Genomic DNA, 71,752 nt, shown 5'->3' with positions numbered 1-71,752 from the left:
TTCCAGTGGGCTGGGGCTCGGGGTGGAACAAAAAGCACACAGGGAAGCGGGCAGCCAGGCACTCGCCACTCTTCCTGGGCAGGAGTAATTTTGGCTGCTGCTCTCTCCCCAGGACATCAGACTCCAGAGTTTTCAGCCTTCGAATGGAATGTTGACTCACGTCAGTAGACCCTCAAGGGGCTTCCGGGTCTTCAGCCTTGGACTGGGCTGCATCACTGCTGCCTCTTATTCTCAGGGCTCCAGCTTCTTGAATAGAGCAGCTCCTGCTTTCCCTGGCTCACCAGGCTCTAGGCAGCCATTGTGGGATTATTCAAGCTTTGGCCCTGTAAGTCAATCCAATAAATCTCCATATATTCTTAAGAATGTATGCACACACACACACACACACGCACACACTCACTCAAGTGTAGATGCATACATATGTACATATTCTACTGGTTCTGCTCCTCTGGAGAACCCAATTCATCCACCATGCTTGTGCCTGGATGGCTGATCTTCTGAACTGCGTACATCAATAGGGCTCTCTTGCTCTGAGCATTCTAGCTGGGTCCAATCAACGTGGGATTCTGGCTGAGGCTGAGCAGTGCAAGGGTGGAGAAGTGGGGGTCTTCATCCCTTAGAATACTCTGAAAACCCTACTGTGAGTTGGTCACATCCCCACCTGCACTTCCGTGCGTGTGTGGAAGAAGTACATACTCAACAGTCCCAAGCATAACCCCTCCTAGGTATGTATCCAGTGATGTTAAACAGATTCACCATCGCTGCTATCCATCTCCAGATGAGCCATCTCCTCCCTGCCAGGATTCTAACTTTCCTGAACACTTTGCTGTTGACCATCTCCACTATAGGCCTGAAACAACTGATATATCTCAATGACCAATGCATGCTGTCAGTAGATATTGTTAAACTTTTCCGAATTCAAAATAATACAGATGCCCAGACCCCATTCCACTTCAATCGGTTCAAAATATTTAGGGCTGGGACCTGGGCAATGTTCATTTTAAAGTTGTTAGTTCGCAATTCTGTTGCTGCTGGTTCCAAATCTAGCGAGAGTCCCTGATGAGGAGAATCTTGTTTACAACCCTGAACAAAGATGTATTTCTAGGTCTGCTTTGAGAATTGAGGCCAATAATTTTGAACTGTGAGTTGAAGGGAAGGTATTTGAAAATCACACTGCATTCACCTGAAGTTTCTAAATTAACTTTGTGTCATATTAGGTTGCCTTTCAAATGCTCGCCATACTTTGAGAAGAACAGAGAATGATTGCCACACCCAGAGATTGTTGTCTAAGCTGCCAACGTCTAGCCCATTTTCCTCCAGGCACTATTGTATCATGCACTATTGTAGCAGTGAAAAGCTAAGGCTGAGCATGCAAACTTCATACATCTAAAAGTTACTTAACTAACAACACTTTCTGTGTTGCACTTCCAGAGTGATGCAAATACAGCTGCCCTTCTGTGTAGTGTCAAAAGTCATGTTAAACACTGATTGCATTTCCAACCCCTCCTGGCAAACAATGGCCTCAAATGTGAGTGCTAGTCAAGAATGAGGTGGAACTGAAGGTAAGAAAACAGGCTTTGTCTACCTCAATATTTTGCCAAAGGCAATTCTGAATTCAGAGCATTACATAAGTCATTACAATTTCCTTTGCTTATGAACTCATTTGTATTCTCAACCTTGGGAGGTTGGAAGTTTTGGACAATTCTTTTAACTTTTGTGACCTTTAGTGTCTACATCTTCAAAAACAAGAGAAAGAAACAGAAAATACTTTGCCTGACTAAAACACATCTAAGATCTCATCAAATTTAAAATTCTTTGTTTCAAGAGTTCTGTGTTGCAGAAAAGGAAATGAGGTGCAGAGGGGTTTAAATGACAAACCCCAAGTTCACACCACTGTGTGAAGGCAGAATTGAGCTTCCAGTCCAGCCCTTCTGGTTCGTAGCTTGGTGTCCAACCCAAAACAAAGACAGGAGGTTAAGAGGAATTTAATTAGCAATAAAACCAAACAAAAGCTCAAGAAAGAAAAAGCAAGCAAACACGGACCAGCACCGCAAAAAACAGACTTCCTCCAACGCTGACGAGACTAAGCAGCAGTCACCACTGTGGTTAATGCAACCCACCCACCTGAGGTTTCAAAAACATTGCAAAAAAAGTGACAAATCTCCAAACCTAAGTGAGCTGGAGAGGTGCTAGGGAGGTGTAGGGCAGGCAGTTCGAGCCACCAGCCACACACCTGGCTCCTGTACACCGGAGCTGTGCACAGGTTCCTCAGGAGTTTCCACAGGTCTGAGAAGGGTCCCTTCTGGGGGGTTGATGAGTTTTTCCAAACTTATCAATAAACCTCTTTCCTCTCCTCATCTATAAGTTGAGTCACTAAGTTTTCTTCCTGCCACTTAACCCAAAAACCCACCAGCCTTCATTTTTAAGCCTCTTTCTTGAATCTCCATGAAGCTGACTAAATTGCTTTCATGTCAGCCAAACTCTGAACCGTAGATAAACTGAGCTTTTAATGTAAAATTTGAAATCTTCTTTGTCTTTTGAAGAAACTGACCCTAAAACAGCAGCAGCAGCATCATCATCATCATCATCATCATCATCATCATCATCATCACACTAGCAAATTGCTATTTTAAGCCAGAAATGAGTAAAAAGATAAATTTATTTGCGGCATATAACATACAACGTGTGTTGACTTCAAACTCAGAAGTAGGGTTCTACTCGGGAAAGAAAAGAAAGGGAAGTAAGAAGACAGCTCTGCTCTTGCCCAGCAGGCAGTGGTCAAGGAAGGCACACTCTAGGTCAGATGGAAGCGAAACCATACTTTCCCTTGCAGCTTGTGCAGCCTGAGGCTGTGAGCTGAGTGTGAAGTGGTTTTCTGACACCCTGGCCGCCTAGCACTGGGCTAACTGTCGGGGCCTCTCATGCAAGCAGAGGCTGGAGGGCCACACCTGCTAATGCCCCAGTGCTTTTGGGAGAGTGGACCAGATTCAAGGACGAGGTGGGCTCCAGACAGCCTCGGGGAACCAGGAGTTACTCTCCTGCCAATGCCACAGCCATGTCCACTTTCTAAATGTTTGGGGCTCATTGGCTAATGCTTCCAGTTCACCATAAGGCTTTCACATAGCAAATACCTGAAAATACAAATATGCCTTCAGCTCCTTTTTTTAAATAGCTCTGGGGATCTAACCCGGGCGTCATCTACTACTAAGCTGTATCCCCAGACATTTTTATTTGAGACAAGGTCCTAGTAGAACTCAAACTTGTGATCCTCCTGCCTCAGCCTCCCTGGATGCTGGGATTACAGGTGTGCACCACTGTACCTGACTTGTAAATTTAATTCCTTTGTTCACTTCCTGAATGTAAGTTCTTTTTTACTATAGCAGTGAGTACTCAGCTGATAGAGATAAGAACGAGCCGCTGTTGACAAGTTAGGGAGGCTGAAGTGACGGCTCTCATGACCAGAAGCTGCCCTGTCCATCATAGAGAGGATGAGAGGAACCCTTTCTTCTCTGCTCCCTGATCAGCAGGTCTTGGGGCAGGTCCAGGTTCACGGTGTTGCATCATTATGTGAGGCTTGGGGTGAGACCTCGCAACCCATGAGTAGAGAGTGTGTGTGGTCGCTCTGGGGAAGGGACTGATTATCAGTGGAGACCCAGAGGCAGGACTGCAGGGCTGGTGGACACTACAGGCAACCTCAACTTCCTGTGCAGAGGTAGGGGGACCAGGACACCTCCACTGTGGAGGTGGGCCAGGAGCGAGGAAGAGGCAGAGGTACAGCCCACGAGCCAGAGGACCCTGCAGCTCGACATCATGCCAAGTTTCTGCAAGGCTTGCTTCACAGCCTCAGCCCAGGAACTGTTGTGTAGTGAGGAATCACGTGTCTTTGCAGACTCATGAGTCTTTGCCTGGCTCAGTGCATTCCGAGGGTGAGCTTTGGTCTCCAAGGGCAGGGACCTGAAGGGCTGCAGGACACTGGGAAGCAGGGGATGGGCCTCTGGCTGCCAGGGTCTGCAGAGCCTGTCCCTCTGTGGCCCACATGGGAGGAAGCCTGACAGCAGTGATGCCCCGGGCTCCTGAGACAGACTTTGTGGGTTTACATCCCAGTCCTCCCACCTCTTGGTAGTTGGCCTTGCATAAGGTACACAGCCCCCCTGGGCTTTCATCTGATTGTGAAACATGGATAGGACAAGTAATATGTCAGTTGTGAGGATCCAGTGAGCTTATTTGGTAACATATAAATCCTATGGATGTTTTATGTTAGGATAAAGAATGCTGGTGGGTTTTCTTACAACAGGGATCTTAGGAACACTGTCAAAATGAGTAAGCAGCTGTGTAAGGCCAGGCCAAGGAAGAGGAATGATGGTGGGTTAATCAGCTTTCCATTCCTGTAAAAAACCAGAGATAAAAAGACTTATAAAAGAGAGGGTTTCTTCTGGCTCTTGGTCTCAGAAGTCTCAGTTCCTTGTGACTTGGACCTGTTGCTTTGGCCTGTGGCAGTGCAGTGTATCATGGCAGCTGGGAAGCCAAGAGGGAGATAGGAGGGCCTGAAGTTCCCATATGGCCCCTTACAGCACACCCTAATGGCCTGACTTCCTTCCACTAGCCCACCTCCCCGGGGTTCCACCTCCCAACTGCGCACAGCCTGGGGACCAAGCATTTAACACACGGGGACACTCAAGATCCAAAGTACACCAGGTGGGAAGAAGACCAGAGGAAAGGAAAAGGTAGCTGCCACATGGAAATGGATGTGAAATGGTTAAAAAGGGCACCCTGACAAAAAGGAAGAAAGGACACCGTGGGCTGCCACCTGCAGGGGACATGTGCAGTGGGGCAAAGGACAGGGGCTGGGCTTTCAGCTCCAGTCACAGTCTTCCCACTCAACAGAGCAGAAGGCAACTGTTCCCTCAGCCACAAAAAGCAGCCCAGCAGGGTGAAGCCCAACACACCAAGGCTGCAAGATCAAGCCTGTGAAAACAGGGAGTTTATTCTTAGTGCAAAAACAGTTAGTAGCAGGCAATTTTGTTCCACCCACTGCGTGAGAGGGGAGCATCTCTTCTAGTAGCATAATTTAAATCATTTTAAGAACCATGAGGCATCTTGGAAAGGCCTAGAATGGAAAAGTGTGCAGATGGTAGGTGTAGTAGGTTGAACTATGGCGCTGAAAATATGTTCAGGTTCTTACCTTTGGCACCTGTGATCTTACTTGGCAAAGTGGTCTTGCAGATACAGTTAAGAATCTGGAGATGAGATCATTCTGACTTCACAGTGGAGAGGGGGCTAAATTCACAAATGCCCTTAGGAGGAGAAGAAAGCACACAGAGAGAAGGCCGTTCGAAGGAGAAGGCAGAGAATGGAGCGTGGCATCCTTGAGCTAAGAAATGCCCACGGCAGCCAGCAGCTGTGAGAAGTCAGGAGAAAGGATGGCCGGGATTCTCCTCAGAGCCTCTGGAAGGAAGCAGCGTGTTGATTTGGGGTTTCTGGCCTCCAGAACAGTGAGAGACTAAATTCATTTTCTTTTATAATACCCAGTTTGTGGTCATTTGTTAGAGCTGCCTTGGGAAACGAATACTTTACGAAATCAGCAGATCTTCAATGTCACAAGAGGCCAGATGAGACCCACACAGACTCCCCTCATGACTAAGGGTTCTTAACAGCAAATCTGTGAGACCCCACACCATGTACCCTTTAGAGTCCATGCTTAAGGTCACTGTGGCACCAAAAAACATCAAAATTGTAGGGAGGGTTGGTTTCCTTCAATCCACTGCTTTTGCTACCAGCAAGGCATGTTGAGGTGAAGTCCTGCAATACCTGTGTAAATGGAACGGATGCCTTACTGACCCTCTGGGGTCGAGCCGCAGGCCAGGCCTATAGAAGAGGCTGCCACCCAGTGAGTCAGGCGTCTCTCTGAATGACTGCCCACCACCTCCAGAAGCCTCCACTGGTGGAAAACTCTGCTGCAGATGGGTCTCCCAAAATGACCAGTGGAGCCTGTGTGGAGAAAAGGAAATGCTCTCCCCTGTGGGCCATGGGTCTGTCCTCCCTACTGCTGTGACCCAGCCTGCTTCTCATGGTTTTTCTAAAACTGGGGTCTCCAGTCCCTGGGCTACAGGCCCATGGGAGTCTATCACCTGTTAGGAACTGGGCCACAGAGCAGAAGGGAGCAGCCAGGAGCAAGCAAAGCTTCTCATCTATTTACAGCCATCCACATCACTCAGATTACTGCCTGAGCCCCACCTCCTTCCTGTCAGATCCATAGCTACATTGGATTCTCATAGGAGCAAGAACCCTACTGTGAACTGCAGGTGAGATGGATCTTAGCTTGCCAGCTCCTCCCTACACCATTCCACCTCTACGCTGGTCCATGGAAAAATTGTCTTCTACAAAACCAGTCCACACAAAAATTATCTTCCAGCCAGGTGTGGTGGCACACGCCTGTAATCCCACCACTTGAGAGGCTGAGGCAGTAGGATCAACACGCGTCTGAGCCCAGCCTGGGCTACAGAGTGAACTCAAGGCCAGCCTGAACCACAGAGTGAGACCCTGTCTCAAAACAAAGAAAGAAAGGAAGGAAGAAAGGAAGAGTGTCTTCCACAAAACTAGTCCCTGGCGCCGAAAAGATTGGGGGTCGCTTGTCTAAAGACACTCATGGAACTCCTTACTCTCACGTTTGGGGAGGCCCAAGGCGAGGTTTGGTGTGCACTTCGATGGCAGGTGTCCTGCCCTGTCACCTGCTCTATCTTCAGGGCTTACCATGCTTCTGGCAGCATGGCTTTGGTCTGGAATATGCCCCAAAGGCCCAAGTATGGAGCTTTGGTCACTCAGTCTTGGGGCTCTTGGAAAAAGGTAACATCTTTGGGGGGTGGGGTCCAGAGGGAGAAAGCTAGGTTGCTTGCAGGTGTGCCCTTGAAGATGACACCAGCAGCCCACCCTCTTCCTCTGTTTCTCTTTGCTTTCTGAATGCTGTGAGGTGAGTAGCTTCCTCACCACCTACTTTCTACCATGATGTTCTGACTCTCCACAGGCCTGCAACAACAGGACCAAATGCCATGGACTGAGACCTCTGAAACCATGAGCCAAAATAAACCTTCCCTTTTTTTAAAGTTGACGGTCACAGGTATTTTGTCACTGAGACAGAAAGCTGACAAACACAACAGCACACAATTAAAGTTCAACATGCACTTTTCTCCAGCTGCTGCTGGGGAATTTCCATAGGGCCAACTCTCAGTGGGAGGGGTCCATGGAGTGAGTTTGCACAGAATGGCACTAGGGCAAATGCTGGAGGCAGGGGATGGTGTAAAACACTACTTCCACATCTGCCTGGGTTGCTCTATCCACACCAACCAGCTAAGCTGCTAAAATAGAATTGGCCAAGCTCCACAGGGCGAAGCTGGCTAGAGAGAAGAAGGACAAAGAGCCTAAGTGCACATCCACACAAACAGAGCCTGGCACTCCTGAAGGCAGTCTGAGGTACAGGCTCCTGGCATGAAGGATGGCCTGTTGAAAATGAGGATGACATTCCAAGCCACTTCATTTTCAAATGGGTGAAAACAAATCAGAGCCCTTGCTTTTCATCTGGCAGGGTATTTTCTTCATGCAGTGGCTCTTAGCAACGGCTTCATCCCTCCTGATTAGTGCTGCCATTAGAGAAATGATTCCTCAGCACAGTGAGTCATCTCAGATCCTGACAACTGCAACCATTCCAGATGGTGAGAACATCAGTGACCATAATGGCCTTTCCTGTCAGCATTCGGCGCGGATTGTTCTCGGAACCGCAGGGGACACACATGGGCTTGTATCCTGTAGAGATTTACAAGGGGTGGCTGCACTCATTCCATAAGCCACATGCAGAAATCAGTCTCCTTTTTTCATAGTCACAGCTTCCACAAGGGCAGAGCCCAACATTGACTGTGAGAAGCAAAGAGACTTAGGCGACCCAGCAAAACTCCAAGCAAGAAATAAAAAACAGGTGGGTGCATGGCCCCCAGATCCCAGCTGTCAGCTCCAAGGCTCTTTGCAGACTTCTTTCATGTCATTGCCGAGATAGACCCACAGCCCTCAGAGGAACAGAGTGTCCAAGCTCTGTGTCTTCCAGCGTGAAAAGAGAGAAGCAATCTGTGGCTGCTCCCGGAGATACCCAAGAATTCCAACATCTTGGCATTTCCAATTTCCAGGAAAGATATGCTAAGTTTTAGGAAAATAAAGCCAATTTTTAGGATTTGTGGAAATGACTTCAAGAGGCCGTTAATCCCTTCCACAGCCTGCAAGAGAGAACTAGGCATGGCTGAATTTATTTTACCAATATTGAGGCTTACGTGATAAAAAATAGCACCAAGCGAAATCTCATCATCATTATGGCAAAGTGAAGTGCTCATTTCACAATGGGTTGTTCAAAGTTATAGTAAATCAGCTGAGCAGCCACTAAAAAGATGATCCACTGGCTTCATTCTGGGTTGTTACAGAGAGAGCAGCTGAGTTAATACATACACCGAGATGCTGGCAGCCAGCTCCTTCTGGTAATAATGGTCATTTTTAGGAATGGCTCATTTATTTTTTATATGTTCCTCTTTAGCCCTGCCCTCATTTCTCGCCTGTGTACTTAGTCTGGAGCCCAGGACTCTGAAGGTGGAAGAGGAAGGAGCCTTCACATTTAAATAGAGGGAATGAGCAGGCTTTTGCTTTGGACAGCTCCAACGCCGTAAAAATTGAAGAGACCAAAAAAAAAAAAAATTAGAAAAACAACTCAGGGGCCGAGGTTGGCTTCGGAAGCGCCACTCAGCTGGTTACTCACTGGGTCTACACCGCGTTCGTTGCAAACCGAGGGGGTGCCTCGTCCTCACTCTGCAGCTATCCGCTCACCTCCTGTGGGAGCGAACTTCATAGGCACAAAGCGTGTCCTCACTTTGATCTCTTCACCCGAAGAATAAGAGCACCTTCACTTGTGCAGAAAAAGTACAACCCTCCAAGGAAAATGCCCCAAACCTTTTCTTTGTCTTTCCTTTCGGTGTGGGGACGGAGTCCCAAGCTTCACACAGGCTCGGCACACCCTCTGCTGCGAGCGACACCCCCACCCTGCAAACCTTTGTCTTGAAAGTTGCGGCGGGGCGGAGAGAAGCTGCGCTTGCTCCAGCTTCTCCTCCCCTTGCATGGATCTTTGCAGCAGGATCCTGAGGGGTCTGCCCAGCACTGCCAAGCAGTTCCCGTATTTCCTGGGACCATCAGGCACTTCTGTTTTCTTAGGGTTTTTGGACAATGACACTGAGCCTGCCCTGAGTCATCCCCAAGCAGTTATTCCCCCTGGGTGGCTTTCCCTCCACACAGCCTTCCTGAGGAACAAAGGTGCACAGGGGAAAATTGGGAAAGGGAAGGTAGAGCTCTTTAGGATCACAGAGCACAGCGGAGGGAGACCGAAGACTCCTTGAAATATGCTAGAGGCTGTGGAGCCAGGTTGTTAAGAACTTCGGCTCCAGGGGACACTGCCTTACCTGGAATATGAGGTCTGCTCTTACTGCAGTGGACGTGTGACCCTCAGCAAGTCATTTTAACCTCTTTCTGTCTCAGCTTCCTGGAAGTGGCCACAATAACATCTCCAGCAGGCTTGTTACCAGGTTTAAATGGGTTAGTGCAGGTGAATTACTGAGTGCATTGCTTGAATGTTTATTCCTCCCTCAAATTCCTACGCTAAAACTGAATTACCAAGATGATGGTATTAGAACGTGGGGCTTTCGGAAACTGAAGAGGGCATAAGAGCTCCTCCCTGGGGAATGGGATTCTGCTGGTGTTGCTGGCAAACTTGGTGTCATCCACACGATGCAGGGTTCTGTGGGCATATAGGAGGCAAGAAGGCCTCTGCTGAGATTGCAAAAGACAGCCTGGAAGCCATGTGGCAGGTGATGCATGGAGCTATAGGAGAATGAGAAGCTGTAGTGAAGACCCAAGAAATTAGAGATGCCAGGACTGTGGGGCACCTGCCCGGGAAAGCCACAGGCAACTAGCACAGCCAGCCTGAGAGGGAGGCTGCATGAATCGCAGCCAGCAAGGCCGTAGGGTCGGCTGCTGAGCTTTGGAATTCACAGCCCGCCAGCATGTGCCCCAGATGCCAGACGGAGCCATGGGATTTAGTATTTAAATCCTGCTCGGTTGTGGTCTCGCTTTGGCCCAATTCCCCCTTAGTATTTTCCTAGCCCTTCCTTTTACAATGGGAATATTTACCCTGTGCCATTGTGCCCTGGAGTTGTGTAATTTGTTCTTTGCATTTTTTTCCAGGGGCTCAGAAGAGAGTTTGCCCCAAGTCTCAGAGGAGACTTTTTACTTGGTCCCCTTTGAGCAATGCTGGAGCTGTGAGGATTGGGAGAACTCTTGGAGGTGATGGAATAAGTTTTTCATCGTTAGACAGATGTGAGGCTCTCGGGGCCTGGAGAAGGATGCAATAGTTTGGATCTGAAATGTTCCTCCAGGGCCCCGGTGTCATAGGCTTTGTCTCCATCTCATGATGCTGTTTAGAAGCGCCGGATCCTTGAAGAGGATGCTGGGCAATCTTCCCTTCTCTCTCCGCTGCTTTGTGTCAGCCATGAAATTAACAGGTCTCTCCACAATGTGCTCCCGTGACAATGTACGGTAATCCTGAGCCCCAAATCAACAGGGCCAAGCAACCACATCCTGAAATTCTGAAACCATGCGGCAAAAATAAACCACTCCCCCTTTTAAATTGATTGTCTCGGGTGTTTTGTCATAGTTACAAAAAGCTAACACAGTGCCCTTACAAAAGAGACCCCAAATAAGTAGCCAGCTCCTTGTGCCATACAAGGACGCAGTGAGAAGGTGTCATGTCCCCTGAGACATCTGGCACAAAGTGATTTTGGCTGTTACTATTTCAACTTCCTATACCAAAGCAACCCCAGATTGAAATAAATAAAATGCCCGTTTGTACCCATGACTCTAAATTTTGTTAGTACCAGAAAGACCTCATCAGGGGAATGAAGCATGCCCATCTCTCTCCAGACCCAGGAAGAAGGGGGCTGGAGGGAACTGCTGTGGGTACTGAGGGAAGGGAACATGCTTGAGGAAGGTTTTCTCACTGGTGGAAAACCGGAAAGACCTCCTCTTCCGGGACTGAAAGCTAGCCCTCCCCCAACTCGTGTTGGCATCACACTGAACCTTGGGGCTCCCTGGGCACCATGCAGGAAGTGCTGGAACTGCTCAGGCTGCACCACGGGAGCCTCACAGTGTGAAGGAGACAGGACTCAGACCAGTCAGGGCATCTGCAGCAGCCTCCGATTTGGCTCCCCTGTGTAACTGAGACGGGGCGCTCAGGAGCGCAGAGAAGACAGAAGTTGGGGCGAGGAGCTCCGCTCCGGCCAGGGACCCAGGGACCACGTCTCAACCTGCAGACCTCTTTCCGCACGGAAGAGCTCCTTCCTGTTCCTGCCCTCTCCTCCTCCTTCCGCTCTCCTTCCTCCTCCTCCTCCTTTCCTTCTCCCCTCCACTGCTTCTTCTTTCCTCCTCTTGCTTCTACTTCTTCCTGTAGACTTTTTATGTTTTAAACACTACCGAGACTGCACAAAAACCTAGAGCTTTCTGAAACCGTGGTCCTCAGACTTGATGTTTGTGAGCCATCTAGGCTGGGCTCTCATGAAAAATGCCAACTCCAACAACTGGGATCTCATCTTATTAAAAAGCTTTTGCACCGCAAAAGAAACCATCAACAGAGTAAAGAGATAACCTTCAGAGTGGGAAAACATTTTTGCCAGCTTTTCCTCAGACAAAAGACTAATATCTAGAATATATAAAGCACTGAAAAAATTGGATCCCCCAAATTTAGAAATCCAAATCAAAACTGGGCATCTGAAATGAATATACACTTCTCAGATGAAGAAGTAGAAACAGCAAATAAATGTATGTAAAAATGGTCCACATCACTGGTCATTTGAGAGATGCAAATGAAAACAACACTGAGATTTCACCTCACCCCAGAAAGAATGGCTGCTATCAAGAAATCAACCAGTAACAAATGCTGGGGGCCCTGTGGGGAAAAAGGAACCCTGCTCCACTGTTGGTAGGGGTGTAGACTGGTGCAAGCACTGTGGAAATCAGTATGGAGATACCTCAAAGAACTAGGACTAGAGGTCCCATTTGACCCAGCTATTCCCCTGCTGGGTATCTTCCCCAAAGAACTAACAGGATCATACCACAGCGATATATACACACCTATGTTTATAGGAGCACAATTCATAATAGCTAAATCTTAGAAACAGCCCAAATGTCCATCAACCAAAGAATGGATGAAGATGTGTTTTTTTATACAATGGAATACTACTCAGCCACAAAGAAGGAAGAACTTCAGACATTTCTAGGTAAATGGATGTACTTTGAGACCATACTCTTAAGTGAAATAAAGCAAAAACATATGTGTAAATACCACATTGTTTCTCTGGTGTGAGAAACTGGAAGTGTAAGTAAGGACCAAAATGTATACTAGACACTGTGAAATAGGAAGCCAATGCTTAAATGGGAAAGGAAACTGGGAGGGGAATGGGGGAAAGAAGGAAGAGAAAAGAAAAAAATGGAAACAAAACTTTTGTAAATAGAGGAAGAGGAGTTGAAGTAGAGAAATGGGAAAAAAGAGGAATTAAGAAATATCATGTACTGAATATCAAACCGGCACTCCAAAAAATTTTAGACAATACCCTAGGAAGAGACAATGAGGATCACAACCCCAGGAAACCCAGCAGAATGAATCCATTGGGTGTGACAAATTAAACGCACAGGGGGAGAATCCAACAAAAAGAAAAAGTCACAACAAGGCTTTTAAAACTTTTAACTTCATCTCCCTAATGAGTGTATAATTCAATCTTGTTACTGTACTGATTAGTATTTTTCTGATTCTAGAGTTGCACACCTTTCCTTGTGCTATACTGGCTATTTATCATCTTCTTATGTCCACATTTTAATTGGGTTGTCTATTAATGAGCTCTCAGAATTCTTTATATATTCTGCTCATAGGTTATATGCATTGTAAATATGGTCTGTTTAAAGACTACTTTTCATTTTAATGATGTCATTTAAAGTTCTAAATTTTGATGGAATCTCATTTATCAATGTTTTTCTGTTATACATCATGTCTTTTGTATGCTAGGTAGTTCTTGCCTACCCTAAATTCATAAACATTTTCCCTTATAATTTCTTCTTAAAGTTTTATATTTTTAGGCTTTCATATTTAGGTTCATAGATCCCTTCAAGTTATTTTCATGTATGGAAATAAAGGGTTGAGGTTAATTTTTTATATACAGATACCAGGTGTTCTAGTGCCGTTAGCTGAAAACACTGTCTCTTCCTCAGCTTTTGAATCGAGTTTATATTCTATAAAATGCTAATGTTAAATAATCTTTCCAAACTCAGTGGACCATATATGTGTGGTTCTTTTTCTAGATGCTCTGTTTTATTCCAATGATCTATATGTCTTTCCTTACACCAACACTGTCTTGATTACTGCAGCTTTAGAAGAAGTCTTAAAATTAGGTACTAAACATCTTCCAACACTGTTTTTTCTTTTCATTTTTTTTTAACTTCTCTAGGTCCTTTGTACTCCTCCATAACTTTTAAATTTCAATATCCAGTTCTTCATTTATAGCAAGTATACACAGACCTGAATTTTTATATATACCTTGTGTTTTCTAATCCTGCTAAATTCAAATACAAGTTCTAGGGACTCCTAGAGATTTCTTCTTTTTTTGTTTTTACTGTGGTTTTGTCCAACACCTTGCTTTCTTCCCCCACCCCCATTAACTTTATTGGTACATTTTAGGTATAAAATACAGTTACATTCATCACTGGGATCCTGTACCATTACATGAGTATCTTGGTTCTTATTTTTTTTCCCCTTCCCTTGTCCTCCTTTCACCCCCTCCACCCTTCCCTTGTTTCCATTTTTTCCTCTTCTCATATTTTTTCCTTTCCCTTTTTTCCTTCCCCTACCCCTCCCAATTCCCCTGCTCTTAGACCTTTTCTTCCTGTTACACAATATCAGTTATACATTTTTAAATTACAATATTAAGATCTAGGAGACATTTACACAGATTTTACAGAATTTAAAAGGCTATAGAAAGCATATTACAAAAATCTGTTTTGAAATAAATTGGACAACTTCTCAGAAGTACCTTGAAAGACAAATTAATGAAACTAACTCTGGAGGAAATATAAAATTTGAATAGCACCTATTAAAGAAAGTATATTCCTAGCTGGAAAACCTACCTAGATGACAACAGCAGGCTCATATACATTTCAACTGATAAATTATATCAAACAATTAAAGCAGAAAAAAGAAGGAACACTTCTCCCCTCATTTTAGGAACTCAACATTGTGCTAATCCTAAAACTGGATAAAGATAATAGAAGAAAAAAGTATGAACATAGAAAGAAATTTGCTTAACAAAACAAACTCTTAGAAGTCAGATCTGGCAGGATGTAGAAAGTGGTTTTGTTATAGGGATGGCGGTGTTGGTTCAGCATTGGAAGATCCACCCCCAAAAGTCATCATTTTAACAGAGGAAAGGAAAAAGCCATATGATCCTGTCACTAGTTGGAGAAAAAGTATTGGACCAAATTCTACAGCTGTTCATGGTAAAAGCTATCAGGAGACTAGAAGTAGAACAGAACCTTCTCAACAGATCAAAGACGTGTACTCCATACTTCCAGCGAGAACGCCTCGTATGAATGGAGAAGATACAATGCTTTCTCCTTAAGGTGGGGAACAAGGGCAGATATGCTTACTCTTTATCTGTCCATTAAACTTTGAAACCTAGTCCCCACCAAAATAGTCTGGCAATAAAATGACCCAGTTAGGATAGGATTGGCATGGCAGAAGCAGAATCTTTATATGTAGATGAAATGATCCTCTACAGAGAAAATACTAAGAAATCTCTAGGAGCACATAACTTTTAAATTTCAATATCCAGTTCTTCATTTATAGCAAGTATACGCAGACCTGAATTTTTATATATACCTTGTGTTCTCTAATCCTGCTAAATTCAAGTACAAGTTCTAGGGGCTCCAAGAGATTTCTTAGTATTTTCTCTGTAGAGGATCATTTCATCTACATACAAAGATTCTGCTTCTGCCATGCCAATCCTATCCTAGTTGTGTCATTTTATTGCCAGACTATTTTGGTGGGGACTAGGTTTCAAAGTTTAATGGACAGATAAAGAGTAAGCATATCTGCCCTTGTTCCCCACCTTAAGGAGAAAGCATTGTATCTTCTCCATTCATACGAGGCGTTCTCGCTGGAAGTATGGAGTACACGTCTTTGATCTGTTGAGAAGGTTCTGTTCTACTTCTAGTCTCCTGATAGCTTTTACCATGAACAGCTGTAGAATTTGGTCCAATACTTTTTCTCCAACTAGTGACAGGATCATATGGCTTTTTCCTTTCCTCTGTTAAAATGATGACTTTTGGGGGTGGATCTTCCAATGCTGAACCAACACTGCCATCCCTATAACAAAACCACTTTCTACATCCTGCCAGATCTGACTTCTAAGAGTTTGTTTTGTTAAGCAAATTTCTTTCTATGTTCATACTTTTTTCTTCTATTATCTTTATCCAGTTTTAGGATTAGCACAATGTTGAGTTCCTAAAATGAGGGGAGAAGTGTTCCTTCTTTTTTCTGCTTTAATTGTTTGATATAATTTATCAGTTGAAATGTATATGAGCCTGCTGTTGTCATCTAGGTAGGTTTTCCAGCTAGGAATATACTTTCTTTAATAGGTGCTATTCAAATTTTATATTTCCTCCAGAGTTAGTTTCATTAATTTGTCTTTCAAGGTACTTCTGAGAAGTTGTCCAATTTATTTCAAAACAGATTTTTGTAATATGCTTTCTATAGCCTTTTAAATTCTGTAAAATCTGTGTAAATGTCTCCTAGATCTTAATATTGTAATTTAAAAATGTATAACTGATATTGTGTAACAGGAAGAAAAGGTTTAAAGGTGCAGGGGAAGTGGGAGGGGTAGGGGAAGGAAAAAAGGGAAAAGAAAAAATATGAGAAAAGGAGAAAATGGAAACAAAGTCTTTGCAAATAGGAAAGGGTGGAGGGGGTGAAGGGAGGGCAGGGGAAGGGGGAAAAAGTAAGAACCAAGATACATCATGTAAAGGTACAAGATCCCAATGATGAATGTAACTGTATTTTATACCTAAAATGTACCAATAAACTTAATGGGGAAAAAGAAGAAATATCATGTACAGGTACAAATTCCTTATGATGAATGTGCTCATTATGTATGTCTAAAATGCACCAATAAACTTAATGAATAAAAAAGTGCCGATTCCTTGGCCAAACCCCAGTTTACCTGCAAAGCCTCTGGGATTCCACATTTTCAAGAAGTTGCTCTGATGCTTTTCATACACACTTCAATGAGAGAAATGTTGACTTGGAAATAATTCAGTCTAATATCTTTATTTTGCAGGGGGGACACTGAGGCCCAGAGAAGTAGAGCAGGTCAGCTGATGGCAGAGCCAGAGCCCTGTGGGAGCGGAAATGCAGGAGTGTTCTTACAGCAGACAGAGCTTCAGGATTTCTGAATAGGAAACCTTCGCGGACTGAGTTCTGTTTCCTCTCCAGCTGGCATACAGTCCTGGCTACAGCAATGTGAGACTTATTGCCATATTTTACAACAGGCATAAATTCCACATTTCCAAATAAAACTAGAGTCCAGTTTATGCCCAATGAAAATAAATTAATTTTAATGAGTATCTCACTTATAGTGTTTACAGATTTTTGCATGTTTCATCTGGTAATTAAAGGCGATTCCACCTTGAGTGTTGATGTTAAATTGATGAAGTGGGTTTTTTTTAAGACAATAGGAAAATGCCATTAATACAACTATTGGGTAGCTTATAAAATTTCCAGGCATTACTGATTACAACATAAACCAGGTACGGCAGCAGAGAGTAGGTAATAAAAGAGAGACAGGGAAAATGTCAGAGGTAAAGGGGGAAGACGGGAAAAGAACAGCCACAATACAGATGCAGTATCTCTGTGTCTCCCCTCCATAAGGACGTCTTATAAAGCAGCAGTAAGGTGTGTGCATTTGTTATCATACTGTGAGTAATTTAAGGCCAGAGTCCATGGCTACTGTCTTTAGACTGGTCCTCAGTCCTCAGCACAGTCTTGTGTAAACACTCAAACGCGTGTCTTGCCTTGTGAAGGGGAGAGGAAGCGGATCCAGAGAACAGCATAGAGAAACAGGGGATCTATGAGGATCTATGAGGGCGAGAAATGGAAAATGAAACCAAGGAAGATGCCTGGGCCAACCTAATCGTTTGTGGGATGGGTGTGCTTAGAAGAGGTCAAAGTCATGGCAGACAGTGGTGGTCACATTTGACAAGAAGGACATGCTAAGTCCAGCAGGGCACTGATGTCTGCAGGATGACTATGCAAAGCATATTTCAGTTAGGAAGCCCACAGCTAACCTGTGTAAGGGAAAGTGCTCTGTTCTAATTTCATCCACGTATGCTATTTGTTCTCTGATTGTGCTCTCACCCTGTGACACAGATGGGACCTGAGGTCCTCAGAAACCGGGAATTTGCCCAAAGACACATAGCTGGGATTCAGGTCCAAGCCTGTGGCATCCTAGACTGTCCTTCGGGTCGCTTCATGCCACACACAGTGGACCCATGGTCAGGTATGTTTAGGGGAAGCAGCTACGAATCTCCCCAGGCTTCCATCACTTTGCCGAGGGCACCTGCCTCTGCCCGGGCTCTGCCACTCCTCTGCAGTGTGACACTGGCCAGACCTCTGCCTGGGAGTCAGTCCACTCTGACAGCAAGAAGACAGGGGCTAGACCAGGGCTTGCCAAACTGCCAGCTACTCTGACATTCCCTGTGCCTGCCACTGGGCACTGTCCTCCTTCCCATTTATGCAACTTCACATTCCTCTCATGGTCTTGATTCTCTCATCTATGCTGTGGCCTCTTGTAGTCAAATAAGCCATTGCCCATCTGACACCCACTATTCCTTGGTAGACGTATCCTGACTTTGAGGCAGCAGTGCCCCCCACCCCCTGCAAAAGACTGCTCTTTTCAACTTTCCTTGAAGCAAGATGCATCCTTTCCACACATTTTAGTCAGTGAGATGCAAGTGGATTAGACTTGCATGGGAGTCTACTTCATCTCCTCTCTTCTTCCTTTCTGCTGCCAGGAAGACAAATTTGATGACTTGAGCTCCAGCAGCCATATTGAGCCAAAGGGGCCTTTGAGAATGGACTGTACACCCTAAGACTGGTCATTCTGAGAGAGCACGATCCTCAGACACCACGGAGCCACTCCAGCAGCCCCCTGCCTGCCTAACTCCAAAATTTCATTTCCAAAAATGAATGTGTTCATAGTTAAACCTCTATTGATTTTCAAATTTTTGCTATGTGCATACAAACTAATTCTTACTGGTACACTTTCGAACTCTTCACTCCTTCTTTCTCTGGCTTACTATGTAATTCCCTTAAATTGTGATTACTGCTCACTATGGTAGTGTGGAAGAACTGATGACCTGCTGGCACCTCCAAATCAACAGGTACAAAGCTGGGCTCCTAATCACCCCTGGAAACTGTTTCTCCTGGGTTCCCCATTGCTGTAAATGGCGACACCACTTCGCTTGGCACTGGTGACCAATAGCTTGGTGTCATCTGTCATCCTCTTATTCAATCAGCTAACAGGCTCTATAGGCTCTTCATTCATTGATCTAGCATTTGGAAAGGGTATTATCTCCAGAGATGATTGAGGCCGAGGTACAATGGTGACCCAAACAGATATTTATCTATTCTTATGAACCTTATCAAGGGCAGGCATTTATTTCTTTGCATAAGCTTACAATCAAGGCAGACATCAATGATACAAACAAGTATAAAATTACAACTACATCAAATGCTACAAAGAAAAGGCACCGAGAGCCCTGCATGTGGGTCCGCACAGGGGAGACTAAGGCAAGAGGACTGCAAGTTCCAGGCTAGCCTGAGTAACTTAGTGAGACCCTGTCTCAAAATAACAAAATAAAAAAAGGCTGGGGATGTAGATCAGTGCAAAGGCCCTGGGTTCAATCTCCAGTACCAAAAACAAAATCCAGAAAAGAATTGAGAATATACAAAGAGGGTGGTCAGGGGAAGATTACATGGAGCTGGAGCCAGAAAGATGAATGAGACTTAATAGGGGAAAGCACAGGAAGAGGGTGGAGCGGCAGGGCTGCTTTACAGCAGAGAAGACAGCATGGCATGGGGAGAGGCCATGGAAGGACCAGGGTGTGCTCCAGGAGCTAACGAAGGCTGTTGGTTGACGCATCTGGAGCCGTGACTTACCCAAGAGGCAAAGGCTTCACAACAGGAGGACCCTGGCTTCCTTTCCACACCCAACTCCTCCCTACTTAGAGCAATGGACTCAGTAAATGTCGACTGAAATGACAAATAAAGATGCTCAAATAAGTGAGTGAGCAGTTTCCCTGGCCACCCTTCACACAGTTCCTTCGTGGTCCATGTCAATGGTATGCAACTGCAAGGTGACCCTGGGAACGTGCAGGCTGATTTTGGGCCACATACTACCTGTGTGACCAGAACAACTTACTTTATCGCTCTATGCCTCAGTTTCTCCATCTGGAAAATGGGATTAATAATGTACCTGCAATCAGGACAGTTGGGTGAATTAAGTCACATGAAGCACCTAGCAAAGTGCTTGCCATAGTAAGTACTTAAAGGTCTTCTTCATCATCCCATTATGGCCAGTTAGGACAACTATCACTAGGGGAGAATGCCTTCGATGACCCTATGACCTATCAAATGGCTGTAGGGGCTAGAGTTCTGGGTTGCATGGTCTCTTGCAAACTCTTCAGCAGGGCAGCTTCCCAACACCTCTAGACCTTAACAAAATGAACTTGGAGGTCCTTTGTCCTGTTCCACCACCCTCCTGGGTGTAGTGTTTCAGCTACTGGACTCTGAAGTCCGAACAGCACCATATAGTTCATAGCGTCCACTGGGCACTCGCTGCACTGTTCAGAGTGCTCACTACATTCACTCCTGGAGTCTGTCCAAAAGCCTTAGGAAAGGAAGCAGAGGTTAAACACTTTGGCCAGAAGCACAGAAGTACTTTTCAACCCAGGTGGTCTGGCTCCAGCTGCCTTGAGCTGTTCCATGCAGTCTTACCCCTCCTCTGTATCTCAGATGCTTGGCGCATAGTAGGGGCTCAACGTTTGCTGAGTGAATGGCTCCCCATGGCAGCCTTAGGACAGTCTTCTGGTATTATCTCTTTCCAGGAATTCTGATTAGTTCCTCTTCCCGCTGACCCACTTACCCTGCAAAAGCTGCCACAAAGTGTTCCTGGCCTTTTCCGGAAACCTGTGTGCTCCTCCTGTGTACGGAAGAGGAGGAGGCCACACTATGTAACTCCACACCCTGGTCCACTCCCAACCTTCTTCCTCCTTCCTTTCTTACAAAGAGATAGTCAGGGTCTCCAAAGCATTCCTAAAAATGGAGATTGCCTCACCAGAATGGTGGGAATTTAAAATGATTTTTTAAATTTTTGACTGGACTTTATATTCAATAACTTGTTTACTCTCTGAAAGATGTACATGTTAGTTGTAGAAATTTAGCAACTTCAGAAATGCAAAAGGAAAAGAATTTAAAGTGAAGAATACTTTTTCTCTCTACTCAAAATATTCTTCTGAGTTAAATAATCCTTACAGTAAAAAAGAAAGGAAGTCAAGTGATTAGACACTACACACCATGGAGACAGAAAATCCTTCCAATTTTGCCTTGTTCTCATCTGGCTTCTCAGAGTCTTGACAACTGCCTTAACATCTTCCTCTCCTGTCCTAAATGGTGAGTTGAGCCACAGGGTAAATGCAGAGGCCAGAAATGTCCCTGATTCTCCCACTGCCCCCCCCCCCAATGGGCATAGTGTATCCTAGGGCAACCTGGATTAGAGAAGTGCAGGTAGAATAAAACTATGCATGCCACACTATGAACCAAATCTTAAAGAGTTTCCTATATTCCATTTCAGAATCCTTCCTCCTTTCTATAAGGAATAGTCCTGGTCACATACACCTAAATAAACTCATTCAACTCTGTAACTAAATTTCAGAAGACGTTTATGCTGCAATTAAGATTTTTCTCTTTGGGTTCTTAATATTTCTGCCTTGGTTAATGAAAATATATCTACCCTATTCTTTAAAAAAAACACATGTGTTACAAAGGTAATACATACTTACTGTAGGACATTTGGAAAATATTAAAAATGCACAAAGAAGGAAATGGAAACCATCAGTGAGTCCACCATCCAGAGTACCTGGCCCATTCTCAAATTCTGACTCTCTGGATGTGGATAAGTAAGTGGAAAGGAAAGGAACAACACATGTGGTAGGAATATCTTTGAGCATGGCTGGTCCCAAATGCCAGACATCTGGTCACAAGACTCTGATTCCCTTTAGAAACATTTACCCCGCAACCTCTACCACGGCCAACTACCAGCCATTCACCCAGTTCACCACCAAACCATTCCATCAGATAGCCATCTCCCTCCCAGCCAACCACCCAAGCACCCACCCACAATCCAGAAGAAAACCTCAGTCCTCGTTAGTTTAATACTCATTTCACAGGGTTAGGCATTGCCTTACTGCATTTTCTGTTGCTAAAAGAGAATACCTGAGACTTGGTGATGCATAAAGAGAGGGGTTCATTTTAGCTCATGCTTCTGGAGGCTGGAAGGTCCAAGAACATGGCACCAGCATCTACTTGGTATCTGCTGATAGTCTTGTGGCGCCCAGCAGAAAAGCAGAAGGGCAAATGGTGCACGCAAGAGACAAAAACATGAGGTGCAGACTTGCTTTGTAACAACTTACTCTCAAGTGACTGATCCAGAGCAAGCTCTCACTGGTGTGAGGATATTCATGAGAGCTCTTCCCCCAATAACCCAAACACCTCCCACTAGGCTCTGCCTCCCAACACTGCTGCACTGAGAAATTAGCTTCAGTTTGAGTTTTAGTGGAGATAATCCATAGCAGCCATGAAACCCAGGTAGTTTAACCAGATTCCTCCTGGGCCAGAAACTTTATTAATTGGATACAGGGAAAGCAATTCCTTTTTATTCTGGTAGCAAGGATGGAAAGCTCCTTGGATCTGCTAGCTACATATAGTATAACCCTGTGGAGAAATGTAACCTCAGAGAATGACGAAAAGACAAAAAAACAAAAGAAAAACCCCCTAAGAAATCTTATCATGCTTGAGTCTCTAGTCTGGTTACTCCTCATTCCAGTTGTGCCAGGTTCTGGCTGCCCTGGACATTGTGGTCACATGAGTCAGGCAGCTTTCCTTTGGTCTATACTAGTTTAAGTTAGACATTTTCACATTGAAATCAAGAAATCCATTTAAATAAACACAGCAACATTACATTTGAGGACAGAAAATGAAGAGAACTTTTTTAGGATAATTTTTTTTTATCCAAAGGGAAATACTGGGCCTCAGGTCACCTGTTCAGAGCATGGCCAAAGGTGTAGGTGGCTCTGCCTCTCCTCACAGGTGACTCATTAGCTCCTGTACCTTGTGCAGCTCTGGAGGGCGTCAGAATGGTTGCTCCAGTGTTATGGAAGCATACGTCCCAGTTTAGGGTCCATTGCTCCCAGCGTCGCTCTAGATCATGGCTTCTCAGCTTAACAGGGAAGACGGGCAACTCTGACAAGGAATGGCGTTGGATTTCTAGTGTCCTTTTCATGCTTCCACTCTTAGCCTAGGCTGACCACTGGTCACTGAATCGGTGGCCAGTTAAGGTGGACTCTGGGTAACCCTGCTCAGTGGTGCAAAGCACCCTTTCCTTGTTTTGCTCCCAATCCTTCCCAGTCAGACTCTAACTCTTGCCTCTATTTCTGTCTCAGATTTTGACTCCTTTCCTACTCCTTTGGTTTTAACAACTAATCTTAGTTTTTCCTGCTTAATCAGAGAACTTACTAAGGACTTTCTCTCTCATTCTTCCACCCTGATTCTCCTTGTTCTCATTACAGCTCCACATTAGTTCATTTGGCTGCTTCCCCAGATATATCCACTCCAGCTGCCTGAAGGCAGAGGACCAGTCAGTGTGAGCAGAGGGATAATGGAAATGGAATAGGGGTGAGTTATTATGTTAGTAAGCTTCTGTCTTAGTTACTTTTCTCTTGTTGCTGAGACAAAATACCCAACACCCAAAGTTAAAGGGAGAAAGGCTTATTTAGCTCACAGTGTGTAGGGGTTTCAGTCCATACTCAGCTGGCCCCAAGGCAGGGTGGCACATGGCAGAGGGGCATTGCAGAGGAGAACAGTTCATGGTGAGCAGAAGGTAGCAAAGCGAGCAAGAGATGACCACGGCACTTTCTAGCCCTTATATCTCAACCAGGCAACTTAGGGCAGGCAGCACTCACCCTTAATCCTAGTGCCCGTGAGCCTAGCATTGCACCATGAATCATCCCAGTATCACACAGTCTAAGTCCAGCCACCTCTGAAAACGCCCCGCCTATGACTGCATGAGGCTTTGGGAGGACATCTAGACACAAACCCTAACAGCTTCTCTGAGATAACTTACAAAGAGAAAGGACTTATTTTGAGGGTTAGCCCCATTGCTTTGGTTTGGTGGAGAGACAGCCTATGACGATGGGAGTACGTGGCATAGTGAAAAACACTCGCGTTATAGCCAGAAAGCAAAAGCAAGCGAGGAAGGGCTGAGGCCTCCAAGCCAGTCCAAGGGCATGCCGCCCAATGACCTCAAGCCTCCACTCTGCCACCTAGGGGTCCCACCACTTCCCAACAGTGCTGCCACTCTGGGGACTGAGCTCTAAGACACAGGCTTTCGGGAGACAATTAAAACCCAAACTATAGTAATTATGGACAGAAAACCACATGTACACCAAGTGAAAAGCACCAGTTGCCACTTGCAATAAGCTGGAGGTGTTCCTGTGCACGTTCCATGGAGCTAGACAAGAAACGGTCTCAGAGTTTCCCATCTCACCCCACTAACTGGCTTGGTTGGCTTCGTCTACATTCAGCGATGGCTGGGAAACATTTCCAGAAATGATTTACGCCAACTTTACTTTGTTGATCTCTCTTGCCCAGAGTAAAAACGGCCCTTATCTTGTGCTTGTGTCATCACCTAAACTGGATCACTTTCCATTTTTTTAAATACACTTGAATTTCTTTGTGGACAACTCAGAAGGCAAAGAAGAGAAGCCGGAACTGGGGTAGAGCTGCTCTGTGGGTATTCATGATCTGCTGGGCCCCTTCCCTAATATTCCTTCACCTTCCAAATTGGGACCAATTTGTTTCCACCTCCTCTGCTTGTTAGTTCAATTTTGATGGTTCTCTGCCTCCTTGTATTGGATTTGAGGTGGCTAAAAATAAAATACATAGACAGTGGGACACTATAAAATAAAGGTTAAGAATGGTACCAGGATGGAAGATGAGGAATATCCAGTTAAATCAAGAAACTTGGGAGAAAATGGTGATGGCAGATGAACAACACCATATTTAGAGTCTGCAATCACTGATGACAAGACTGACTAGGTACTTAAGAGTGAGGCAGTGTCTCTTAGCTCACTGAGTGACTGAATTTCCCATAATTATTGAGCATCCAGTAGTGGCTCGCTCTTTTCAAGATACAAAGATGACCAGGACTTGATTCTGACCCACAGGGTGAATCAATTGAATTTGCTCCTACTTCAACCTTATATGCTGACAGTGGGTCACAGAATCCAACACCTTCGGTTCACCTATAACTCATTCCGTGCCATGGTTCACTCCTTGTGCAATTGGTAAAACTAGTTCTACCACTTACCATGGATTATTGGACCAGGGATTTATGTTCAAGCCAAAGACAACCACAGAGGTGCTGACCTTGGGAGAGGTCAAATACCCCTGCAATTACCTAATGTTTCCTTCACATTGCATGGAGACACATCAATTTTGGCAGATCACATTTTTCCCAAAGTACCAGTAACAAATCCTCCAACCCACTTGCTCTTCTCACAGTGTGGCTGACATGTGGCTCCTGGCTGGTGGGGTTTCTCTCCTCCCCGCTTTGTACCTGGCTAGGGCTTTATAACTGCCTCAACAACAAACTATGGTAGAAGTGATGCCACAGAACATCAGAGCCTAGGTTAGAAACATGCTATCCCCCTCCCTTTTGTTCTCTCGGGACACGTGCTCTTGGAACCCGGCTACCATGCTCTGAAGAAGCCCCAAAGTCCACAGAGATACTGCTGAGGTAGAAACCAAGGCCCCTGGCACGTCCACCTGGTGAGGCTCCTATCCAACAGCCAGCATGGACTTGGCAGCCATGGGAGTGAGGCTCTGACCGTGCAACCCAGCACAACCCGGGCCGCCCGGCGGAGGCCCTGTGCAAGAGACTGCACAGCTCTCACCGAGCCCCACCCACACGGCAGAGTCACGAGCAAAACAAACGACTATTGTTGTTTTAAGCTACTCAGTTCTGAGGTGGTTTATTAGTCAGTGACAGATGGCTGAAGCTCCAAGCCAATCAGATTTTCTCTCCTGGAAAGTATGAATGCTAGATGCACCCCAGAGGCGGGTCACCTGAGCTCACACGGAATCCCAAGCTTTTCCCAGTCCCACGTCCTATGTGCGTGCTCATTTGGGAATTCTGAAAGCCAAAATGACTGCGGCTGTGAAAGAGGTGCTTTTCACACTGGTTTAAATTCTTGCAAATTGAGCCCTAAACCCCTGTTCCTGAGAGCCTCTCGGCACACCTCTCCATGGAACCCTTAGACAGGGCAGCAGGTGCTGTCATTCCTTCTGCTCTAGCAAGAGGATCCCAACCCCTTACCAGCACCTCGGTCTGGAAACTTGGTCTATTTTCCTCATTGGTGCTATTCGATTTCTGGCTTTTTTGTTTCTATTTTTTTCAGTGTGATCTATTATTTCTTCTGGGACAGGGGTCCTGGACTTGCTGCCTTCCTGCATCTCTGTTACTTTTTATTTCAGGCTGTGCTCATGTCCAGACCTCCTTGAAAAGATCAACACTTTCTTAAACCTTTTCCTATTGCTCATCACTTGGGAGACGGTGATTAAAAGCATGCACTTTGAAATTGGGCTAAATTTGTAAGTTCTGTAAACTTACTTTATATGTAGCATTAGGATTAAATGAGATGGTATCTGCTGAGCGCCTAACGTCTCATGGCAGGGAGTGCTGTCTCATCAGATACCTAAGTTGTGAAACACAACCACTTTGTGCAACAGAACCTCCATTGTCGGGTGTGATAGGCAGCAACACAAAGGCCTCTGTTCCCTGCTGCCTTGTAGACAGGTTGGCCAATGAGAAGCAGGCAGAGTTGTTTCATTGGGCTGGAAGACAAGCTCTTGACCTAGTTGGGAGGCCTGCCCTCGTGCTGGCTCGCTCTCTCCTTGTGATGTGATGCTGCAGTTAGGGCCACCATTCTGCATCGTGTGGGGACCCTCAGGGTGAGCCCTGCACTAACGAAGGTGGGGGGTGGTTAGGATGAACCCAGGTCCCCGGTGGGCATGGAGATCACTTTGGTACCTTTCATATGTGAGAAACAGACTACTTCAGACAATTTCATGTGGCGTCTCTGATATTAGTGGCTAAAGTTAATCCCTAGCTGATATACACGGTAAGTGCTAGTCAAGATTATTATTCTCTCTTGAGCATTTCCCACACTGTGGGACTCTGTTCTTTGAGTCCAGCCATCACCAGGTTGATCTGTCCCACTCTGACAAATCTGATTAAGACAGGAAGGGCAGGGCCAGGGATTTAGCTCAGTGCTTCTGCCGCCTGCCTCAAAAGCGGAAGGTCCTGAGTTCGATCCCCGGTACCAAAAAAAAAAAAAGATAGGAAGGACATGCACGATGTACAGATTCTGGAGGGATGGTGAGGCCGTAACTGACTGGGGTTCCCTTAGCTGGGATCTTAGGAGAATCTTCCAGCCCATTGTCTATCAGTGTATTGACTGGTCCTTATGACCCAAAAGAATGTGTCCTATTCAAAGAGCTCTTTATGTTGTTCACATGTTAGGAATCTGCCATTCAGCCTTGCCACGTTTGAATATCAAGGTGTGGAAGATGAGATTAGAATGAGAAGCATGAAGAAAAGTTAGTAATTAGGAAAAAGAAAGTTTTATCTTGAAGAGTTTTTCATTTTTGCCAAGAATATTTTTTTAAAATCACATTTCCATAAACAATTAAAATTTCATTCCTTCATTTAAAAGTGTTCTGAAGGAAGAATAAAAGCAATAATAGTATCTTATAGATATACAGAAAATCCATTTGATTTTTTGGCTAAATAATTGTGTATTAAGCAAGTTCAGATCTGTAAGAATTTTAGGAGTATTGTTGCATTTATTTAAAGAGGTATGTGAATCAAGACAGTAAAATTGTGAAAGTGATATTTCTTTTTTATAGTCCCAGAAGCAAAAAGATTTTCCTTTACAAAGATGCATATTTCACCCCTTTATTCTTAGTAAACAGATATAAGTAAACAAATATCTTACTTCAAACTTTTATTCTAAATATTGATGCATATTAATTACATAGAAACTAATAAGGAAATATTTTCCTCTTATAGTGGTTAATTAAATTTGTAAATGCTTTTCTATCTACAACTGCTGAGTAAACAGTTTAACATATGGACGTGTATGTTTTATTTAAAAAATGATGCAGCTGAGAATAATTTATACATATACGTACCTGTATACCTGACCTTAATAAAACTGTAAATCATAAAGAAAATACTATTATATATGTTATTCTTAGCATGCAAAATAGGAGATTAAAAAAACTGAAAATGTTCAGTCAGGCTTAAAGCTTTGATAGTTTTAGAAATTAGTTCTAATCAGTAGCATTGAGGCAATTCTTCTATGAGGCTTACCAGCTAGAATTTACACATGACTCTATCTGACCTCCTCAAGAAATATGACATTGCTTGTAAAATGAGAATCAAACACAGCACTTTCTTACATTATTTTCAGTTAACTTTAAATACATGTATTTAAAATATACATGTATTAAACTATTATTGATCTACCAGATCATTTTTAACTTGTTGGATATTTATTAAACATGCAGAGTGTTCACATTTCCATCTAAGTCAGAGTAATACAATGATTACTCTTAACTGAATTCTACACTGAAAAAAAGGTTGCTTATATTTATAGAAGGTGCATATCATTCACTTATTAAGCCCTCACATGCAGAGCAAAGAAATGAGAACCGAAGAATTCAATTTTCGCAAAAGTCCAGTTACAGTACTTATGGATCAAGAACCAAAAGCCAATGATGGGAACGTGATATGAACTGGCTCCTGAGCCCCCTGCACAAACTGAAGCTAAGCAACAAACAAAAAGCCCATCTACCTGTGGTTGTCTTGAGACAGTTCACCATTATGCTTCTAACCTTGTGCGATGCTGAAGTGAAAGTCTTTGTGTTATCTGAACCACTTTGGTGTAGGAATTTAACCTCTTAAAATACAGTATAATTTCAGAAAGAGTTTAGGTCATGTATAGCATCTGTTAAAAGCTCTGTTTAACATAATTATATGAATTGCTATCATGAGCATGAGATGTTACTTAGAAAAGGTAGTAGAAAAAAAAGAGAAAAGGTAGTAGGACAAAAACACAAAGTGCATACAAATAGCAACCTCCCCTCCCAGAAGGCTGAGTGGAAAATCAAATTTTGATGCCAAACAAGACAGTATCAAGGCAATGCCAAAGTGCAGCTAAAAAAAAAGATTCAGGTAATTGGTTTTTCGAGCTATACAGTTATCAATACCCAATTAGACAGACTCCAGTTCTCCCTAATGTACAGGAGCTCTTCTGGACGTTGTTATGTTGCAGAAATGCATCTTCGAGTGACGCTGCTCTGGACTCTATTTTTTCTTTGTTTTTCTTTTTCTCCTGCCTCAGCTTCCCAGAATGCTAGGGTTACAGGTGTGTGCCACCACTCCCAGCTACAGTGCTTGTGGCTACTAAAAGGAAACCCCAGGCCTCATCCTGAGTGTCTTCTGAACATGAGAAAGTCATATGTGCTATTCAGTATAAAATTTCAATATTTTCCCCACCAGGAGAATTTCAGCAGCCCTTTCCCAGGGGAACTGTCTTATTACTCCACTATCAGAATTTTCTCTAATTCTAACAGAAGATGAAACTAATACGTATATTTTATGTTTACTCAATGTAAGGCATTTTCCCAGAGATGGCATAAATTAATGGCTTAAATAACCAATATAAAAAAATAGAAGTAGTTTTCAAAAGCATTCATTTATGTTGACATTATTTCCACAGCTACAGCTATGAAAGCCAGAGGAAGCACCTGCTACTCCATGGATGTCACCATTGATCCGGGCTTTGTGCTTGGGTGTGGATGTTGGGCCTTTCTCAGAGAGAGGAGACACAGCATTGGGCTAAGAGTCACAAATTGGCATTTTTATACATTTATTGCAAGCTTCCTGAGGAGTTTGATGGGGCAGTGTCATTAACCTAGTCTGCTTAAAGTGACAAAAATGCAATAAAACTTTTATCTTTAAACTATTTGAAAGTCAGATTATGTTGTGATTGGCTATCCAATTAGGGAAAATTAACAACATTGTTTTACTAATAAACTGAAACCTAAAATTAAGTTTGGGTTGAAAGCAATTCTTGGAGTTGTCATGCATTCATGATACACACTGATTGGATAGTAATAAACAAATGTCTGGTGCTAGGATTATTCAGTGACTGTTTTGACCCATCCTGACTCCATGGATCTTGCCAGAATAAATGCCTTTTAAAAAGTAACTTGTACACTGTGCAATTATAGAAGTCAGTACATTTCTCAGACATAAACTCAATGGCATCCTGCTGAGGTTTGTTTCTTCTGGAATTTGAAGTTGTTTAAAAACACTAAATAAAATATTTTATTATATTGTACAATCCTGCTTTTTCAAATGAGATTCCAGAACCCCTCATACTTCTGAGAACTTCCAAAGCTCACTACGTGATAAGGTCATATCCAGGTTAAAGGCCTGCGTGTTTGGCAAAGATCTTAGATACCCAGAAAAGCAAACTGAGACTCTTCTGAGAAAGAGACAAACTTAAAGTAACAAACATGGGTATAAAATAGATACGATAGGATTATTCAGAAAGCAGCAATTTTGGCATAAATATCTGAGAGTAACTGTGGACTGTAAGTGGATTTGTGAGTATACAAAACAGCAGTGAAAATAAAAAGTTATGTAAGGATGTGCTAATGCAAAGATGGCAGACAGGGCTGTTGCGTTAGACAGCAGGATGACTGCCTTTTGTCAAAGAGCTAAGCAGCCCCAGAGAGCATGACAGCAGGAGTCAAACACAGCCAGACAGTCCGGGTGATCATGTACAGAGAGACCTCCTGAGCCTGGAACCCTGCCTTGAAAATTATCCGAATACTTCAGAAAGGATGTGCTAAAGGATCTATAAAAGGCAGGACGGGGGTTTTCTTATACGTGAAGGCAGCCTTTCCAACACACCCCCCATTTCAGCAGCAAAAGTCCGGTTAACTTCCCCTCTCCTCAGTTTACATACAATGACTAAAATAAACAAAGATTTCAGTCTTCATGTAGTTCCTGGAATAAAATGTCAAGTGTCCTAAGGAAGCTGAGGATTCTCCATTTGCTAGACTATTTTTTTTTTTAAAGTGAGAATTACAAAACTAAGGATTAAATGGAAAGATTTGTGTGTGTGTGAGGGGAGTGGCCTTACAAGCCCTTGTGCATTTTGTGCCATTCTTTTGAGCACAAGGATATCGACAGATATAGCCAGAATGTCATCTCTGGTGGACCCAGAGCGACCTCCCAGGATGGGAGGACAGGAGGCTTGGCCCGGCTTGGTAGGACGCTGCACCATGAGTGCTCTCTGACACGGGCACAGGTATTTCCTGTTCCCACTCGGTTTCAGACGAGTTTAAAGATCCCTGAGATGAGAAGGGTGAGGCAGGCCTGGTGAAACACAAAGGTGCTTGGGGGAAGATCACAGGTAGAGGCGATTTTAGCTGAGAAGGAAAATGTTGGCTCTTTCTTTGAAGCTTCCTAGTTCCTCCGAGAATTCCCCACAAATAGCCAGGAAGGTGACCAGGCCGTGGCTGAATCAAAGTCCACAAGTGACCGGACAACATCTCCTCAGGCCCGGGTACTCTCTCACTGGATTTTCTTGGCTGGTGGAAGCGAGCTTCCAAAGCCCCCAGGGTTGGTGTAGACATCGAAATGCTCACTTTGCCTGATGTCTCATCCGCGACCTACCTTTCCTCAGAGGAGAGGTCTTGCTGAATGGAGCCGACTTGACAGAGGTCTTGAATAATGAGAGGAAATTATCCAAAGCTGGTTAGCTAGTAAGTTGACCCAGAAAGAAACCATAGATAAAACAGCTTCCTGATTTAAACCCTGAGAAACGAAGCAGAAAGGTAACAAGGACTTGGAGAGAGAGGCCAGAGCGAGCAAGCTCAGGGCAGCCTGGAGGAGGGGACGCCCACTGCCAAGAGGCTGTGCCCTCTGTGGCTCCTGCTAGCCCTGAGCAGAGTTGTCTGGAGGGCAGCCAGGCACCTCCTGAGCTTCCTCCACAGCTCCTTCTTCCAGGGACAGGGAGACTGTCAGGAGGAGAGTGGGTGCTGGAAGAAACAGCAAAGGTTCTTCTGTCTACATTGATTTGAAATTAATTAAACTCGCATCCTCTTCATCGTCTATTGGCAGGCCCAGCAGGCTCCCTCAGGGGCCACTTCTCTTGGAAAACATGAGCACCATTCCGTTTTAGGATTCACCGTCACTGTAAGAAAACAAAAACAGAAGGGAACAATAGTGTATTTCCAAGAAGCTGTGGAGAGGTGGTCACTCCAGGGCAGGGGTGACCCAAGCCAGCTGTCCAGCTGACCATCCTCACAACAAAGGTCAGTGCGAATGTGCTATTGGCCCCTGAGGAGGAAGGCGCCCGTGCCAAGAAATAATCCTGCTCTCTGTCTCCCTCAAACATCACGCCCGGTGCTGAGGCAAGAGAACCAGATGGAGTTGGGGGTTCCTCCCTTTAATGAAATCTAATCCCACTCTCTATGAATAGATGCCAAATTGCCTTCTTAAAAAATTCCATGTGTTGTTTTCCCTCAAGAGTCCATGGCCTTGGCGTGTTTTCAGTAATCCATCTTGTGCAGACCCAAGAGGATCCGGAGGAGCCCTCTCTTGGAGTCATTTAGAATTCAGTCATCGGCGTCTGGAGGTGTGAGTGGACATACATTATGGAGGTGGTATTTGGGCACGACCCTGCTGTTGGCTGATTTGTGCTTTTGTTTTGAACTTGGCTGTCTCTGGCACATATCTGGCTTTGCAGCTTTTCCCAGTGGGATGGGGGCTCCATGTAGTACCTTTTCCCCAGCTTCCCTATTTCCTTCTATGACCCCTTCCCTCAAGTTGGAGCAGGACTCTATTTGCAGTCAACTCCAGGAAGTGCTGGGGCAGGATGAAGCACTGGATCTGGTATCACCTTAGCTCACGGGTGCGTGGGCCTGCAGTAGATGATACTCATGATACTCATCTGACTCCTGTGTCAGCCTCCTGCTCAGTAAAACACCTCAAGTTAGCCGGGCACGGTAGCATGCTCCTGTCATCCCTGCTACTGGGGAGGTGGTTCGAGAGAATCACTTGAGCCCAGGAGTTTGAGACTATCATGGGCAACACAGAGAAACCCCAACTCAAAAACAAAAGAAAAGGAAAACCCCATGTTTCCAAAAAAGGCTTTGAAACAACCCAGATGGACTGATTGATAAATAATAGATCAATAGATAGATCCATCCACGACACTGTGTGTGTGGGGGGGGGGCATTTGTTTCTATGTTCTTAGGCCAGGAGGAAGCTGTGATAACAGGAAACAACAATGGGAAAGGAGGAGGAGGACAGGATTTTATCTGAGTCAGGCAAGCAAACAAAAGAACGACCTCTACAAGCAAAACTTGTTTGAGGGCCAGGGATTTAGCTCAGTGGTTTCGCCGCCTGCTGCACGAGTGCAAGGACCTGAGTTTGATCCCCGGTACAAAAAAAAAAAAAAAAACTTATTTGAAATGGAAGCCTCATTGAAAATTTAAAAACGTTTTGGGCTGGGGTGCGGCTCAGTAGTAGAGCACTTGCCTGCCATGTCCAAGGCCCGGGCTTGATTCCCAGCACCCCTACCCCCCAGAAAGAAAGAGAAGGTGCTGACAGCCCTTTCACCATGACACCCTGGACAGCTCTTCAACTAGCAAGTGGGTGCAGCCTCATTTCATAAAAACTGGGTGCTAGCAAGGTAATATTTCTCAGATCCAGGAGTCCACATCTACAGAGCAGTCCCTGAGCTGCAGGTTTTCCTTTCCTGGGCTAACCCTGATGTTCTAGCCACTCTCAACAGAGAAAGTACAAAGCCACAGGCAAGACCCTCTTTCATCTACGACGCTGATCTGTGCCCAGCTGTTACAGCAGGAGTGATTGTGAAAGTTGATTGCTATAAAACCAGACCATATTTATTGGAGAAAATACAAATAAGCAAAATACACACACCAATCATGTCACTACAGCTAACACTGGTGTTTATTCTCCCCAAGGTAGGGTTGTATTGTGCACAGTGCTCCAAACTCTCCTTTTCCCACTTTCCTTCACATATACACACCTCCGCTTGCTCATAAACTGTATATTATACCTGGGACTGGAGCCAAAGCTCCACAGAGCTTCATAGTGCTGCACAGTGCTCCACGGAGCACTATGCTAGCCTGTGCAAAGCCCTGGGTTCAACCCTCAGCTCTCAGTAAATGAATACATGCACAAACAAATACCTAAATAAATTTACATATGTGTACAAATACACACACAACACCTTTTCAGTGGCTACACAGCTTTCTATTGTCTTACGAGATAAAAATTAAACATTTAGGGTACTTCCACTATAAAATTTTTATTTTGTAGAAACATTTCCAATTGTTGCCTTTGTACAGATCTCTAGAACAGGAATTATAAGTCAAGATGTCAAATTATCCCTCTGGTCAAATTATCCCCTTCCCTAGAAATTTTATATAATTTGTATTCTCCCAGCACTTCTCTTTAAGAAAATATTCTTTTGTTCCCATCCTCTTCAACCTGGATTATTTTTTTCATTTTTTTTTGACAAGGTCTCTCTCTGTTGTCCAGGCTGGACTTGAGCTTACTATGTGGGCCCGGCTGACCTCAAATTCACAGCAATCCTCCTGCCTCAGCCTCCGGAGCATTACAATTACAGGATACCTGTCTCTAACACTGGCTATTTTTTTCATTTTGTATAAGCCTAATAGGTGAAAATTGGCATTACTTTTCTTTCTTTCTTTCACTGCTAAAAAGGATAAGCATTTTTTTCAAATGATAATTGGTAATTTCAGTTTCCTCTTTGGTTGAATTTATTGATAGTTTTTGCTCATATTTAAAATAGAACAACTATGTTTTTATCAGTTTGGCTATTAAGAATACTAATAATTTTAATGGGGATGAAACCCAGGGCCTCTCACGTGCTAAGAAAGCACTCTGTCACTGAGCTACAATAATAATAATTTCTTGCTCATACTATATACTGCACAAACTGTCCCTCACTTTCCCATTTTCATTCTGTTTTAATTTATCGTGTCTGCAAAAGTACAGAAGTTGCTGAGTTTCTCTTGTTGTCAAATCTACCCTTTTCTAGTACAGTTTCTGACTTGTGTGTCACACGATTCCCAACAAATCCCCTCCTTTAAGTTATATAATGTTGACCTACATTTTTCTGGATTTTCTTTTTTCTCCTTTTAAAACGTATCTGGCATTTTAGCAAAAAGTGTGAGATACACGGTCCTAAATGTCCCCTCAAATGCACTGAAAATCTACCTGTTATGAAATGTTACTTTTTTGCTGTATTAAATGTTTCCTCATACTTGCGGGCTGTCCCTGGCCTCTCTGTTCTGGCGGGTGAGACGGGGTGCTCACCGCTTTAGTGACTGGCTCGCACCCCCCCAACTCCCTGCCCCCATCCCACCTCAAGCTTCCCCCTCCTTCTTGTGTTACTGTCCTGGTGGCTACTCAATGATGGCTCGCAATGATGAGAAACCTTTCTCATCATGGGCTTTCTCATCACTGCTACTTGTGGAGTTAGGAACTCATCCAGGTGAAATGCGCATGGGGTTTTTAAGAGGTTGGGTTGAATTTAACACGGTAATTTTCACATTGTTGTCTTTCGTTCAGAAACACAGTATGTCTTTCCATTCCATCCCTCAGTAAAAATTTGAGGGCAGGGGGTGTAGCTCGGTGGTAGAGAACGTGCTTAGCAGGCATGGAGCCCTGGGTTCAATCCCTAGCACCAAAGAATAAGTTAATGAAAACTTGAACTTAAAAATATATATTGGGTTCAATCCTTAGCACCCAAACAAATGAACAATAAATATGTGAATTTAAAAAGAAATTATCTCAGAGGCGTTTGGTGGGACATGCCTGAGGCAGAAGGATCACAGTTTTGAGTCCATCTGGGCCATTCAGCAATCTATCAAAACCCTGTCTCAATATTTTTTCAAAAATGCTGGTGAGGTAGCTCAGTAAAAAGGCCCTGAGTTCAAGCTCCAACACTGTAAATAATAAAAATAATAATTAATATTATTATGCAATGTATTTTGTTGTTGTTGGCTGTTATCACTGGGCAATTCACATTCTGTGCAGCTTTGAGGATACAGCTGGAAAGTGTTAACAAGTGGCTTGCAGGGATTTAGCTCGGTGGTTCCAGCGCCTGACTCCCAAGCGCAAGATCCCGAGTTCAATATCCGGTACCAAAAAAACAAAAAAGCAAGTGGCTTTTTTAGCATAGTAAATAAGAGCACAGGGTAGAGGGTCAGAGTTGGAACCAGAGCTCAGTCACTGAAATGTGAGTGTGGGCAACTTAAACTTTCCTAGCTTTACTTTCTTGTTCCATCTCATCTGCAAAATATTCCTAATAATGCCCTGTACCTTCGAGGATGCTGAAGGAATACATGAGGGGAGAAGGTGTAGCTCGGCACTTGCCAAATACACAAAAGGCCCCAAGTTTTATCCCCAGCTCTGCACACAAGAGAATGAATGAGAAAAGGCACCCCAAACAGCCTGACATCCACACACATGCATGGATGCCGGTTATTCGTATTCTGCAGATTTTACACCAGCAAATGTTTGCGGGTGACACACTAGCTTGAGCAATTTTTCAAATATTCGAGGCTTTAAGAAACCATTTTCTAAAACACGCTCTACATTTGTGAGAAGCATTTCGTGTGACACTGTTGTTTGCCTAATATGTCAAAGAGCAGATGAAACTCCTGATATGCACTTCCTGCCTCAGCTCTGTGGCCCACGATCAGCTGCTGACTGGGTCCCCAGGGTTCAGGGTGTCAGCTGTGGGACAGCTCACACCCCAGGCACGGTAACTTCTTCCTCAGGCCTTGGACCCTTCTCTCCCCAGCTGGGCCGTTTCTTTATTTAGACCCATACCCCACTGTCTTTGTGGTTATTCAGCATCTCTGTGAAACTGAATCCGCCCAGGTGTTTTTAACTCTAGCAAATCCTAGAGCTCCCTATTAAGAATATCTGGGCAAACTGCCAGAGAATTGCAACAAATAAAATAAGCGATCCTACTTCAAACCCTTATGGCTTGCCTCAGTGTGAATGTGTGTCATTTCAGCAGCTTATCTACTACAAGAGTGACATTAATGAGTAAATTGTCTGGGGGTGTTCTGTTCATATTTTAAGGGCGAGGAACACCTTTCCAAAGCGTATACAGTAACAGGCTGACAAACTGTAAAAACTGGTTGAATTGATTAAAAAGCATCTCTGTATTATTATCCTTAAGAAGACATTTAATTGGCACACAGCGCTACCTGTGAAATGAGGACAGATCCGACTTGAATACCTCGCTTCCTAACTGTCGCTTTGCTGTGGTCGGGGTCAGGTCAATCATCTGTGCTCTCCTGGCTGGTCTGCCTTGTAACAATCTCTCTTTATGACCACGGCTAATGTACCTTATCTCAAAGATCACAATAAGCCTACACTAAACCCTTCCTGTGTTCGGATGTTCCATTTTGGGGGTGTGCAGAGTTCAGTTTGGCACAAAGTCGCGTAATAATTAGATGGGGCTCACTTTCTCATCACTGGCTGGGCTGCAGTTGGACAGACCGCGCGCATCTGGGTAGCATCAGGGCAAGTTTAGAACTAGTCCAAGACACATAGATCACGCCCACGGTGTAGACATAAACCGGGCCACTGTCCAAGTGGTGCTGTGGTTTTAAAGGTTTAGTACATCTTCCCTCTCCCCCTTGCATTTCACAACGCTCTTTGAGGTTAACATCCCGCAGGGTTATAGGACCGTTACTCTATATCCCCCGTGACAGCAGCTTCAAGTTGAGAGAAAATGGCTCGCTTGTAATACTTGTTGGCTTGAAGTAGAGATTCAGGTAACTTTTGAGGGACTAGAGAAGAAAAGAGGAAACAAACAAAGAAAAAAACTGGAAGTAGCCACAGAGATTTACTTGAAAAGAGGGAAAAGAAGTCACACAAGTCTCCTGTTTTCTTCTAATTAATAAGTCTTCTAATTAATTAAGCCTCATCCATGACTGCCCTGCTGGTAGTCATTAGCCACATAGAATCTCCTCCTTGCGGCTGGCTTTCTTACTGCTAAGTGTTCTTTGCTGTTTTTTACTCTAGAATGTGTCCTTTTATTTATGTAACATCTCTTCCATTTTAATGAAAATGTAGTTTTAAAAGAAACTCTTCCCTAGATTAAGATTTATCAAAAAGGGCCATATAAACTTGAACAAATCACTTACCCTTCTGAGTTTCAGGTTTACTTAGATGGGTTATTTCATTTTTGACTGACTATCTTGAGATGATATATATTATGTCAATCACATGTTAGGTTCTCAATAAATATCTTTTTTTTTTTCCTTCAAATGGAGTTTCCCTATATCGCCCAGGTTGGGCTTTAAACTCCTGGGTTTAAGTGATCTTCCTGCCTCAGCCTCCTATAAGAGTATACCTCTATGTCCAGTTCGATCAATAAATATCTTTTGAAAAACTACAGATACAATTTTACTGCTTAAAATACAAGACAAAGAGAAGGAAAGAAATTCACAAAATTCTCTTAAACTAATCAGACTTTTCTTGAGGAATATTGAAAAGACCCATTTTTATAATGCCATTGAGCTCAGAAACATGAATGACAGAATAAACAGTAGGCTTTATTATTATATAAGAACAGGTAACCGTTCCACACCTTCTCTGACTTAATTTCTTAGGTAATAGTACCTATGCATCTGGCATATACAAAACCCTATATAAATGTCTTTTTATTGTTATTATGGTAGTTTGAAAATTATAAATCCACTCAGGTCCCCCCAAATCTAATTCTTTCCCTAATCTTTCTCAATGCCATCACTCAATGTAAAATCATCACTGCGGCCAAAAGACAGGAAAGCAAAGAAGACGTGTGCTTAGCCAATTGCTTCGAGTCCTCCTGTATGGTTCTTCGTCTCAGGGCGCAGACTCAGAAAGGCAAAGCCCTCAGGAAACCAGCTAGAGATGCCTGTGAGAGGAAGGGGTGCTGATAAAAGGGGTTCTATCTTTCCTTGTACCACTATCTAGTGCCATTTGGGAGGGGTGTAGGGAGCATGGGGCTAGACAAAAAGGGAGTGTTTTCTACAAAGAATTTAAACAATTAAGCATAAACCCAAGAAGCGATCTGCTTTGCATAATCACTTGCTAGCAATGTCACCCTGAAATTCTCTTCAACTCTAGGACTGACCTCTTGGACTGCCTTCTCCCATCTCTTTACCACCACTGACAAAGGGGCAGGAAAGGGAATGATGGCAGGAAGATGCCAAGATGGGAAGTAAGAATAAAATCCCCTCCTCTGCCCTCCCCTAAATTCCTTTATTGTCTTTTTTCCTATTGATTTTTTTAAAATATGGAAACCTGTGTAAGTTTCCCATAGAATTTTGCACAGAGCTAGCGGGGCCTTATTAAAAGTCCTGTGCTAGGGCTGAGAGTGTAGCTCTGTACAGCTCAAACTACCAGTAGTGGCCTGGCATGCACAAAGCCCTGGGTTGATACTCAGATAAATCCTGTGATAAACTGTAGCGTCTATAGCTCAGGAAAAATCTCTAGTAAGGACAAGGAAAGTAATGAACAAGGGCTGGCCGATGGACACAGCGTGTGGGAAAAGCGCTGAACAATGGGAGCTCATGCAAAGGGTGATGGGCTGACATTCAGGCACAGTGTGGCCTCTGAAGGACAGGATGGCCATCGGAGTCACTCCTTTTCCCAGAAGGAGGGTGGACTTCACGGACCACAGAGTTCTCCACCAGAGCCAGCACTAAGGTGGGCCGAGCCCTGTAAACGAGCCCGTCTTTGCTCAACTCCAGAGAATGCATAAGTGCGCGTTCCACTGAACTGTCTTCAGTGACTGTTGCATACTTCCGGAAGCATGAAGTCACCCGTACACCGCTTAAGTGATGAGGAAAGATAACTCACAGAGGGAGTTATTTAATTCCCCTAAATGCCAGTGGGCAACTCCGGGTGATAATGACATCATGTCAATGGAGGCTCACTGATTATAACACTTTTACCACTCTGACGGAGGACAGAGGATGTTTGCTCTCATGGTTTATATCTAGATGACCCTCCAACAAACACCTCATGCACGCATGGGCAAGGCTTTGGAAGGTGACCGAATCCTGGGGGGCCTAGAGCTAAATGTGCTATTAGGAGGCGGGGCCTGCTTGGGAGAGGCGGGCCAGTGGGGGCGTGGCCTGGAAGGGTGAGCTTCCTTTCCAGCTTCCGTAGCTCTCTGCTTCCTGGCTGCCGGGCGGAGAGCAGCTCTGTCCACAGCAGGCCCTTCCCCTTGTGGCTGCCCTGAAGCCAGCCTACTGTGGACTGAGGCCTCTAAACAACACACACCAAAATAAACCTCTTCTCTAATTTGTTCGTGTTGGGTATTGAGTCCCAGCAACGAGGAAAGTGGCTAAGACATATGGGAATTTTCTGTACTTTCTGCTCGATTTTTCTGTGAACCTAAAACTATACTAAAGAGTAATATTTTTTAAACCCCATGGGAGAAAAAGGAGACCCATTGCCCTGTCATAAAGAGAATTCATTTCATTGGCATGATGCTTTAAATTTTAAATAGTGGTTTTAGTCTCTCACGTGATCCTATGAAACTAGAAGGGCAAGTGTCCTTGTTTCCATTTTCCTAGATGAGGAAATGGCAGCTCAGAGCCGGCATGACTTCTCTTAGTTTAAAGAACTAATGAGCATCCGCATCAGGGCTGAAAAGCCATCCTTCACCTCTAAGTCCAGTGACCAATGTGTTTTCCATCTGGATGCCCTACAGCTCCCAAGCTTTTTGACAAAAAAGCAAACCTTATTTTTGTTTCAGATTAGATATTCAAAGTAAATGTTTTGCTGATCATTAATGTAAGAAAGAAATGTAGGGCCGGGGATTTAGCTCAGTGGTTCCACTGCCTGCCTTGCAAGTGCAAGGACCCAAGTTCGATCCCCGGTACCAAAAGAAAAAAAAAAAAGAAATGTAAATGAAATTATGACAGAAAAGAAAGATTATCCAAACTATAAGGTGCTAATGCCCATGGCCCAAAGACCTGGGAGCGGCCTCTCTCGGCTCTGAGATGCTGGTGCTGACTTCACCGAGATGAAGGCTACGAAGCCCCAGCCAACACCCTGTGAATTAAAGTCAGACAGATCTGGGCTGCCAGAGGACTAGAACTGCTGCCTTGAAAGACAAAAATTTCACATAAAGTAGTTCTCCAAATAGGTAAAGGCCCTAAAATGTACCAATAAAAGAATTTAAGCAAAAAAAAAAAAAAAAAATAGGTTAAGGCTTTTTTGCCTTACAGGTAGAAACTTCTTAATATTCCCCCAAATCTGATTTGTCACCAGGCTTCACCACTACACGATTCTGTCAGGTTAAGTTCCCGTGGTAGCCAGGCATCTCAAAGGGCATGAGGCAGGTGTGTAAACACACTGACAGATGTGTCACACCACTGCAGGGTTCCCATCAAGGGCAAGCACCTATGTGTGGTGACCTGAATCCGCTGCTGGGGAGGCTTTAGTGGCTCATTTTCCGGTAAGGAAACATGGTAAACATGGGGAAAATACATCCTTGGTAATGTCCTTTGTCACACACTCTGTGGCATTTTCTTTGGCCTGCTTGTTAATGATCTGAAATCTCATTTAAACAGGGTAGAGTCTTTCTGAACCAGCGATGGATCTTAACATATAAATACTCAGAGAGGTGACACCAGCTTAACTCTACAATAAGATGCAGACTTTGGTATCAGACCCTGGTGTTGTGATGCATAGAGGGATATAGGATGGTGAAGTCTTAGGTGAGGTTTAGGAGGAAGAGGCAGAAAAAGAGTCCAAAAGCCAAGCACCTACTGGCCTCATTTGACTGCCTAATAATCAGGGTTCACTTGCAAATCTCTGGGCTAGGCAGCCCAATGACCTGGGGCTGCACTCTGGTGGCATGTAAGGTTCTGGGCACAAGGTCTCTCCTGGTGGTGGAGAGAGACAGAAGGAGGGTGGTGTTTATCTTGCTCTGAAGCTGGGTTCTGCTTATCCCAACAGCAGTGCAGAATTTCCACCACAGGCTCCTATTCTCTGGTCTCTGCTCATCCTCAGGTTGTTCCTGCCAATGACCAGGTGTCCCCAGGATCACAGCAGTGCTCTGCAGAGCAAATCCTCACCTTGCTAAATTATTGATCTCCTTTCCTTCAAGCCCTTCCCATGTCCCAGCCAAAACACCCGAAACCCAGGCGTGTCTATCCTCACAAAAGATAATACAATTTAAACAAGATCGGGAAGCGCAGCTAATTACACCAAAGCCCCAGTGTGCTGAAATGCTCTGTCAAGCAGAGCCACCTAGTGGTAGCATGGAGTATGTATTTTTAAATTTTCATTTAATTTCTCTTCTATAATAATCCAGGTGGGATTTTTAAAAATTTTTTTTAAAAACTCCTTTTACTCACTCTCATGTACAGTCACCCCCTTTGAGACTGTCATCTACATTTATTTTCTTTACCAAACATCTATCCAACATAAACAATCCTACAGTTTTGTATTTTCTGAAATTCCTACTTCATTTCGTCTACGCTACACACATACACCTCCATGAAAAGTGTCATGTCAAATTGATCAGTGCAGAGAATGCAAGGAGAAAGTGCCCCTCTGGCTCCCAACTGCCTCCCCTCCATCCCCATACAATCTGTGGAGGAAATTAGGAGTACCTTGGGTTGTGGTTTGATTCCTTTTCTTCCTTCAGAGTAGGCAAACATTCACAGTCAGCTAGAACACGATAAAAGCAAACTCACTGTTAGTCACTGAAATTCAATTTTCTAGTCACAAAGTAGACACCGCTGTCAAATTTCCCTGAACTGTGTACCCATGTTCATAGCAGCACAGTTCGTAATAGCTAAAACTTGGAAGCAGCCCAAATGCTCATCAACTGGAGACTGGATAAAGAAAATGTGGTTTTTTTATAAAATGGAGTACTACTCAGCCATAAAACATAAGAAATTAGAGACATTTATAGCTAAATGGATGCACATTGAGGCGATACTCTTAAGTGAAATAAACAGGACACACATGTGTAAATACTGAATAGTTTCTCTGGTGTGAGAAACTGAAAGTGTAAATAAGGACTAAAAGGTATAATAGGTAATGTGAAATAGGAAGAAAAGGAGCAAAGGGGAAGGGGAAGTGGGAGAGGTAGGAGAAAAGAAAGAAGGGAATGGAATTAATATGAGAAAATGAAAAAAGAGAACAAAGTCTCTGTAAATAGGGAGGAATGGAAGGGTTGAAGGGAGGGCAGGGAATGGGGATAAAATAAGAACCAAGAGAGTATGTAAAGGTGCAAATTTCCAATGATGAATGTCCTTATACTGTATACCTAAAATGTATCAATGAAAGGATATACAGTTAAAAAAAAATTTCCCTGACCTACGTGGTTACCTGGCCAGAAATGGCCCCACAAGGGAGTTCTGGGGGTTAAGAGACTAATGATGGCATGGCTCTTGAAATGGAAAAAGCACTAATAAGGCAGACAGGAGGCTTCCATTGCCTCTGCCCTGTTGGAAAGGGCGCCATTCATCACTGCTTGCTCATTCAGTCCCTCTGGAGCCTCAGTGTTGTCCTAAAAGCCGGAATCTGCATCATTCAGGCACTGGGATAAAACGGCTGTGCCTGGCCCTCAGGTGCCTGCAGAATGGTCTCAGTCAGACCACACAACAGAGAAGAGCAGGAAGGTGCAGAACAACCGCCTTCTTGAAGTCTGAAGCCGAGTTCTCTTCCCTTTCACCATCCTTTTTTTTTAAGGATAAAAAACAAAAACAATTCCACTGGAGCTCTCCACTATGTGGCAAAATCGCTGCCTGCCTCAGTTGTCAAATTGCGATATCTTTTGCCAGTTCTCTGGTTTTAGTGAGTATGAGAGGATCATGATTTTGTGTTATACAAAATCTCAGGCACAAAAGGAATATACCAAAATATTAAGAGAAATTGCCTCTGGGTGGTGGAATTTTTTTCTTCTATTTCTTTTTTGCATGTCCCAAATTCTACTAGAAACAATAAAATTCAACCATGAAATTAGAAAAATAAAATTCAACCACTAAATCAATGATCCTCCTTTAACCTCAAATGTTTTATCAAGCCCTCTCTCATCAATATGAAAAACTGTTGGAAGTCATGTTAGCAGAGTAGAAAGCTCATTCTCATAACAAAATTTCTGGGCTTGAGAAAGCTCCATTGTAGATTGATGAAATGATAAGACCCCAGGATATTTTTAGAAGATAAATGTTAAAAATAGAAACAATGTGGTAATGTAAACAGTGGATTTTATCAATTTAACCCGAGCATTAAACATAATTTATTGATTTTTAAAGAAAACCAATCATTGATTTAATGGAAATTAGGGAAAATATACTACAATTCATTCCAGGCATCCATTGGAAATTTTTATATGAGAATACTTATATTACCATCTATATCTGCCCAGTTCAATAGATCTACTACAAAAGAAATGATCTAGATTCATCCCGTCCAATGTAGTAGCCACTGGTTGGTTACTGAGCACTCAAAATGTGGCTACTAAAACTAAATTTTATTTTTATTTAATTAATTTAAATAGCCACACACAGCAAGCATCTATTGTATTAACATAGATCTATGTAAACTATATTTAATCAAGTTGTATATCTGTATCAAGATTAAAATTATAGATCTCTAAATTCTGCAGTGCTCTAAGATAGTGCTAGATGCTTTTTCCAGAAAATTTGGTCTCAGCTATCCTTGCTTGGAAGGGGCGGGGGGAGAGAAGAGAAAAGAAAAAAATGTTCTGCTTGACAAAGCTCATTTTAACAACTTGTACACAAATAAAAACAAGTGGCAAGATGATGCAATAAAGAAAGTGGGTATTTAAGGATGGGTCAGACCTAAATGTATCATTTGCACACACAGGACGGAATGTGGGCCTGGCCTCTACCCCGCTCTGGAATACCCTGAGGTATTTATAGGGTTGTCTCAACGTTCTATTGCTAGAGAGGAAAGCAAAAGCTTGAGGTTTCCACATACCATTTCTACTCATGCTGTTCATCCATTTATCAAGCTCTTCCATCTCTATCTCCATAACAGAAGGAGTGTCCTCCTCGAAAATAGGGCTAGGGAGAGACAGCAAAGCCTGTTGAAGAAAGGAGTGTATCTGTGCTGCATTTCAGCTGGGGAGTCTAGATTCATCGCTGAGGCTTGACTGAACTTGACTGAGCGTCTGACTCTGGGGAACCCTGGGGCCTTACCCTGTATTAGAGCATCAGACTCTAATGAGAAAAAGGCTAAACCCTAAAACACCCACAGCTATTGCTGATCTCCAAATTGCAAAGCCCAGAGGCCCAGAGAGCGGCTGAAAGGGGAAGCCAGGGGACTGCTCTCCCAAGGTGCAGCACAGTCTGCAAGGCCCTCTGGGGAGTTGAAGCTTGTTTTAACCTTGATCAATTTCACTTCTCTTTCCTTGGGGTTTTGATGAGTGTCCCACATCAAGAGGCCGCTGTCAATAACCTATTTTCACTGCCTCTCCCTCCAATTCCCAGGCTTTTCTACCTAGGAGAAATGGAGCTGTTACTTTCAGAAATCCACTGCCCTCCCTGTATGGGCTCCAAGCCCATACAGGACAGAAGCCCCTCCTTTGTGTAGGTTGGGGAAGGAAGGGCCACCAGCTGTGACCGGAAGTGTGGGTGGCACACTGGGTAGAGGAAGTGGCAGTTTCTAAATTAGGGACGCTGCTGGGAAGGGCAGGCATGGGGTGGCATCGCCCCAACAGTTTCTGGGTGAGATTCTCTCTCTTCCGGGAACACCAGCCTTCCCTGCTTGATGGAGTGTTTAATCAGCATAGATGAACCCACATCTTTGACCCAAACTCAGGATCTATATATTCAACTACCCTGCATTTGGCATTGGCAGTGGTCAGGAAAACTTTTCTGAGCAGGTGACAATGAAATAAAGCAGCTCGGGTCCCCTCGTCCAGTCCACAGAGACCACCTGATAAGGTTTGGAGACCCAGGTGCATCCTGTCCTCCCAGGAACAGAAGCAGGAGGACCCAGCTAGGGCATCAGAGCAGAAACACTAGCAAAGGCCCCTGCCCTCCCTTCTCCCAAACTGGAATAGGTGGGGACGACTTACACTTTGAGGTTGTCACCGCCCAGTTCACCTAAAAGAGAATAAACATAAAGATCATGTTGGCTTTGTCCATCTGCAACAACTTCTTATTTCAGCAACAGCTGACGTGTCCTTTACAAAACAAATGAAATAACTTTACTACGTTTTGAAGGGGGCAGTAATTAACCCCCAAGTCAAGCAAGCACAGACTGCCATATTGACATGAGGAGCTAATGGTGTGAAATCTGTTTTCTGTTAGATGTGGACACGTTAGAGAACATCCTCTTTAGATCAGATGCTTGCCCTTATTTTTTTTTACATCCATGTGAAGACGAAAGCAGTTGTAAAGGAAAGAAAAGAAGAGCTAAGCAAGAGGGTTTACTCCTTGGGCCCCCTCAACAAAACACCATGCTGTGCCACTGTCCCCTGACCTGGAGTAGGATGTGGGCTCCCCCATTGAGGGCTCCCCTTGGAGCTCCTCCTCTGTCCCCTTGAATGGCTGGGTCCCTCACATCCTGTCCTCAAGGAGGCCCTGCCCACTTCTACCCTAACAAGGCCTGTCTTCCCCATGGTTCCCTGCTCAGCACCTTGCTTGCTTCCTTCATAGCACTGGTCAGTTTGCCATGGGCCAATTCACATATTTGATTCTGGTTTTTCTGTCTCTCCCACTAGACTAAACCATAGCTCCCAAGGGGCAGGCTCATCTGTGTCTTGTTCACTTTGGCATCTCCCAGTCCCCATCCTGCTAGTATAGTGCCTGACAGATGCCTAGTAGATGTTTATTGAATGAATGAATAGGTCTTAATCTTGTTCGAGCAGCACTGGGGTTAAGTTCATGCCCACGCTTTTTAACATTATCACAATGGTAAAGCTTCCAGCAAACCTCCTTTTAGGTGCTGCTGGTTGGCTGAGAGTCAGGTAGCAGTTTACAAACTGGTTCTAATGCAGACAAGATTCCAAATGAACATGTGATAAGAGTCAGAACCCAAGGTCCTGGCTTAAGCTGTTTCACGTGGCAGAGGGACCAATGTACCCAGAGAAATGTGACTGTGATATCAAACAAGTGGATAGCACGGGCCTGCTGCACCTTTTATGCTGTGGGAAGCACTGAAAAGCAAACTGCTCTGCACCAGTCCACCAAACACCCAATGATCCCTGGCGGTGGCGGGCCTCCTTGGTTCCCACCAGGGAACCAGGACCAGCAGGCACCTGGAACGGAGCTGCTGGCAGCACAGCCTGCTGTCATTTCTGGCAGACTGGCAAGATGGAATGGCATCACCAGTCCAGGAAAGCTGGGCGCAGATGGGAGATTCATGCCATCACTTCCGGCCTCGAAGGGCCTGCAGGCTATGTCCTCTGTCCCCCCAGTAAGAATCTGAAGCTTTCTGCAGATGCCTGGCTCCTCAAAACTTAGATTGGCGAGACTATCTTCATCTTATATATTTTTACTTATACATTTTAAATCCAAAGTTTACAAGCTATTTCCTTAAGGGGCTTTACTATCAGTACAGCTCCTACAAGACTGAACCTCCCTACAGGTGTCCCATAAAGACCCCCACCTTTCGACACCCTCTCCTCCTCCCCTACCCCTTCACCGGCTTCATACTCCCCCACTCATTTCTCAGAGAGCAGGTGGCTTCCCAGCCCACTGTCTGGGCTATAGATTTATCTTTATAATCTGACTTTCCTGCAGGCCTGGAGGTGAACAAAAGCTAGCCTGCATTCAGATGATGGAAAAGTTTAAAAACCCATTACCAAAGTGCTCCAGATGCACCAAATGTGAAGCTCCTGTAATCAGTATTAAAGGAGAGCAAAAAGCCTTCTGTGGCCTCTTCTCCCTACTCCAGGGCCATTACCCCTGCCCCAGCCGCCATGGCAACAGAAAAACATCTGGGAGAGAGCACAAGAGCAGAGCATTAAGCCAGGAGGGAGACCAATTACTTGTCCTCAGCAATCAGGCCCCGGCCTCCGCTCCACCTGCCCTGTAGCTCTTTATTAATAGGCACTGACTCCTTTTGCAACCGGGAGGCAAATGCAGCTCTCGCACAGCCCCCTTCCCGCCTGATTCCATTTTGCCTCTTACAGCCCTTGTGTTTCTGTCCTCCTCCCCAGCCCCTGCGCCGCACGCACCCTCCTGGCCTGACAACACGCTGGGCTCTTCTCCACACAGCCCACGGTGGGATTGTCGGAGGGGGCGCTGGGGGCCGGGGAGCCCAGGAGGCTCTGGCTTCTTTCTCTTGTTTCCACACTGAGTAGTGAGCAAGAGACTTTCCCGGGAGATTTACTGAGCAAAGCCAACATCACGTAGCCACGGTCTGTTTAAGGCAATGGTTTCCTGCCAGCTGTTTTCACTGCAGCTCTCCGGCACCCAACACATGGAGACACTTAATAAATGTTAAATAGTAACAACTGCAAATGTAATGCCTGCGGGTCGAGGAAAAATGATAGCAGAACATAAAGTTACTGCACATAATGTTCCTTTTCCTGCACATAAACTGGACAGGCCCAAAGAAATAAGGTGATCTAGGCGTGAGAGGCTGTAGCTCAACCTACATGTGGGAGCACTAGGCTTCCATCCCCAGCACCCCCCAAAAAAGAAAAGAATAAAAGACTTTGCAACCAGAGGACGGGTCCTTTCTCAAAATATGGGTCTGGTCTTCCCCAGTTGTCAGATTTAAAGACTTGTTTTCTGGCTGTGGAAGACAGACCAGACTATCACAACGGGGAAGAAACGGCGAGCCTGTTCCTGTTTTCTAGGGATATTAAGTGTACGGGTACCCACGCCCTCTCACAAACATTGCTCTGCAACTTCTCAAGCAAAATGCTGCTCTGTCTGACCCATTGTGACAGTTTTGTTTTTCCTGAGGAAAAGAAGTACTTAAATTTCGCTGATTTATTCTGCTTTCATTGACTTGCATTATAATGTTAAATATGAACACCTGAGCATCAATAGGAAGGGGCTGCTGACCTTTCAGGATTCAGTTTGGGAAGCGATATCCATGTTTACGTAAAAGAAATGGCTAGCAAAAGAAAAAAATCAGATCAAAGCTCTCTATCAAAAACTTTTTCTGTTAAGTAATTGTCTTTGAAATTCTAATTTTTCTATATTGTATTTTCTTAAACTGAGGCCTATTTAAACTAAAATACAACATACCAGTTTGTAGTAAGGATAATGCACACGTTTTTAATCTCTGAGAGTAACAGGTGTTCTTTTTTTAAAAAAATCATAGCATTCTTTCATTAATTCATTTATTCAATAAACTTGTATCAAGCAGCTAGTATATGTTAGGCCAGGTATTATTTGGTAAAGAGATAATAAGTGAGCATTTGTAGTACTTATGCCAGGCACTATTTTTTCCAAGTTTTAGATAGATATATAGACAAAATAACATATATATATTTATTATATATATTTTTACTATATACACGGTAACTTGTTCTGTGCATAATTTGTTCTGCAAGTGTTCTGCAAGATGAGCAAACATTTCTAATAAATTTTAACTTGAAAAATGTGCAATATCTTGCAATACAAGCAATATGTGATGCTGAATGTCATATGATCACATATGAACCAATGGTTTCTCTCTCTCTCTCTCAATGTGGGATCATGAGTGATCTCTCAATAGTGAGAAGTTATGGAGGAGATCTCCTCATCTGCAAAGGAGGAGGAGAAAAAAGCAGAGGAATCCTTCATTTCAAATGAGGTTAGGGAGACATATAAAATGTGGGAAACAGTGTAAAATTCTATAGAAAAGTACCACCCAAATAAGGCTGCAGCAGTGAGAGTGATGGATCTGTTTAACCACAATGCAATGTCACATCTCCTCAAAATCCTCCAAAGAAGGCAAAAGCAAGTGTCACTGGAGAGGTTCCTTGTTAAAGTTTCACAAAAAGAAGAAGATTCCATTGAGGTAATGGAGAGCAGAGATTCCCTTGGTGATAGTGAAAGTCATCCTATGCAATAACCCTCCTCTCTCTTGTCTCTCTCATACCAGCCTCAAAGGTTTTCAAAGGTAAGTGCTGGTCAATTTGTTTGTCTTTCTTTTTGTATTATCTTTATTATTTTGTATTATATTATAAAATATTGTGATATATTTTTGTAATCATTTTATATGAATTTTTTGGGTTGTGGAATAATCATCTGAATTTCTTCTTTTCTTGTGAGAAAATTTGCTTTGATATACAAGTGCTTTGGATTATAAGCATGTTTCTGGAATGAACTGTGCTTCCATACCAAGGTTTTAATATACATATGTATATATACATATACATACACACACACACACACACACACACACACACACACACATATATATATATATATGAGTCTCATGTTCTATGAGGTAGATATTGGATTTTCCCATTTATAGATGAGGAAACCAAGTCATAGAGGTCATAGAGCTAAGGAGCACAAAAACCAACCAACAGTGTGTATGGTTCCAGAGTCCACTCTGCCAAACAAGATGAGTAAGATACATTCTTGGTTCTTTTGGTCTTTACAGAGAACAAAATAAAATAGGAAAGAAAGACCAAAGAAGTCACCTATTTATGAGGACAGTTTGAGTGCTGTGAACCATGACTGTAAACAAAGCGGGGACAGCACAGAAAGAAGAGGTTGTGAGGAATTTTCCCCAAGGGATGATTACTCAAGACTTCATAAAAAACATGAGACCTGGTGCTGAAGAATGGGGTGGCGGTTTGCCAGGCAGATGAGAAGAAATCCCAGACAGAGGCAGCAGCTTTGCCCGGACGCAGAGGCATCTTTATGCTGAAGTCATGCTCTGAGGACAGCAAACACCCGCACTGTGGCCAGACATGTGGCCCTATCTGAGGACGAGGCCCATTTGTGCGCATCAATGGCTTCTGAACAGAGAGACTTCCACAATAAAGTGCAGAGGAAAACCCACTTCTGAATTTAAAATGTAAGGGCAGGACTGTTTGCCTGGACACCTCAACCTGCCCTTCCTTTGTCCCCTGACTCTGAGAGAACCAGTGATGCGACTGTGGCTGGGGCAGGACACTCTCACTTTCCCTTAGGGCAAAAAAAAGACTAGGGGAAAGAGGGAGAGGAGGAGGCGAGAGGAGGAGGAGCTCCACTGGAAGGCTGAGGCAGGAGCAGCATTTGAGCCCAGAACTTTGAGGCCACCGTGAACCACATACCAATACCCTGTCTCAACAAACAAACCAAAACCAAGAGCTACCAAAAAAAGAGAAAGAAAAAGCTCACTTCAGAACAAAGCAAAATATGCTGTCAGAGTGATCTTCTAACCTTGGGAATGTTTTTATCTGAATCGATGTTAGTAATCTCCATCTAGTTAGGAATTTCCATAAAAGCTGGCATGGTTGCATTGGGAACAAGAACATTGTTTCAGTCAGTCATTTTCCAGATTAAATTGGGAAGTGAGGGGGGTGGGAAAGAACAGCAACTGCGATAGAATTGCAGATGGCGGGGATGATCTCGAGGCCTCCAGCCTCCCATTCACAGCCCCACTCTGACCCACTGCTCCACCTGCCTGGCCCTTTCCTTGCAGAGTGGGAGATGAGATGCTGGCCTCTTAGCCAAGTTATGGTTTATTTCTGGATGTCCCCCCAAAGCCTCATGCACTCATTGGCGGCCCTTTTGGGAAGTGATTGGACGCTGGGGGCACTGTTCTCATAGGTGGATCTGTCCACTGATGAGCTGAGAGCTAAGTATGTTGTTAGGAGACGGGGCCTGGTAGGAAGAGCTGAGTCACTGGCGGTGTGGCTGGGAAGAGTTCATCTCCCTCTCTGGCTCCTCCCTTCTCTCTCTGCTTCCCGTCCACCATGCCTTGAGCAGCTCTCCTCTGCCAAGCCCCTCTGCCATGCTGCCTTCCCTTGGAGCTAGCCAACGATGGACTGAAATATGAGCCAAAATAAACCTCTCCTCCTTTAAGTTTTGGGTGTTGGGTATTGTGTCCCAGCAATGAGGAAAATGACTAAGAGAACGCTTCACTGGATTACTTACAAAGATGGCAGCAGTAAATTTTAAATTTCCGTATAGACCAAAACCAAATTTTCATATAGACCAAAAACATTCTTCAAAAAAAAGAGAATGTGGCATTATTAACTTCTGGAAATTTCACTGAAATATATCATTCATCACTTCATATTTTAGGGCCAGGGATTTAGCTCAGTGGTTTTGCCGCCTGCTGCACAAGCACAAGGACCCAAGTTCGACCCCCGGTACCAAAAAAAAAAAAACTTCATATTTTATATAGCTCTTTTTGCTTAATTTAAAAACATTACTTCCCTATCCCTTCCCCAATTCTAAGCAGATGTCAGGAAAATACTCACATGTTTGTAAAGCACTTTGAGATCCTTGGCTAGAAGTCTCTGTGTAAAAGAAAATGAATATTTTGTCTTATGATTGTTCATTAATACATAAAGCAATTTTCTGAAAGTGAGCATGCACTCAATATTTACCCTTTTTAGTTCTCTTTCTTCTATAGTATGTTGCAAGGAGTATCACAGATAAAAGCAGGAGGACCAATAAAATCAATGGGATCAACACCATTAATATAAACTCTAACTGATTTGTATCCTCGCCAAGGTGGGTAGAATTCGTATCTGCAGTAAATGCTTCTGGAGTCACTGAAATATATATACTTGATGTAGTCTCTTCATTAGCTTTGTTATCTTCCTGGAAACCACCTCCTGACAGTTCTGAGTCTTCACTATTACCTGTGGGAACACACACAAAAATGAGATTACCATGGAGACAAAGCTAGGACTCTATGGTCCCAGTGATTTTCAGATCTGTCCCAGATGCTTTCAGGGATAAACTTGATCCACTGTACTTGGCCTTGTGGTTCAGTGTGACATGGCGTATTGATTTAACATAAATGCAGCTAGAGCCGGGAGGATACTGAACATGGAATCAGAGCACAGGGACAAAGCTCCCCCAGAGTCAGGCAGGTCGGCCCTGACCACAGAATAAATTTAAATGTGTATTTACTGAAAGTGAAGTTTATGCCACATAACACATTTAGATATAAAGGAATGGGGTGAGGGTGTAGCTCAGTGGTAGAAGACTTACTTGGTCTTATGATTTGGATTTAAAATGTCCCCAATAGCTTCCTGTGTTTGGAGGTGCCTGAATGGGGGTTTGCTGTCCTCATTGGCTCCTTCACCTATTGGTGAGTTCATAGCTGAATGCACCATCAGGAGGCAGGGCCTGGCTGGAAGAGGGTCACTGGGGCATGACTTGGAAGTGTGCATTCTTGTCCCAGGTTCCTCCCCTCTCTCTCTGCTTTGAGGCTGCCGTGAGTTGAGCACCTTTTCTTCTACTATGCCTCTCTGCCATCCATTTCCTGCCTTGCAGCCAGCCAGCCGACTGTGGACTGAAACCGTGAGCCAAAATAAACCTCTCTTTTCTTTAAGTTGTGGGCATTGGGTATTGTGTCTCAGCAACAAAGCAAGTGACTAAGATACCTGCCCAGCAAGCACAAGACCTTGAGATTGATCTCCAGCCTCAAAACAAATTAATAAAACAAATGTAAAGGAATGCACTCTGTGTCCCTGTTTTGTTTTGTTTTTGTTTTTTGGTGCTAGGGATTGAACCCAGGGCCTCACTTGTGCTAGGCAAGCACTCTACCACTGAGCAACATCCCCACCCTGTGCATCATCATTTTTAATAAATGGAAAAGAATTCTTTGACCTCAGAGTGACTACTTAGGTTTCAGTGTCAAGTCTCACATTCTGAATAGCACTGAGTCGGCCTCTGAGATTATCTGACAAATTCTCCTGGATTCTAAATGAAAATATAATGCATATCTTATTGGCACAGTGAACTTTTCAAAGCAAGATTCCCTTGGAGAATAAGAAAGCTCCAGCAATATTTTTTAAAACGTACCTGTGGAACTGTCCATATTACCAAGATGTAAGTGAATTTATTCTGTTTGAACCTCAGATGGTCCAAACATCCATGGTGTGGCTCACTGCAGGATGGGAAAGAACCACCAGCTTGATACCCACTGGAAGAAACCCTCCCTCCCCTGGCTGAGCTGCAGTTATGTTGGGGTGGGGTGGGTGTCCTTGTCCTGTCACTGTGTAATGCAGGCTTCCATTCAGATGGGGCCCACTAAGACTCCCCGCATTTTTATCAGTAGTGCTGGAGCTTTCTTATTCTCCAAGAGAATCTTGCTTTGAAAAGTTACCAATACAATAATACATGCATTAAATGGCACCTACATTCTAGGCTACAGAAGACATCAAATGTGACAATGTAGGTGGAAGTGCTTCCTAAGCTGTAAGTGGTACAAGGTGAGTGGAGAAGCTGACTGCTTTTCACCACACTCTTTCAGCACAGGTTGGGCAGTGACTCTGCAGAGTCCGTCCGCCCCCCACACCCTGACCCCGGGCAGTGAACAGCTGAGTCCACATCTTATCCTCCTTTGTGGTTGTGAGACAGTGAACTCCTCCAATTTGGGTTAAAAAATAAAAACATCTGTTCAGCTACTGTGAGGGACTGAATGTTCATGCCCTCTCCCATTCGTATGTTAAGCTCTGATTCCCAAAGTGATGGTATTGGGTAGGAAGTGGGGCCTCTGGGCAAGGATTAGGCTTAGATGAGATGATGAAGATGGGAGCCCACGATGGAGTTGATTCTCTCAACAGATGAGAAAGAGACTAGAAACTGTCCCGGTGACATGAGGTTACAGCAAGGAGGGCTCTCACCAGACACGGAAACTGCTGGCACCTTGATTTTGAACTTCTGTTTCCAGAACTATAAGAAATGTGTGTGGCATTTGAGCCACACAAGCTGTGGTATTTGGTTATGGCAGCCAAGCCGACAAGACAGACACAATCTAATTATGCTGGTTATTACTGAGGGACACTTCTGTCTCCCACAGCACCAGGAGTCCATTCGATAATCACTCTGATAAATGCCACCCAGACCATCAGAAGCAATTACAAACCACGGAAAATAACTTACTGGAATTCTCCACTTGTAAAAGGTACGGTTGAAACATATGGCGAATGTTTTAAAGTTTAAGTTTATTACATTTAACGAATGTAAATATTTATTTACATTTCAGCAGTTTTTTAAAGTTTATTACATTAAGACACATTCCACTAATCCCCCTCAAAATCCTCCCTCTTGTTTTGAACACACTGATTGCATCATTTGAACTTTCTGAAGCAGTTCTCAAAGTCCTCCTTCCTGAGAGTGTTTAGTTGCTTTGTCAAGGCTACTTTGGTGTCCTGAATCAATTCAAATTCATTTTGACTTTGGGGAAAAGCTTCATGATGCCAGATCCAGTGAATAAGGTGGATGAGGACACTCGTCATTTTTTAATAAACCTGCTTTCCATTGGATGATACATGGTACAGCATTCACCACGTTTTCTTAATTCATACTCCATAAAGACGCTTGGCTTGGCTTTTAATCATTTCTCTGCATTTTACCTGGATTATCTCATTTCCTTCCCACTCTTTTTTTCAGATAGACACTGAGACAAGAAGGTCACCCAACTTGCCCAAGGTTACAGAAATCACCTGGAAAAGTAAAGATTTGGACCCAAGAAGCTTCCAGAACCTGAGCTGTTACCCTCACACTATTTCCCTCACAGGGAACAGTGTGGTCCCTGCAGATCATGAAGCTGGTGGTGAGGGAGTGAGGGGACCCCAGGAGATGTCCTAGGAGATGGCTTATTCCACGGGCCACAGTCAGGGGCAAGCGAGGAAATGGTTTCCAGAGACCTCAGCGTCCGTCTGGATGTTTGCGAAGGCAACTCCCAAGATGTATTCGAGTAAAGCCACCAGAAGGAGATCTTGTCTGCACGTCTCTAAGGAAAGTGGACCGAGTTCCCAGCTGAACACGGAGTCCCCACTTGACCCACAGCCCCAGGAAAAGAAAACAGGCAAGGAACTCAGCTAGCAGAAGTAGTGAGGGCATGTTGACAATGGGGAATGGAAGAGAAAAGAAAAGAAGTGTTCCCAGATGGTCCTGGATTGTGTACAGTTATTCTTCAGCACGAGACAATGCTGGTCACAGGTGGCCTGTGGTGGCCTTGTGCAGGAAAAAGGGCCGGAAATTCTCTCCATGATACACAGCCTCACACACGTTTTCTACATTAAGCATCATTTGCTCTCCAAGTTCTCTAGTAGCTATTTAAGTGAGACTCAAGGATATCCTCCCTCTCTCTCTCTCTCGTGCGTTTTTCCTCCTATCCTGCAAGCCTTTATTTCCAGAGACTCCTATGACAGCCTCCCTCATCATTACCCCCCCTCCCCAGTCAACTCCAACTCCATGAGAGCCTCAGAAGAATAAATAGCAGTAACTGGCTTTGATAGGATGCTTAACCATGTGCTTGACACTAGGATGAACACACATTACCTAATTTACTCCTCATAGAAACTTCATTTCTCCATTGTACAGATGAAGAAACTGGGTTTTAAGTGTCATTTGGGTTATGTTCTACACATATGAGTCAGGTGTGGTGCCATGTACCTGTAGTCTCAGCTACTTAGGAGGCTGAGGCAGGAGGACCACTTGAGTCCAGGAGTTTCAGACCAGCCTTGGCAACATTATGAGCCCTTACCTTGAAAGAAAGAAAGAAAGAAAGAAAGAAAGAAAGAAAGAAAGAAAGAAAGAAAGAAAGAAAGAAAGAAAGAGGAGAGAGGGGGGAGGGAGGGGGAGAGAGGGGGAGGGAGGAGAGAAGTTGTCCTGATACCATCCAGGGTTTCCAAGCTGCATTCCCTTCTAGCACTGGTGCCAAAGGACAGACAGGGGCTTTGCTAATACCTCTGTAACTTAGTAGTTTTGCAAATTTGGAAAAAAATCATTTATCCTTTATTGTTTAATGTTCCAATCTACATGGTTAAAGCGTGACTCCCAAGGCCCTGTGTATTTTCACATCTCTAGGCTGACTCCACAATATTTACCTTGTTTTAATTACAGTTTTCAAACAGGTGACATACAGTGCACATGGTGCTAAGCTCAGAGAGGAAGTTTCACTACCACCCTTTCCCTTACTCAATTTCCTTCCCCCGAGATAACCACTGTTTCTGCTGTGGAGCCCTATGCATACACACGCAAGCATTATTTCCTGGTTTGTTTGGGTTTTTTTAACATAAATGGTAGCAAAATTTAAAAACTGCTCTGCTTTTGCCCTGAAAATTTCATCCTAAAGATTATTCCATGAGTGTATACCAACAGTCGCCCTTCCCCTCAGCCCCACAACCTTTTCCTACTTATAGAACTTTAGATTGTTCCTATTATATTTGCAACCCTGCTGCAAGAAACATCCCTATCCATCCTTCAGTTCACACACAGCCAAGTCCAGGGTACCTCGTAAGTGGGGAGGAAGGGGAGACAGCGTTGGATGCGGGGAGGTAGCGGACAGCATCACAACACTCTTGGAAGTTCGACCTCAAAATTTCCCCAGACAAAACCCTCACTGCTTGTCCAGTGAGAGTCAGGGAAGACCTGGGTGTGCAGAGTCTGATGCCGAAAAGGAAAGTTGAAAACACTGGGGATCAGCCCCAAGAGTTGGTGCAAGAAGGAATCAAATGTCATCAAAGGGGGAGCTGGGAAGCTGAGTGGGCGGGCATAGAATCAAATCAGTAACCAAGTGCCAGAGGTGAAGAACTTCAGAGGTGGATACATCCAAGGTGGAACCCAAAGGAGGAGCTGGCAGTCACCCAAGCCAGGCAGGTGAGAGGAGCCAGGAGGAGGAAGCTCGGTAGGACAGCAGCTCCTCCTGTGGCTAAACCCAATGGGTCTAGGACCCCTGAAACTACTACACAGCCTCACACCCCTGCACCCTTCTCTAAGAAATGCTTGATAAGGTCCCTAACAGTCAATAACGGTTTCCTGGGGGAGGCACCCTATGCATCAGAACTTGCTTCCAGGAGGTGTCCAGAGATGAGCTCTGGAGAGTCCACCATCACACAGCCACAGTGCTGTGAGAGGATGGGCTCTGAGTCCAGAAGATCCGGCCTTGCGACCTGCTGCTGCCCCCTCTAGCTATGTGGCCGGAAAGAATCCTTGCCCTTCTAGAACCTTCCATTTCCTAAAAGCCCAGAAGTTAGGCCTTCTGATCTGCCTCTTCCATCGTCTTAATATGAAACCAAATGAAATAAGAAATGTGAAGCTGCTTTCTAAGCCCTAAAGGGCCCCACACATGCCAGATGCTGGAACATTTGGTGTTTATTTTCTTTATCTTTCATGGATTCTTGTTCCCATCTTTATACTTATCTCTTACTCTGCTTATCCCCAGGTCAATCTGCCGGGTACAACTTCCTCATTTCATAGTTGAATCTTCTTATCTAAATGTGGGCATATTTCAGGGGATAAGGGGGAGGGGCTGGTGTAAAACTGAAGAAGCTGCCAAAGAAAGAGAGAGAAAGGCTACACAGTGAGTGTGGAGAGAGGGGCCAGGAGGAGTGCTGAAGAGAAGAAATACTGAAGACAGTGCACGTCAGCCTTGTATGTCCTTGGCCCCTGCCAGAGATGCAGCTGGCTGCAGGTCTAGCAGCAACTGTCTGGTTTGGGTAACCTAGTAGGGTTTATTCAAGTGACCCCAGCACAAATTTCCCCTAGGAATTCACCATTCCTCTCTGTGCTCAGATCATATAGCATTAAGAGCTGGGTATGGTAGCATGCAGCTGATTACCAGAAGAAGCATTGCAAGTCTGAACCCAGTTTGGACGATTTGTGACTTAGTGAGACTGTGTCTCCAAACAGGAAATGAAAAAATGGGTGAAGAGTGGTTCAATATGAAGGTCCTGGGTTCAAACTCCAATACAACAGGGTGTTATGGCTTGTATCTAAATGTTCCCTCAAAGCCTCATGCACTAATAGGTAGAAGTTTTTGGAGGTGGCTGGATCTAGCATGTGTGAATGTGGATTAAGAATGTGTAAACATGGATTGGGGTGAGACAATTAAATTAATCCCTGATTGGTTTAACATAGTTCTGGATATAGATAATGGGAAGCCCAATCCCAGGTGTGGGTGGCACCAGTCAATAGTCATCTCCTGGGTGGAATATAAGAGGAAAAGAAGGAAAACAAGCTTGCTGCTCACTGCTTGCTGCTGCTTCACTGCCTCCTGGCTGCTCTGCCATGGACTGTTTCCCCTCTGTAATAGCCCTCTGCCATGCTACCCCGCCTTGGAGCCAGCCCACTATGAAATGAAACCTCTACAAATTGTGAGCCAAAATAAACCATTCCTCCTTTAAATTTGGGAATTGGATACTTTGTCTCAGCAATGAGAGATGTAACTAGGACAGGAGGGGAGAGGTAACAGTAGTAGTCATCTGACAATGAAAGCAAACTACATTAACACACCGAACTGCTGATCCTAAAATCAGGTAATCAACTGCATGGTGTGCAGAGTACCTTACAAATGTTTAACAATATCCATGCAAACACAGCTTGAACTCACAGTTCACCCATTTGGCAAAAAGCTTGGGGAAATTCTTGCGTGTGATGGCGAGGGGAGGCCTGTTTACTCCAGCAACTGAGCCACAGGTAGTCCTTTTTTCTGCTGTTCTAAACACAGTCCTAAGTGGAGATGATTTTGCTTCTTAGTGAAGTGAACTAGCTAACTTCTCTTTCTTGAACAATACCTGGTAGATGTGCATTGTGGTAAACTGAGAGAACAGGAAACCAAGAGAGATAAGGCCCATCATCCCATGGCTTCTCAACCCCCACCATTTGTCCAGGAAGAACAAGGAGAGGATTTACAAAACCTGTAACCTCAAGGTCTCATAACCCTAAGGCCACATCTTCAGCATATGTGAGACCAGAGGACAAAAATCTGTTTATAGTTTGAAGGTTTTTTACAACAGTCTCAGAGACACAAGTTGCTGAGGCCTTTAAAGTATGCTGTGAGGGAAGTAAAATGGTGGGTGAGGTTGTCTTGGATCGGGTAAGCCCTTAGCAGGTCCTAAGGCTGCCTGGCTTCTGATCCTGCTGAGCCTCTGAAGAGAATCAGTCCTGCCCCACCACCCTGTGTGGTCACGTAGACCTCAGGCACTCTGAAGCTCACTACTGCTGCTCAGGCCACTGCCCTTGGGCTCTTCTCACCTTCCCCTCCCTTCTTGCTTCTCCTTCCTCTCTGTATTTATGAATAACACTTAGGAGCCTTTTCTCTTGTAGTTTCGAATGTGATTCATTATATTACTAAATTAGTTAAAGTTAATGCATACTTTTTTTTTTCCGGTACTGGGGATTGAACTCAGGACCTTGCGCTTGCTAGGCAAGGGCAGCACCACTGAGCTACATCCCTGGCCCTCATCTGCTCTTGAATTCCTGATTTTATTCTACTTAGTCCTTACCCCCATCCCTAAGATTAGTTTCATTACTTGTTCTTTAAATGGTTGATCTAGGACTCAGTCTAAATAGTCTTCTAATTTATATGTAGCTAGCTTCATAAGATATATATATATAAATAATCTATAACTAAAATGTCTGTGATCTTACTGATGAACTCTTATAATGGTCTTTGCTTGACGAAAGACAATCATAATCCTCAATGTAGTTACTACATAAAATGTAGGGTGACCAGTTAGATTTGAGTACTAGAGAAACAAAGGGTAGTTTTCAGCATGCTTGCAAGCCCTGTGATATCCTGTGACCCATGCCTACACTAAATCACATGAGATATATGGAGAAAAGTTGTTGGTTGTCTGACATTCACATTTGAGTGATTGGCCTGTATTTTTATTTACTAAATCTAGCAATCTTAATCATAAACCAATAAGAAGAGAAGCATCATTTTTAAGAAAAGAATAAATTACTTTTTAAATGAATGAACCTAGTGTTGCCAGGGGAAAAAAACCCTGTCGGCAAACCGCGTGACCACTGGGATCATGTTTCTGAGAATTACAATGAGGAGAGGAGGCAGGAAAGGATGAAGGTGGCTTTGATTCATATAAAACAAAAACATTCCAAAAACAAACCTGAGTCATGGTTTGAATTTGAGTTAAAAAACAGAACAAAAACAACAACCAGAACCTGCTCTAGTAGATGACTCTTCTTTTCACTCACTTTCTTTGATTATTCAGGAAATGTTTGTGTCTTATCCTTACCAGAGAAGGCAGATTTTCCTACTAATTTTCTGTTGCATAAATTTTCTTTCTTTTTCAAGTTTTCAAATCAGCTTTTACTGGCTTAAAGCCTCGTATCTTGTATTTCTTTTGCTTTCCTAACAAATGTCTCCCTCAAATGCCTACAACTTCCTGTCCTTCCTGAAAATTATCATGCCACTGAAGATAGATAGATAGATTTCTTTTTAGAAGAAGGAAGGGCAAAGGCACTTGCTCAGAAGCTACATAGTATTCTACAGGAAGATGGAAGGATCAAGAGAGTAATAATTGTTTTGGTTTAAGGCTATAAAAATAAACCCTTAATTCAGACATCAAAAGATTTGGGATAGTTAGCTAATGTGTATGTGGTACTGGAGATTGAACCTAGGGCCTTCGCACTGAGCTACATCCCAAGTCTTTTTAAAAATTTTTATTTTGAGTCGGTGTCTCACTAAGTCACTAAGTTGCCCAGGCTGGACTCAAACTTGCCATCCTCCTGTCTCAGCCTCCCAGAGTGCTGGGAATCGCAAGCTTGCACCACCATGCCTGGCCAGTTAGCTGACATTTTGGAATAAAATTATAAAACTGGGTTAACTAAAAATCATGTCTATCCAGGTATTACAATAATTTGATTTCAGTATTTCAATCACTAAGATCTCTTGAATACAAGTAAATCTTGTGAGACAAATGTCACGTCATTTATTCATCCAGCCCATCAGTAGCCACACTCTTGTTGTGAGGTCATTATGTGCCTGCCAGGCACTCTTCTGAACCTTCAGACAGAAAGATGGGTGAGAGCAGGCCCCTGCCTCCCGGGGAACTAAGTCAGGAGAACGCTGGCTAATTACAGTGCAAAGTAACTGAAGCCAAAATATTATGTAACAGAGTGTGACGCAGGCACTGGAGCGGGAAGCATGTATTGCAGGCGGGCTGGGGGATTCCGGAAATCTTCCCAGGGGAGCGGCCCCTTCACTGAGCTGTGAAATTTCATCAGAGGTGGCAGGGAAGGGGCTGCAGCTGAGCCCAGCACACGGGGTGGCTCAGCATCTCAGCCCACAGAGCCTGCACATTCAAGTCGTTATCTCCTGGCCACAAGGTGGAATGTGGCAAGGTCAAGTGAGAAAGAAACTCAGGACCAGCTCCTAGGAGGCCTTGTAATAGCAGGGCCTGGTACACAGGGTGTGGAATCCCAGCTACTCAGGAGGCTGATGCAGGAAGATCACAAGTTCAAGACCAGCTTGGGGAACTTGTGATTTAGCAAGACCTTGTTTCAAAAAAAATGTTTTTAAAGGGCTGGGGTACAGCACACTGTGAAGGCCCTGAGTTGCATTTCCAGCCCTAGATACACACACACACACACACACACACACACACACACACACTGAAGCCAAGGGGACTGAAATCTTTCCGAGGGAAATGAAAACCCACAGAAGGGGTAAGTACAGAAGGAAAATGGTTGCATTTGTTACAGCACGATCGCTGGCGGTTGCAGGAGTATGGAACAGCAGCTGGAACAGCCTAGGTGAGCGATCACGCAGCCTGGCCTAGCAGCAGCAGAGGATGCGATACGGCCCTGCCCCGCTGAGCTGAGGCCACTGTGCTGCAGCCCAGGAGAACTGACTGACCATGGAAAGGCCATGGGGAGTGGCCGTGGGGAGGCCGGCCTGGAGGGGATTATTCTGAAATCCAGCCTCCTAGTAGCCAGGCAAGTGGGTCTAATGGCCCAGGAATGGTTGAGGCCTGAGGGAAGAGCAGGCAGACATTAATGTGCATTAAATGAGCTGAAGGCAGAGGAAGGGTCACAGCCCAGACCTGGAGAGGGGCAGGGAGAGTCCGAGAGGAGGCCCAGAAGGCAATGACATCGTCAGACGGGCAGGAGGAGGGTTTGGGTAACTGACTCATTCCGATCGATCCATCCACAGATGGAGTAAGGACAGGAAGGGGGCTCTGGGTGTGGCTGTCGGGAGACTCGCGTGACCCCCACGGCGCAGTCTGAGCACGGAGCCTGACACAGGGCAGACTGCAGGGCCAGGAGGTGGAGACAGAAGATAAAGGTGTGGCCCACTTCCAGATGGCAGATGGGAAGGAAGGGCAGGGGAGCAAGAGGGGCTCCGCGGAGCTGCAACGGCAGGCCCGCCGCCGGCCAAGAGGCTCTTGCTATTTTGCATTACGAATGCATCTCCACCAAAGAGAAAAGAGAATATGGTCACAGTTAACAAATACCCCCACCTAATCATCTTCATTTTTTCCATATTGACTTCAGCGAGGTCAGAAAACTTTTTCTTAAAGGGCCAGAGAGTAAAAATATTAGGTTTTTTTCCTTCCCTTCATTTTTTTTTCTTGAGACAGCCTCTAGCTGTGTAGCTCAGGCTGGCCTTGAACTCACAACAATCTTCCTGCCTCAGCCTCCCAAGTGCTGGGATTATAGGTTTATGTCACCATACCTGATGACATTTTAGATTTTATGGGCCAAGAGACAAAATAATGAGCTATTATGTATGCACTTATTTAAATAACCATTAAAAAATCTAAACACTTACAAATGTAAAGGCCATTTGTAACCCCAGGACTAGGGAAAAATGGAAGCTGGCTGAGTTTGGCCCATGGGTCTTAGTTTGCTGTACTCTGGACCATTCTTTTTCTAAAGGAAACGATACCAGACACCATTATAGTTTGGATCTTAGATGTACCCAAAGGCTCCTGTCTCAAAGACTTGGTCATCAGCTGTGGTGGAGCCCTAAAGGGGTGAGGCCTAAGGAGGAAGTGAGGTCATTGGTGGGCGTGCCCTGGAAGGGGCCACTGGGACCCTCTACGCTCTCTGACCACCATGAGGTGAGCAATTTCTTCCTCCATGTGCCCTGCTGTGAGCTTCTGGCTCACCACAGACCCAAAGGTGACCATTGACTGAAACTGTGAGCCAAAATAAATCTCTCCTTCTTATAAGTTGTTTTCTGAGGTGTTTTGTCACAGAGACATAAATATGCCTCATCCCTAATCAATATATACATAGTTTTTTATTTTTGAAACCTTAAATAAGTATAATTATTCTGTGTATAATAATCTTTTTCTTCTCCCTCTCTTTTTTGAGACAGGGTCTTGCCATGTGACCTGGGCTGGCCTGGAGCTCCTGGACTCACGCAATCCTCCTGCCTCAGCTTCCTAAGTATCTGGGTCTACAAGAGTAGAGCACCACACCCAGCCTGTGCATAATAATCTTCACCTGGCTATTTTTTTGCTCTAGTTCTAGTTCATTACTCTAGTTCATTACTTTTACTTACTTTGTGGTACCTCATTCTGTGCTACATGAAGCTGTATTTTTTCTTTCTTCTGTCCATAGAAATTTAGATTGCTTCCATTTTTTCCCCTCCATCTTTACAAATCATGCTATAATCAACATTCTGAGTCACGTCTCTTTTTTGTGCATTCATGAATGATCTAGAAGTAACTTGTTGGAACTGTGGAGTACTAACACCTTCGGTTTACTAAATATTTTCAAATTGTCTCTAGAATAACTGTATAGAAAAATTTCCTGTTCTAGTAATCTGATATACTTGGGAACCTGAAAATTATCCCAATGTGTAACACCTAGAAATACTTCATGAAATAGAAGAAGCAACCTTTTACATGTATAATGAAATCTCAAGAAAGCACGGAAACTCCCAGGGGCCAGAAAATGTAAAAAAAAAAAAAAAAACCTGAAGAGGACATGAAAATCCAAATCCATAGCTGACAATGCAGATGTTCTAAAGCACAGATACAAAGATTTGGTCCCCCAAGGAAAAGTCTATATAATGCTTCTTGAGGGGGGGGGGGCTCGTATTCATACACTGGGTCAAAAGTTAAAGCTAAAACACCAGGCCATGATTTTTAAAAATCTTACAGTGGCCAAGGTCAAAGTGTCATCCTGGCACTTGGGAAACCTGGGCCACCAATGATATTTTTCCTTCTATTTTTTTTTCTTTCTGGAATGCTGGGGATGGAATGAAGCATGCTGGGCAAACACTCTACCATGGAGACACGTCCCCAGGTCCCCTCTGATCATCAACTTGACTTCTTCCGCTCAGATCTTGCTCCTCTTTGGCCATTACCGAAGTCTCCTTGGTTCCTCCTCTAGTTACTGCCTTGGCCCACTGCTGGCTTAGACCTGGGCTGAGGACCTGGTTCTTCCTCATATAACTCTTGGAGGCCTCCCAGATGCTGCCCACTCATCCCATGCTGGGGTTGAGCCTGGCATCCAGTCTTGGGCTCTCCCTCACCCACCTCATCCCTGTCCCCATTTCTTCCGAATCCTCGTTCATGGTGACAGAATGGACGCTGGACTGGAAAAGCAGTGGAGATTAGAGCACTTGATAGTAGCTCTGTGATGGGATCAGAAGATTCGGGGTTCAGTTCACCAGGGTGAGCCAACCGCTGTGTGCCAGGAGCTGCCTCAGTACCCCACGACTGTCATCATGAATAGAAGTCAGCGCGTTCAACAAGCAGCGAGATTAGGGCTACACAAACTTCAGATGAAAGCTATCACATCATTAATAATAGGCTTAAAATAAAGACATTGAAGAAGGAATAAACAACCAAGTTAAAAAAAATACCCCAAGACATTATGTGTTTATAAAGGATAAGCTTTCTAGAAATGCAAAATATGATCACTGAGATCAAAAGCCCAGTGGATGTTTTAAGCAGCTGAATTGCAGTAATACGCCTCCTGCCCGCTGCTCTCAGTTCCTGTTTCTCCACATCTCTGCCAACATTTGAGGGTGGCACAAACTTTGCCCAGGTAGGCAAATTGCAGGCTTCATTATCTCTTCTCAGAACTGAGCTCATCCCAGCCCAGATCTTCCCTCTTCTGGTTTCCTGGATTCAGAATTACAGATTAAAAAAAAGCACGGAAGGACTTTAACCCTCGGTTCCTCCCTGCCTGTTTTGGTTTTGTTTTATTGTTGCTGTTGCTGTTTGGGTGGTTTTTTCTTTTGTTTCTTTGTCTCTGAGGGGATTGGTCCCAGGTCTGTTCTCAGCAGCGCTCCCCACAGCGACTCTGCCAGACAGAGCTGCTCTCCTCATTCCCACGCCCTGCACACTCTCACCCCACCGCTTCAGCAAGCTGTGTTTCCTGCTTCTGGTCTTAACTCTGCTAATCCTCAGCTTCTCTGACTAATCACTGTGCCCCATTTCAGCTCTTCCCTTCCCCCTTGCAGTTCAAGGTTCAGGCCGATGCTCACCATTCCTTTTCCTGTCGGCCAGAGCTCAGCCCAATGCAACAAACGCACGGTTACTAACTACTAACGTGCAGTAGCTGCAGAGGCCCAGCCGAGGCTTATGTGACATTCAGTACCTGCTCCAAGGGAAGTGGCAGAGCCACAGTCTCCAGACACAGAGCCTGGCACAGACTACAGACCCTGAAGGGTGTGGCATATGTACAGATGGAGCTCGGGCTGGGAGGAATCTGCCTTCGATCCATTACACAGCTGTGAGATCTTCGCTAGTCACTTGGCCTCCCTGTGCCTTGGCTTTCTCATAGGGGAAGACAAGGACAAAAGCATCCACCTTGTAACACTGTCCTGAGAATTAAATACGTTAGTGCACGTAGTGTTTTGAGCAGTGTCTCACAGGTCATAAGCACTGTGTGTATTAGCTGTGATCATCATTAGCACCTGAAGCCGGGACTGTCCCAGGGAATGGAAGATGCAGTCACATTCACTGAGATAAGAGATATTACAGTGTCAGGATGTGCAGCTTCAGTTATGCAACTAATATTTCCTTCTATTCTTTCCTTCTCACAGTTTGCCCAATAATCATATGGATCTTACACTTCTGAAATGTCTTTGTAGCCACCAATGCAGTCACAGACTCCTTGTTTCTGCTTCATGCCAGCCACCACTTCCCTCTGCAAACCACTCTGCGGTGGCAGCTAATAAATCCCGCGCTCTTGGTACCTGGGGAGTCGCTTTCAGTTTTCTGGAAGTGTGGCGCCCACATGAACCAGGCACAAGGTAAACCAGGGAGGTGGGGACACTTCCCTTCACTTCCCAGCACAAAGTGGCCTTGACTTTAAACTTTCTGAGGTCCCTGCACCGGCCAAAATAAAATTGTGATCATCTATGGGTCAAAGTCCTGGAAAGGCTGTTTTCTTATTTGTCTACTGGTGACTCACAAGCAGGTTATTTCACTCAATCCTGAATCAGGCTGCCAGTCTATATAAAAAACTGTGTGGGGACTGGGGATTTAGCTCAATGACACTGCACCTGCCTCATAAGCGCAAGGTCCTGAGTTCGATCCCCGGTACCACACACACACAAAAAAAGGTGTTGACCCAGAGTCGGTGAGGCTGGTATCAAGCCATGTTGCCTGTTTGTTGTTAGTAGATGCTTAAACTGGGATATATCTCAGGCTATGCTTGTTGAGGAGGGGGGGTCAGGCTGTTCGGTAGATTGGATTCTTTGACCAAACATCCCCCAGCTATTATTTTAAGAATTCGAGGAAACACACATGTGACACCTATAAACTAACCTAAAGTTTTAGGAACCATTAGTTCAAGAAGATATACACACACTAATTAATTAAAGATTAAGCCTCAATTTGGAATAGCCATTCCCTTGACCAATCTCATGGTAATAAGCTTTTATTAAACAGATTTTTTATTTTTTCCACACACTGGCAATCTAACCAGGGCCCAGTAGAAGAAACATAGCTTTCATCTTTGACTTCTTCTGACATTCTAGCACTATCTGTTTTTAGGAACTTGTCAGTTTTTTGTGATAAGCATCACATCCGTTCTACGGATGATTTTAGTATTTATCTATAATTATTGAGTTCCTCATTTATGCTGAACCCTTATAATGGTTTGAAGAAATCAAAGAACTAACGAAAAATCTCCCTGGAGTTGCTCGCAGCCCCTTCTAGCTCCCATCCAGCTCCAAAACTTTGTGCATAAAACCGTGCAGTGATGCCCAAACTCAGTTTGAACATTAGTCTCCATCCCAACCAGGCTTCCTTCTAGGAGGAATGGTTTGCTTCCTTCACCTTCCAGTTTCCTCTGCAAACGCCTGGGTTGAGGGGGACCTAAGCAGTCAGCACCAGGGAGAAGCAACCGGTGGGTACCCTGGGGAGGTGGAGGCTGACAGCTAATGTCCCTGAAGCCCTCACATCTGCAAGGTCAGTGAGTGGCATCCCCCACCCTATTTAAATAATTGTAGCTTGAGAAATGTCCTCTGCTCCAGCACTGTCTACACTAGCTGTCGGCAGTATCCGCTGGCAGAAATCAAGGCAACAAGTTTATTTACCAAGGGCAAGTAACAAACCCTCAGAGAGGCAATGCAGGGTGCTTTGCAGGTCGCAGCAACTGTCAAGAGAACAAATCAATTGCTGCTTCTAGCCCAAAATAATGAGATTTAACATTTTGTCTTTTCCAATACCTTTAATTGGTTACACTCATATTACTTTTGCAAATAAACTTTCCAACAGTAACAACCAATGCAAACAACATATCGCCCAAAGTAACAAAATCAAAGACAAGCAGATGAAAAGAACTTTCTCTGTGTGTTAAAGTGTATGCCTGGTAACTCCTCAGTAGATTTCCTATTTACATTTTTTAAACTCATCGTTTTTCATTAAAATGCATTCTAGTGTAGATTTCTGCACCCCAGCTTTCCAAGAGTTTTGGGAGCCAGCAGACCTCTCAGCCCACGCTGCTAAAAGCAAATCCATTATCTCTGTTCCTAACCAATTGAAAAGTTCTTTTCCATGAACTGCCAAAAGTTTATGGTTTTCTTAATGTGCGCATTAAACCTGGTAAATTACAGGGATCACACATCTCAGAAGACAAAGGCCGCCAAGCCGTTTCAATCAAGTGGGAGGACTGGAGCGAGTCCTCCCTCCAGCCCTCAAGGGACAGTGTTCTCCTCTCCACTTCCACAGAAAGGATGAGTTTCGGGGTGCCCCTCCCTGGCACAGCCCTGTGACCGCGGCGCCCCGGGCTTTGGGGTCCCCCAGGCAGGGGAGATGGCTTACCCTGGTCGGTGGCGGCGAGGCCCAGAAGGGCCCCCAGGAGGGCTGCGCGCGGGGCGCTCATGTCAGCTCCCGGGGATGCTGCGCGGCCGCGGCCTCCTCCACCGCGCACATTTCCTGTTTCCTGCTTGTTTGGGTCCGTGCTCACTTGAAGGAGAGGTGTTTGCCTGTTTTTTAGGAAGTGATGTAACTCTGCAGGAGCCTGTCAGACCTGCAAGGATTGCAAAAGAGGAGCTGCTCGTCCAGCTCTGATTCAGTTAGCAAAACCTCCTCTGCCCCGGAGTCCCAGCCCGATCGCCCCAGTGTCCCTGCCCACAGGCCTGCTCCTCCAGGCGCTCTGAGTCTGGGGCCGCCGTGGTCCTGGCTTGGCGCTTTTGCACACACTCCAGGGAAGCCTCCAGAGCTGCCTGGAGCCTGGGACAGCGCTGTCCCCGCGGCTCGTGCTGATGGAAGACAGAGACCTGGGCGCTGTCCAAAGCAGGAGCCGCTAGCTCCTGGCTGTGGAGGCCTGGAAAGGAGCCTAAGGGAAATCGAACTTTATTTCATTTTGTAAAATGAAATTTAAATGACTCCCGGGCTAGTGGCTGCCGTGTTGGATAGCCCAGGTCGAGACAGCAAGGACAGCTGCGTCCTCAGAAAGCCACCAGGCACTAGGTCCATCCTCTCCCTTGGCCCCAGGGCAGCGACCCCGTGAGTGAGGTCCACCTGGTGCGCAGGGACAGTGCCCGGCCTGGCCTGAGGGGGTGGTCTTCACCCCGGAGAGAAATGGTCTCTCCACAGGTCCATCGCTAAAGCATGACGTGCCGGGCAGGGCGGGCAGGTATGCAGTCACCTGTCTTCTTTCTTTCATGGCGATCAATTTCTCGGAGGTTGTCAGGAGCAACATAGAACAGGACAGAAGTAGATTTCGGGTGGAAACCGAGCAGGAACAGGAAGGAAGTGTCTGCGGAGGACATGGTGGGGGGAGAGTGTGTGTGGTCAGTGGGTGGCTGTTTGAATTGTGTCCTGGGGCCCAGGTTGGAGGCCTGAGTACAGCGGGCTGCAGTTCCCTCATCACGTTTGTGTCTGCCCCAGCCCTTCCCGATGCCAGCAGAACAGCTCCTTCGCCATCTGTGATCTGCTTGGTGGCCGGAAGCCCTCAGCCCCCACACAGCGGTAGTGAACGTCTTGCTGTGGTGTCATTAGTCATGCTTGTCTCAGTCCTTATCTTCTTTGAGAAGGTTGGTGATTCACTTGGTGATCATAGATTTACAGTTTGTGCTTTAATGCTTTAAACTGGCAATTAAGTTCACTCTTGATAAGGAATGCTTTGGGGCGCCTGGGGGGACAATACAGAACAGCAGAAGAAAGCAGAAGTCTTCAAATGGGGTGATTGATTTGAAAACAACAGAGAAAGAGCTATTCAAACTCTCGCTGAGCACTGAGCATGTGAATTGACCACTGGCTCTGAGACCCTCTAGGGCTGAGTATGGGTAACAATTATTCCAGTGGGAGCGAGAGCGAGCTTTTCCCAGCTGTGACACATGTGTGAGAGAGGCCCAGGGCTGGGAGTTCTCTTCAGTTTTTGCATTTCTGCCCTGTTAAAAGCATCGCTGGCTCCCTGGCTTGGGGCATGCACTTGGCGAGGGCAAGGCACCTTAAAACTATATCTAGAGGTGGGGAGTTGCAGCCTGGTGCCTGGGGCTGGGCCACAGCCTGACTTCTGGGACTGTCCACTGCTGAGCCCTCCGGCAGGGCCGAACAGCGCCTCCAAGTCTCAACAAGTGGGCTCCGCATTGCTTTTGAGCAGCTTGACAGTAAATCAGAACGGTGTACAAAATACGCCGAGGGAGGCTTTGAAGAAAACCCGCACAAGCATGTAATTTTCTTTTGACCCCGGTGCTCACTAAGACCCTTAATCGTGATAAAGCTTATCTGGAGGGGAAGAAAATTACCATCATTCATCAGAAAGTGGTGACAAGCCAGTGACCCATCCGCTGCAGTTAGAATCGCAGGGAGACCCTGTGGGAGAGAAAGGGCTGTTTACCTCTGCTTTAGTTTTGCCAACCATTAATTCTGGCAAGTGGCTACCTGGGCTCAGATTAAGCCCTGATACACTTGGGCAGGGAGTCAGGGCCTCCATGCTAATCGGGAGACACCAGGAGCCTCCGAGTGAATGGCAGGGCTGCATGAGGTCACCTTGGTGTCTGCAGGTGGCTCTCCACAGCAGCAAGGGAGCTTGGTGCCCAGAAGTGCCTGGCCACACTACAGAAGTGACTCAAGCAGTTCACTCTCTTGCCTCCCACCACCACCAGCAGCAGCTCCATGGGCCATAAAGAGGAGAGACTCTAAGGAGCAAGTCCAGAAGTAGTTGCTTTTGCTTTTGCAGTAATAGGGATTGAACCCAGGGCCTCATGCATGCTGGGCAAATGCGCTACCACTGACCTACATCCCCAGGCTCCCCACCCCCATTCCCTCCCCCCAAACTCGCTGTCATCCCTCCCACACTGAGGAACACATGCACACAGATGTACACCCACCTCCTCTCACATGCACCCGTGCACCCTGGGGCATAAATGGGAAAGAGCCGAGGTTATTCGATTCAGAGCTCAGTACAGCAGGGAGTGGCCTCCCTCACGTTCGTTTTGGCAGAGACCCAAGGGCAGGCAGGGGACACAAAGGATGGCTTCAGGGGTCCCCCAATGAGGAACTAGCAGCAAGTTCTGGTTGTTGATGGCAGCGACTTGTGAGTGGCCCATATTGGGTTTCTCCCAGATTAGAAGTGGGATGAAAGTTAGGGAAGCTGTGAGGTAGAGACCGGACTTCCTTCATGTCTGATTTGCTTGCACAGCAGCTGACTTCCGGGATTGGTTTTCTAACCTGATATTTGCAGGTCATGGATCTGAGTCCTGTTTTTCCTACCTCATCTGGCCATGGTCCATTTGGCTACTGAGCCTTTCCACACCTCCCCTGTATACACTCACACACTCACAAAACGTGTACACAC

General features: G+C 44.8%; 1 protein-coding gene across 3 annotated transcripts; it reads right to left on the bottom strand.

Moving 5' to 3' along the window:
* Positions 1-27,335: 27,335 nt before the first annotated feature.
* Positions 27,336-71,069, bottom strand: Tmem154 (transmembrane protein 154). 3 transcript variants are annotated; one of them, XM_021247885.2, is made up of 9 exons: positions 70,701-71,041; positions 69,599-69,709; positions 68,770-68,977; positions 52,153-52,410; positions 52,024-52,062; positions 45,733-45,760; positions 44,631-44,716; positions 42,290-42,347; positions 27,336-31,785 (listed from the first exon to the last, which is right to left on the bottom strand). In XM_021247885.2, exons 3-9 carry the CDS (start codon positions 68,828-68,830, stop codon positions 31,770-31,772), a joined length of 546 nt encoding a protein of 181 aa, XP_021103544.1. In that variant the 5' UTR covers positions 68,831-68,977; positions 69,599-69,709; positions 70,701-71,041; the 3' UTR covers positions 27,336-31,769. The 3 variants fall into 3 exon arrangements, with proteins under 3 accessions (XP_021103544.1, XP_021103545.1, XP_087061906.1); XM_021247886.2 differs by lacking the exon at positions 69,599-69,709; XM_087205780.1 differs by lacking the exon at positions 27,336-31,785 and having other exon boundaries at positions 44,631-44,736; positions 69,599-71,069.
* Between the last annotated feature and the right edge of the window lie 683 nt (positions 71,070-71,752).

The sequence above is a fragment of the Heterocephalus glaber genome, unplaced genomic scaffold (assembly GCF_053883595.1).
Source record: "Heterocephalus glaber isolate CG9 unplaced genomic scaffold, H.glaber_assembly_v1.0 deba00000613, whole genome shotgun sequence".
Classification (NCBI taxonomy): Eukaryota; Metazoa; Chordata; class Mammalia; order Rodentia; family Bathyergidae; genus Heterocephalus; species Heterocephalus glaber.
Note: the sequence above shows the minus strand (reverse complement) of the source record. Positions and strands in the feature narration are given on the sequence as shown.

Bases quoted from the DNA above. Each gene is read 5' to 3' on its own strand.
- Tmem154 (XM_021247885.2), bottom strand. From the start codon at position 68,830: ATGAGCGCCCCGCGCGCAGCCCTCCTGGGGGCCCTTCTGGGCCTCGCC. The intron at 52,063-52,152 runs GTAAATATTGAG...TCTTTTACACAG, and splicing joins AAGAAAGAGAACTAAAAAGG to AGACTTCTAGCCAAGGATCT. The intron at 44,717-45,732 runs GTAAGTCGTCCC...GTCTCTCCCTAG, and splicing joins GGCGGTGACAACCTCAAAGT to CCCTATTTTCGAGGAGGACA.